Raw genomic sequence first — 72,089 nt, 5'->3', positions numbered from 1 at the left:
CCCTCCCCTAAACAATCCCACAATCATTTACTTCTAAATTCCAAAACAAGGGAACCATTCCTTCCTTTTGCAGGACCTGTGTCCCTACCCTGAGGTGTGATAAGGCAAATAAGCTGGCCTTTGCAGTGTGGCCACGCATAACTAGTTCTAGGGGTAGCTTCCTTTCCACTTGGTTTAGTGTCAGTCTGGCTAGGGGAACAAATGGTTGCCTTTTCTAAGTCTCTCCTTGCATTTTTTGTGAAAGGGCAGGCCATATTACGAGTTGATGACGTTCCCAGGTCAATCCTAATCGAACTTCCTGCAAAGGGAAACAATAATACCTACCCACATCAAGGACATTGCCCGGACAGCAGTCTTACACTTCATTAACATCAAGCACTAGCTGGGCAGATGCTGGACAGCTGAAGCAGGACCTACAAGTGGGGAAAAGGTACCTTTCTAAAAATTACTATTCCTAAATGTTTAATGAAAATCTAACGTCACCATTGAATTGAGGAGTTTAAATAAATAATAAAAATAGTGGTTTGACCATTTCTCTAGCTGGTCCCAAACCTGAGATAGCAGACCTTATATTTTAATCTGTGCTCTTGTTTTCCAAAAAGGGCAGCCAGAGCTTTTCTCAGTAAAAAAGCTTTTGGGGCCTTGTCACTGTAGAGACATTCTAAAAATAAAGGTCTCCATGTTCCACTTTTAAATAACATGCACTCTACTGTGTGATCTTCAAGGCTTACATGGTGGTGGCATATTGATATTTAAATGAGAGGTTTCCCTAAGGCTACAATGGTATCCTGAAGCCATGTTTTTGTATGTCACACCGGCATATGGCACAAAAAGCACTGCAGTCCACAGGTGGCTGCACACCATGGGTTTTGTTTCTGCATCATATAATATGGCCTTATAGGAGAGTTAAGTATGCCAATCACAGTTAGTCAATTCCTACATCTTTTAGGAGTCAGAGTACTTACACTGGGCACTGGACAGCAGTGCACCGGTGTATAGAGACTAAAACTAGCAATAAAATTCCACAAAAAATGGGGTGACCACGTAGAAAGAGACATTTTCTCACAAGTAACATTTAATAATTTAGCACAGCACCTCCATTATACATTAACCTCTTGGCCCATGTTCAAGAGCTATTTGGAAAGATAAAGTTAGATATAACTTGTCATGTCTTGCGCAGTGCTGGCCCTTCTGTTAAGTTCAAAAAGATTATCCGCAACAATAGGCATCTGATAAAAAATTTAGAGTGCCGGTTTGATGAGCCACTATTTGCAATGAGGGAGAAAGCAAGCTTGTGCAAACATCTTGTGAGTGCGAGTAGCTCTCAAAAAGCAAGGAAGGGTGATTTGAGATCACTTTGGTATCTGAAACCCTTAGAAGGACACTTCAAATGCAGAAATCGTACTGCGTGCGGCCAAACAATCGAAGGTGTTGTGATTCAAATGTTATCAATGTTATTATTTGTCCCTGTTAAAAAAATGTATATTGGCAAAACTAATCAAGAAATGAAGCAGAGTATCGCCCGCCCTCCTAGTTAATCACTTCATAAATAAAGGCCAAATAGAGAAAGATTTCCAGTGGACAGTACTGAGTGTCATACAGCCGAACCCAAGAGTTGGTGACAGAAGCCAATCTGATGAAAAGGGAAGCATACCTTATTTTGAAATTCAACACTGTCAATGATGGTCTAAATGAAAAGCCAGAACTAAAGAGACTGTAGGAAGCAATGACTTTTAGTACTGTCAGGGCAGTCTACTGTCCTCTGTAATTACTTGTCTTCAACTGAAAATCTGTAGCAGAGTTTGCACATTATCAGAGTACTGACTCAGTTCCAGAAAGAAAGAAAGAAAGGAGTCTTTGTCATCCATAAATGTACTGAAGAAGCCTTTAATTTGAAGTTGTTTACGTCTACCACAATTACCTGCATGCAACAGTTGATTAATCCATCACTCATAACCTAGAGTAAATGCGAGGGTCCTTTGCAATATTCTCAAAGTGTCTTGCAACAATGCTTGGCGTTTATGAAAGGTAACTAAATGTGGCCTTTATTGCAGCCAACTCCAGAGGAGTCTTTGCAGTGCAATCATCAGCAAATAATAGTTAATGCTGTGAGAGATCCCTTTATCATGTCAAAAAGAGCTGCTTAAAGCATAAGCCACTTGAGAAATTTCAAGTACCACAACCACCAGCATGCACCACAGCAATGCAATGAGTGATCCATTAAACAGGTCTCATCAAAGACTTTTGAAGACTCGTTGTTGTGAAACTTGGGAGACTGCATCAGGCTGCATTCAGAGAGCCGCCAACGCCAAAAGAGATTTTGAACAAAGAAAGTTTGCAACATTCAAGTTGCTACATTATGAAAAAGACCAGCCTGATGAGGTTTTATGAGGTCTCTGTAGTTCGGACTTCACGAATAGTAAGAGTCAGTCTATTTAGTCTTGAATTTTAGAATAAGAAGCGTGGCACAAATGGTGGATATGAAAAAACAGAAGAGTTGGGAGGATAACAAGAGTTTGTCCAGTGTTTTCACTAACAGAGGTTTAAATGTTTCATGCAATAGAGATTTATGCTTTTAATTTAACCAGTGTATATTAACTATTTATGCTGGAAGTTCACTTGAATTGAGCACAAGCCCAGTGATGCATTAAACAAGCAAATACTTATCATTTGAGGGAAACAAACTACTGATTGAATAAGGAGATAACACAGCTTACCTTAAGAATTATATTTTGATGGTAACATTGTACTTACAAGCGTCCAGAAGTAATCAAAGGAGACAAAAAATTTAATTATTTACAAAGTTAATTTATCCTCTGCTGATACAAGCAAAGTGTGAGCTCAGGTTCAGCTGTTTCATTAATAATATATTCCTCTTTTCAGAAAGTAAATCCAAAAGGAGGACAGAAGAGAATCACATTTGGAAGAAAAATCTTTGCAAAAGCACGATGAATGTGCTCTATCTCAAGACGAAGGAGGCAATTCATTAAATCATAGTGATGGAAATGGCATAAAACCATATGAGGAATAGAAGCCAAGGTTTTAAAATGATGCATTTATTATTTCACATAACTAGAACCAGTCAGGGTCCTGAAGAGTACCTAAAAGGAATAAGAGATTCGAAACACGTCAAGGGACAAACTTGGGGAGTGTCTCTATTGGACTCAAGTTGTGCAGTAGGCTCTCAAAAAAGACACTTGAACTGTTACAATCTACTGTAATAGGACATGTTTGGAACTCACACGGGACATGAGGAGTAAGAGGGAATGCATAAAACACTGTAGTAATTATTATCTTTGCATTTTGTTAGGTTTCAGACTGGTTACAGTTTCTTTATGTAATAATAATATGTTATGTTAGTATTAGATTGACTTATGTTGTTATTATGGTATAAGTCGTAAAAAATTTGTATAGTTTTTTTACAGTCTGAATGTGGTTTATTGGACATGTTCAAGTGTAGAAAAACACATAGAATAGAATATCATGAAATAGGTCGCAAATAAATACACAGGTCAAGAAAATTCATTGATTTGCCCATATATATTAAGCGTTTTTTGAAAAATGTCAGCAAGGTTATCTTGTGTTTTATGAGTTTCAATGTAGCCCAACTTGGCTGTAATTTAGGCCCCAACCCCCAAATAGTTTATGCTATTTTGTGTACTAGCATAGCAGTGGAATGCAGTCACAAAATATTGAAATGGTACTAGCTCCCTTGGGAAGTCTTCCCTTTTATGAATGTTAAAAAACATTTATTGGTGAATAGGCTGTGTTCCAGGGAACCACAGCTAATACTCAATCAAACTGAAAAGAAAGAGTAAACTTTTTTTTTAATGCAGTCCAATTCCTTTAAGAAAAAAATTACTTTATTAAAAGTGATCATAACTGATCCAAGTAATGGTCTCCAGTTAGAGTGGGTGGCAATTTGCAACTTAACACAACTATATTAAAGAGGTAGGTCGGGTTATGACCTATTCTGAATTGGAATTTTACGAACCTACCTATTAAAAAACATAGATCAGTTCTTAAAATGTTTTACTGGGTAAAAAAATGATTGTATTTTGGTATCAGTAATTAGTAGATCTGACTCAAGGTGCCAAAGAAAGAAATTGCTTTAATAGAGTCACAATGGAAGCTACTGGGTTAATCAGAAATATGTGACAGAGATGGAAAAAACACTGATGAAATCTATTCCGAAGAATATTTTCTGACAAAACTAATTAGTAAAAAATGTTATAAAACAACATCATTTTTCCAGGTTGAAAAATCTTGTCTCGTGGTAATTCAGTCATCAAGGCTGTTAATAACCTTGTATCTGTGCTCATTTTTAGGTGTCACAAACAGAGAGCATTAGCTTCCTGTGGTTGTAGACTTATTGTCCATGGTACAGTATACATAGATTACGCTTTATGTCATCTCCTTGCTACTGAAAGGATGGATGTCTTGCTTCTCTCAGTCCCCTGCTTCTTATTTTGTGTTTGTCCCACTCCTAGGCATCCCATCTTAATGTCGATTCTGATTTGGTGACTTGTTTCATTCCACTGCTGACCTGAAGGGTCTATTTTTTTTTTTTTTTTTAGCACTAAATAGGAATGCATTGCTTTCTTCACTTTCTTCTCCCATCCTCCCACACTCACTTCACATTTTCTTTAATTGCCTTCCATTTTTTTCATGAGGAGCCAGAACTTCTGACTGCTACAGGGTTGTTTGCTTCTTTCCGTTTGCTCCCACATCCTGCCTTCTTGCCTCCTGCTTTATTGTTTTTTATTATTTGTTTCCTTTTTTGTGTGAGTGCCCAGCAGCTGCACACTATTACTGGGCTGCTAGGTTATGCTCATTTGTACAGCATCCTGAGAACACTTTATTTCCTAATTTACCATTGTTAGTAACCTTAGAACAGTAAAATAAAATAAGAATAAAGTATGACATGTTATACCACTGGCCATCTTATAGTAAGTTTTAATATGTTTTGACAGAGACCCAAACAAGATAAGCCCCAGTGCTTGAAATTGTGCTTGTCGAACTGTAACAAAAGTCATCGCAGAATGGTTGCCGGAGTTTTCAGATGTGTGCTCACGCACAGCAGCCAACCTAAAATATTTTTTGCTGTACTTTGACAAAAAAGTTCAAGATGGCCACCCATGCATCTTCACAGATGCTCAAGCACATTAGGCCATCTTTGAAAACTTTTGAGCATATAATTATATTAGGCCACAGCAATCAACTATGTCAAATAAATGTAGTCATCCTCACATAATGAATACAACACCGTTTTGTTCTTTAGTCGATGTGCTTGTTTCTTCTTGGGTACACCGGAAGTCACTCCCAAGGGCCCAGGAACTGGATTTGGCACCACTTGGCAAGTCAAGATTCTCAGCAAGAGAGCTCAGGTACTGGCATATGAATTATTTAATGTCCCTGAAACTTCTTAACAGGAGGCAAGCCCAGTTCAATCGCTTGGAGAACCTTTGGAAGCAGAGTGTAGAAAGCAAAGTCTAGTCTTTTCACTCCCAGGATGGAAGTAACAAGCAGCAGGCCAGCACCAGCAGAGCAACCGGCACAGTGGCAGTCCATCCTACAGCATCCAGCTCTCCTTCCTAGCAGAATGTCCTCAGTCCAGCAGGATTCTAACTATGTGGTGTCAAAAGTCCAGCACTTATACCCAGTTCTGTCTTTGAAGTAGGCAAACTTCAAAGAGAAGTCCTTGTAGTGCACATGACCCTGCCTTTCCCTGCCCTGGCCCCCTTGCACACTCCAGGGTGTTAGAGACTGCTTGCCCAATTCAGGTGCAAGTGTCAGCTCCTCCCACCGCTCTAGCTCAGGAAGACCCATCAGGAAATGCAGGGCACACATCAGCTCCCTTTGTGTGACTGCTTAGAGTGAATTCACAAACAGCCTGACATCCTGACATAGACATGTGTTCCACAGACAGTCAGAGGCACAGAATGGTTAAGCAAGAAAATGCCCACTTTCGAAAAGTGGCATTTTCAAACTCACAGTTCTAAAGCCAACCTTACCAAAAGTTGTATTCTTAAATTGTGAGTTCAGAGACCACAAACTCTAAATCTCTATCTGCTCTCATTGAGAAATCACACTTAAGAGATATTTCAAGGCAATCCCTATGTTACTATACGGGAGAGATGGCCTTGTAATAGTGAAAAACAAATTTAGCAGTATATCACTATCAGGACTCAGTAAACCACACCAGTACATGTCCTACCTTTTATATACGCTGCACCCTGCCAAGGGGGCTGCCTTGGGCCTACCTTAGGAGTGACTTACATGTAATAAAAGGGAAGGTTTGGGCCTGGCAAGTGGGTGCACTTGGCAGTTCAAATTGGCATTTTAAGACTGCACACACAGACATTGCAGTGGCAGGTCTGAGACATGTTACAGGGTTACTCATGTGGGTGGCACAATATATGATGCAGCCCCAGTAGTAGCATTTGATTTATAGGCCCTTGGCACACATAGTATACTTTACTAGGGACTTACATAGATACACGAGTCAACAATACATTTTAGACAAAGAGCATAAGCACTTTAGCACTGGTAAGTAGTGGTAAAGTACCAAAAGTCCCAAAGCCAACAAAAGCAAGTCAGAATAAAAAAGATGAAGATTGCAAAAAGCATGGAGATAGCCTTGCAAAAAGGGCCAGGTACAACAATCTGGAAATAAAAATAGTAAATCTATTGATTTATATTTACCTTGATGATGAAGACTTAGTAGATAATCTGTAATTAACATGTGTTTAGGTAGATGTTTTTATTACTGCAACACACAGCCACACTGTGTGGCCCCCAGGTCTAGAAAAGCAAAAGCAAGGAACCTGGGACAACAGACTTGAGTCTAAAAGAAACAGAATAAAAAGACAGATCTGTCCCAATTACAAGGTGTCAGAGAACACATAGAATACATCATCCCAACTCTAGTGGAAAGACAAAGCCTAGGAACAAGCATCCTAAGCAAGAATCAGAAGAGTAAGTAATACTGCACAGTGTAGATTTCAATACAGAAGGTCCTATTCACAAAGGGTATTATTTTTATGAACATATGTTTACTTCTGCCTGCTAGGAATCCACAAAGGAATACATGGCAGACAAAAAAACATTTACATGTGCATCGGTTTGCGCTATGATAGGCGAGTACTCTCCACCCATAAATCCAACTCAGTGCATAGGGAAATGAGGGATCCAAGGCATGGGCAACTTTGAAAGTTTTGTGAGCGCCCACAAATATGAACATTTTTCAGCATATAATACAGTTTCAACTTGAAAATTGCTGAATTTTTCACACAGCCAAAGGTTGACGTAAATATCTCTCCTAGGTGGATGTAAAGGGCTTGTCTTACAGGGAAAAATATTTCCCTGTGGGGAAAAATAAATGTGCATTGCCCAAGGCATCCAATTCTCCCGGTGTAGAATTATCTGCTATGGAGAACGCTATTCAGTGGGAATATGATACTAATAGAAATGCCACATGACATTTCCAGAAATAAGCCTGGAAACCTGTACCTATTGCAAACTTCCAGGATTACTGATGAGAATGCTCTGCTTACCCTTTTCTGTCTTTCTTTGTGAATTTGGGCATAAATATATGGAAGAGCACAGACTACACTCTAGCTGACTCACCCTTGATAGACCACCCTTTCAGAGACAACATGTGTCACAGTTAACGCAGACACAGTTTAGATTAGACGTATGTATGATTTGCCTATCATTTGGAGCACCCACTTTACCTCTGCATATAGGAACATGGAGGCTTTCTTCTGGGAAATTCACAGTCATCTGTATCAGTCTGCTCAAGAACATGACACAGTGAAATGACAAGGAATTGGTGAACATGGTGCTGAGCAAAAAAGGTGTGATAATGGAATCCTACTCCAAATTTTATTTGAATATATTATCATAGTCAAAATATTGTAAGTGCAAAAATATAATGGGATAGAACATCAAGGATAAATATATTGTTCTCTACTGTTCACAAGTAATATTGTTTAAAAGATAGCATACTAAAATCTCATTGTCCATCATGATGTTTTTAGTTATCGTTTAATATGGTTACATTTGTGTATCAATATAGATATGGGTACATTTCATTTAAAATTATGCGTTCAAATATTGGAGTTAATTTCTTTCTACTTAATACATTGTAAAAAGTAAGAAAGTGGGTTTCCTTCTTGAGGAGCTGGATGTGAATTTCATTATTACTAGAAAGAGTAATTCACAAATATATTTTGAGACATATTTGTTAATTAATTTTTAAATTAGCTTTGAAGTTTGCGAGAATTTTTTTCAAAGAAAATATTTTGGGGTTCAGGGTTTCAGGTAATATATGAATATTTTTTGTTTAAAAAGTTTTTATTGAGTAGAAAAAGAGTAGACATTTTTCCTTTCTTTACTTTTTAAAGATTATTATTTTTATTTTATTTTTTAAATATGTATTGACATTTAGGCAAATATATTTTATTTTTAATACATTTAAATAAAAAGTATAACTTTTTATAGAATATGTCATTAAGGGCCTAATTAAGAGTTTAGCTTCTGCTGTAGTGGCAACCACCTTGCTGGCCCTATTAGGAATTTCCTGCTAGGTTGGCATGTGGAAACCTTGGTTTCCGCCCGTAGACACAAGGGGGAAACAGGCGGTAGCATTGCCTCTGGCTCGTAATTGAGCCGATTGCAATGCTATCACCTACAGGGTGCACCAGCAGCTTTGCAATGTGCACTGTCTGCACAGCAGACAGTGAAAATTGCGAGGGTGCTGAGCAGGGGAACTCCTGCACGGGCATGCCAAGTGCATGGGCAGTGCCGGGACCCCCTTGCAGCCTCATGCACCTGTTCTTCACCAGCCTTTTCATGGCTGTAAAATTGCCATGAAAAGGCTGGAGGAGAACGAGGTTGTAATCTTCAGTGCAGCGCTGCCCTGGTAGGTTGCGCTCTCCAACCCGCAACAACCCATCGGGATCATCAATACAGGTGGAGATGGTCGAACCCTGGTGGTCTGACCGCCAGGGTCTTAGTCTGGCAGTCAGACCGCCACAGCAGTAGAGGTCCTGACCACCACCATGAGGCTGATGGACTTACGACCGCCAGCCTTGTGATGAGGACATAAATGTGTTTAAGTTGAAAACATTTTCTAAAATGTATCTGATTTTGAGTTATAATGATGAAACCAAGGGGCATATTTATACTCTGGTTGTGCCGAATTTGCGTCGTTTTTTTCGACGCAAATTCGACGCAAAACTAACGCCATATTTATACTTTGGCGCTAGACGCGTCTAGCGCCAAAGTTCCCGGAATGTGCGTCATTTTTTAGCGTGAACCCCTTCCTTGCGTTAATGATATGCAAGGGAGGCGTTCCCGTCTTAAAAAATGACTCCCAGGCCTTTACGTGGTATTTATACTCCCGGGCAAAAATGACGCCCGGAAGTGGGCGTGGCCAAAAACGGCGCATTTGCGCCGCTTTTTAACGCCTGGGTCAGGGATGGCGTTAAGGGACAAGTGGGCTCAAAATGAGCCCAGAGTGCCCTCCCCTGCCCCCAGGGACCCCCCCTGCCACCCTTGCCCACCCCAGGAGGACACCCAAGGACGGAGGGACCCATCCCATGGACATTAAGGTAAGTTCAGGTAAGTATTTTTTTTTTTTTTTTTTGTGGCATAGGGGGGCCTGATTTGTGCCCCCCTACATGCCACTATGCCCAATGACCATGCCCAGGGGACATAAGTCCCCTGGGCATGGCCATTGGGCAAGGGGGCATGAATCCTATCTTTACAATGATAGGAGTCATGTTGATGGGGGATGGGCGTCGAAAATAAATGGCGCAAGTCGGGTTACGATGATTTTTTCGACGCACCCTGACTTGCCCCATTTTAAGACGCCCTAACGTCATTTTTTCCCAACGCCGGCGCTGCCTGGTCTACGTGGTTTTTTTCCACGCAAACCAGGCAGCGCCGGTCTGCTTGCGCCGGCTAACGCCATTCCATAAATACGGCGCCCGCATGGCGCTTCAGAATGGCGTTAGACGGCGCTAAATTTTTTGACGCTAAACTGCGTTAGCGCAGTTTAGCGTCAAAAAGTATAAATATGGGCCCAAATTTCCCCTCCTAATATTTGAAATGTGACCCAATGTTAGTGAGACAATATTTAGAATGGCATTTCAGAAATATATGTACTTTCTCCAATCTGCCTCCCAAATATATTCAATTTTGCTAATGTTCCTAGGCCTGAAGTTAGAATTGTAAATCCCCCCACCACATTCCCAATTTGTGCACTTTCCCTAATTTAATTTGGGCAGCAGTTAGAATAGTAAATCTGTTTCCCCAAATATATGCACTGCTACGGACCTGCATCATGTGGGAGACTGGAATAAAAAGTAGATCTGACACCACACTATATGTACTTTTCCAAGTGCTATTAGGACTGTAGTAAGTGTAACCCTTCCTCCTAAATATGTGCACTTTTCCAAATGTATCTTGGAATAAAAAGTCTCACCCCTTCCTCAATTATAAGTATTTTCTTAAATTTTGTAGGACTGTAGTTGTGATTCCCCCAAATATATACACTTTACCCAATTTATGTGGGATTTGATCTAGATTAGTAAGTATGGCCCCCTCACCCATAACAATGATATGCACTTTACCTAATATTAGTCAGGCTAGAGTTAGAAAGTACATCTGCCATCTCTCCAAATATATGCATTTTCCCAAATATAAATAGGTTTGAGTTAGAACAGGAAAACTGATCCCGCATATACATGCACGTTACCTACTGTTATTTGTACTGAAGCTAGAATAATAAATGTGACCCCCACGTCCAAATTATTTCCACTTTTCCCAATTTTTGTTAGGCTTCAAGTTAGAGTGGTAAATCTCACCTCTCAATTGTATTTACTTTCCCCAGCATTTGTGGGAGTGGATTTAGAAAAACAAATCAAATATGCACTTTGCCTAATGTGTCTTGAGTCAGATTATTAAATATCACCTCCCAGCCCAAATATATCCACTTTCTACAGTGCTTTTAGAAGAAGTAATATAGAAGTAAATCAAATCAGCCCAAACACTTGCATATTCAACAATTTTTGTTAATTATTCTGAGTTAGAGGAGTAAATTTAACACTGTTGTCCAAAAATATGCATTTCTCAAATGTTAGTAGGACTTGAGTTACAATAGTAAATCTGCCCCACCCAAATATATGCCCTTTCTTAATGTTGTTACGACTGGAGTTAGAATAGTAAATGTGACCCCTCTCCAAAATCTCTCTCTATATATATATGTGCACTTCCCCCCTTTGTTTGTGAGAATCAAGTTATAATAGTAAATCTGTATCAGCCTCCATGTACACACTTTCTTTCACCTACCATTTGTCAGACGGTAGTCAGAATAGTAAATTCAACACCAGTAAATGTATGTTCTTCCCAAATTTATATCATGCTGGATTTACCAGCAAATCTCAAAATTCATCCCTCCCAAATCGATGTACTTTCTACCTGGTTTGTGAGGGTGATGTTACAATAATAAATTTGCAAGGCCAAAATGAATGCACATTCCTCAAATTATAGAGATCAGATGGTAAATCTGAACAGCTCAAATATAAACACTTTTACCCAATTGAGTTGGGATTGACTTAGATTTATAAATCACAACACTTAGGACGTCATCATGAGTTTGATGGACGGGGAAGCCCATCCGCCAAACTCCGGACAGGGTGGCTGCTGCCTTTGTGGTGACCAACCCGATGGACCTATTAGGAGTTTCCGGGGTATGTAGTTGGGCAGAAACAGGTTACAGCATTGTCTTCTGCTCGTAATCGAGCCAGTGGCAAAACTGTACACTAGCACCCTTGCAATGTTCACTTTCTGCAAGGCAGACAGTGAATATTGCGACAGTACCGGGAAGGGAGACCCCTTCACTGCCCATGCCAAGTGCATGGGCAGTGCAGGGCCCCCCATGTGGCCCTCTGCACCTGTTCTTTGCCAGCCTTTTCATGGCATGAAACCGCCATGAAAAGGCTGGTAGAAAACGAGATTGTAATCCGCAAGGCAGCGCTGACCTAGCAGATCACGATCTCTGCCACGCCGTCGGGATGATGTCTGGTGGTGGTGGCAGAAGCCTGGCAGTCTGACCATCAGGGTCTTTAAGTGGCGGGCAGACCACCACAGCAGCAGCCCTTAATATATAGTCTCTCCTAAATGTCTGCATAATTTGGTGTTACAATGATAAATGTGATCCTCAATCATTTATGAAATGTCCCCAATGTTGGTAGGACTATAGTTTACATAGTTGGTATGACTATAGTTTACATAGTTGGAGGACTAGTTTACATAGTTGGTAGGACTATAGTTTACATGGTAGGACTATAGTTTACTTAGTTTACATAGTAAATTAGTAGTTTACTAGTAAATTCGCACATTTGATTTCTTAATTTGTGTGTTTGTTTCATTGTGCTTAATATGTTAAAGTAATTCCGTTTATGATTTTAAGTTTTGTGGGTTCTGTATTTCATTTTTACAATTATATATATATATATATATATATATATTGCATGTGTTGAAAACTGTTAGATATTTTTAAGCAATTTCTAATTATTATAAATTATGTTACAAAATCAAAAGTTTTTTTGAGAACCGCAAATGTAAAAAAGATAGTAAATGTTGTTTTTAAAAGATACTTTAATACATATTTAGATCTATCAAATATCTATAGTTATAGATCTACTGCTACGAAACAATTGTTACTAAACATGTTTTAATATAATTTTTTATATTTACAAATCTATTTTGTTGCTGATACTATAAATGGCAAACAAACAGGATTATAATTTTTTTTCTAAAGTGAGAAGTTGAAGAACCTTGGTTGTACCTTGTCCATCAAAACAGCTTACAAAATGTTGTGTCAGATTAGGAGTTTGGCTGACAGAAACACTGGTCCACGAAACTCCAGTGGGGTGGTTGCTGCCATGCTGGCAACCTCCCAGCTGGCCCTATTATGACTTTCCCACTGGGCTGGCCAGTGGAAACCAAGGTTTCTGCCAGTCAGCCCAGTGGGAAAGGTGCAGCAGCATTGTCGCTGGCTCATATTACAGCCGGTGGCAATGCTGCTGCATGCAGGAGTCACCAACACCATCGAAATGCGCACTGTCCAGTGACCAGTGCAACGGCCCAATTGCGGCATGGCCCTCTGCATTTGCTGTCCGCCAGCTGAACCACCAGTTGAACCGCCATGAAATGACTAGAGGAGAACACAATATGTGTGTGTGTGTATGGGTGTGTATCTGTGTGCAAAGGTATATGGTATTTCTATATACTTACTGAAAACAACATAACTTTCAGTTTAACTAAGAGAGACACATGCAGAGGTGTCCTGTTGCTGCATCCAGAGGAACTCCAAGGGACAGATGCCCAGAGGAAGAGGGTGCTGAGGGAAAGAGATGGAGAATTAGCTGCTAATTGGAACCCTCCCTTCGTCCAGAAAAAACAACAAAAAAAGTTAGCTCATTATCTTTGGATCTCTCTTGCGTGCTGACTTCTCTTGATCTCCAGGGATCAAACACATCCTTAAAATGAGCGAATATTCCCCTCCCTGCTCGCAAAATGTGCTCTGCTGAAATGAGAGCTGTGATCTCCAGCACCGTGGGGGAGAAGGTATGAGCCCCTAATCCTGTGGTGTAAAAACTCACCCTAGTCTCCACTGCCCTGTGGGTCTTAGCCCTGCTTCCTCATTAGATGCACTCTTATCTTGGCCAAATTACCTCCAACCCCCTGTGTCTCAGCTTCTGCTGCCATAATCATTGTGAATGCTTCAAAAGATTAAATGCAAGGATGAAGCGCTATAGAAACATGTCAATCTTGATGGTGTGTTTGTTCATTTGCTTCAGTGTTTAAAATAACAAATGCATACTGTCTACTACTTGCATGGACACCTGGAACTCTAAGTGCATGCCTGTCTATGTGTATTGTACTATGAATTCTTGGAATAGGTTGTTGTTGTTGTTGAAGTACTCTGCAATATCAACTCTTTTTTTTTGCCCTGCAGCTTTAATGTCATTTTTCTACATCGTATAATTATTCCTGCTTTTCTTGCCTCCCTTCATTGCTTGCCCGAATCACAAGTCTGCTTTACATGTCAAAGTTTGCTCAGTAATGGTAAGGTTATATATTCTAGCAAACAGCACTTGCATAGCCCAAATTTTTTTTCATTGAAACAGTTCTATGGATGAGGATCAAGTGAATGCTGGTCAAATTTGCAGAGACAGAATCATTCGTAGTTAGTTGTCCATTGATAATTTGTAAACAATGCAGTTTGAAGTTTATGAGATGGAAAGTAGAGAAAACACATCAATGTTTCCGTCTCTTGGTTAATTAATAAGTGAGGCCATCTTCAGGACTGTGTTAAGAAGCTAATTATACAGCCTTTTATTGGATCGTCTAGGAATTGAGAATTGAACCAGGAGAGTCTGTGGTCCAAGGATGGCCTTTTCATCCCTCCTGCTACTCGCACATCCCCATTCCATATCTTCACCCCACCCTATCCTGTGTCTCTATTCTTCCTCCAGTGCTTTCTACATATCACCTCTGCACTGCTCCCCTAGTGTGTATGTCCTCTCCTTCAAAATGCATCTCTCCAATAGTGACCCTCAACCCCCTTTCTGCCCAAATGTACTCCTCCCATCTTTTTCCCCATGCTCACCTGTTTTTTTTCAGTCTCCCTCTCCAACTTGTCTTCTCTATTACATGATGTCTCACATGATGACTCTGCTTAACTTAATCCTTAATAATAGATGTAGGACCTGATGTAGAAAAGATATGCAAGTTGGTAACAGGTCACAAACTGGTTACTGACCAATAATAAGGTGATTGCTATATACATAGACTCAATAAACTAGTGATTCTTAAAATAGCACACCACACAGAATAAGTTGTGATTTCTTATTTTAGAGATGAAAAATACAGAATCTCTAAATGTGATTTCTAAATAGGGAGTTGCTATTTTGATATACAAAACATTCGCAATTAGGAAATTTGTTAAACACTGCGTTTTGCACTTGCAAAATACCATTGTTATGAAAGAGGTGCTATGTAGGTGCAAAGTATAAAAGGGGTCCCAATGTGTGACAATGAGTGCACTTTGTGCTATTGTGGGGAGGATGTGGATTCTTGGAGCTCAACAGAGAAGGATGAGAGAAAGGATATTCAGACACAGTGTGGTGTTGTTTGAAGAAACAGATAAGAATGTGTACGTCATGTACAGGTTTACAAAACATGTCATTCTTAGTTTGCCTAATGATTTAGGCCAGGTATTAGGCAGACCTTCCAAATGCTGGGTGGCAATACCTACACATATTCAGGGTTAGTACAGCTTACACCTTTTAGCTTCTGGTAGGTAACAACACACTGTGGCTGTTGGAGGAGGAATATCCCCAAATCTAGAATGCACGGTTTTCAGAAATGTTCTAGATGCAGTGTTGGCTAGAATACGTTCCCACATTTCATTTCCAAGTATTCCTGCAGAGTTGGAAAGTAGGAATATTTAATTCCATGCAATAGCCCTTTTCCCACAAGTCCTTGGATGTGTAGACAACACACATATTTTCATTTGTACTCTCTTTGAAATATGAATAACAAAATGTGCTGACATTCCTTAAACAGCAGATGTTTGTTTACAGACCTAGGGCCTCATTTACTACAAAATGCCACACCGATCACAATGCACCAGTTTGCTTGAGCCACCTGCGGCCCCCTAACAACACCATGGCAGCACTTTATTTACAATTCAGGGCACCATGGATCTCGTTATCACAGCTGTGTCAGATTTTCTGATGCAGTTGTGGCTATTAGCTGAACTAATGTCAAAAATATTGATGTTAGTCCAGCAAAGTACGGGGAGGCCCATTGGAATAAAGCACACCATCACTTTAATGCCAGCCCTGAGCAGACATTAAAAAATGACGATTGAATGGTGCAGTGAAGTCTTGTGGACTTCACTGTGCCATTCCTGTGGGGATCTTGGAGCGGGAATGTCTCCCTTGCATACATCATACCTGGCACAGGTATAATGTGGCACAAGAGTTTACAAACTGGCACGATGGTACCATTACACCAGTTTGCAAATATGGCAAGGGATGGAGGACTGTTCTGCGCTGCCGTAGCATCAGAAAAAATGATGCTATGGCTGTGCAAGGGGCTTGTTCATGAGCCCCATAGTTTCATGATGCCTTGGGAACACTTATTACAGCTAAATATTTAGAGACGGTGGACTGTATGAGCTGCTACCTGTGGAGAGTTTGGTGATGACTGGTCATTAGGAAATTTTGAGCACATTTAAAGTTATTTTTCACATTTGCAGGTTTTTTTTAAATCAAAGACAGTTTTTTTTCTAATTTCCAGGTGATAGTGCATATTCACGAAGGCCATGAATTATGTATCTCTATTTTCAGCCTAGAACCCTCTTGACACAGGAAATTAAATTGTGTCCACAGACAAAGAGCATTATTAAGATAACTTTTAGCTTCCTTAAGGGCCGAGTCAGATGTCTACACAAACCTGGGGGTGTTCTTGAGTAGAACCCTACAATCTGCTGTAACATTATAGCCACATGTGCTTTGCTACACTACTTAGCAGTGCATAGGAGTCTACAAACTGAACCCAGCAAGTGATGAGTCTAATGAGAAATAGACCCTAGCTTGCTACGTCCAGTATCTGATGCTGCAAGTGCTGCAGAAGGACGCGCGCTCAGAGATGATGTCCCAAATAACTACTTTTAAGATAAATGACATATTCTAGAAATTTAAAATGGAATAAAACAAAACAAATAAAAACGTTTGTCTTTCTTCACAAATAAGCATTATCACCCTTTGATTCACTATATATGCCATAGGCGTCTAGCACTTGGCCCTTATAATGAAATTTGGGTGGCCATTCCTTGCACTCCCCCACTCTGGCTTCTAGTGCTCCTTATTGTAGCTGGCTCACCAATGGAAATAGTGCTCCCACTTGAACCCTCCTCAGTTTCCCCAAAAGACCTTGGTGGACTATTTTCTGAATTAGCATTTCCTCAAGCATGTTTCTATTTTGTGCCATGCCACATCACCCTTTTGGTGAACTAACTTCACCGGCATTTCAGCTCTTCTCCAACACATAATCAACGTCACTGTAGCCAACCTTTCCACAGAGGGGCCAAATGTTTGCAGCCACACGTTTTAGGACCACTGCCTGCTCTGAAAAAATAATTTTGTGATCATTCACAAAGGGGAATGGGTCCCATGTGGACCCCTTCCCGTTTGCGAATGAGTTACCATCCACTTCAAGTGGATGGTAACTGCGAGTTGATTTGCGACCGCTTTCAAGGTCGCTATTCAACTTACATCGCGGTGCGAGTCGCAAATAGGAAGGGAACACCCCTTCCTATTTGCGAGTCGGAAACGCATTTTGTGAGTCGGTTCCGACTCGCAAAATGCGTTTCTGCATCGCCGAGGGCTTTTGGACATGGCAAACAGTGTTTTTCGCTGTTTGCGAGGTGCAAAAGTCTTGCTACATCTGGCCCTACGACTTTTAAACATTTCAAAAGTGATATTTCAACTTGTGCTTATTGAATTTTTGTGGCTTTGACCTTATTTTATCATATAGCTATTTTTCTAATCCTGTGTGGTGTATTTTTGTGGTGTTTCCACAGTGTTACTATATGATTTATTGCACAAATAAGATCCACATTGCCTTGTAAGTTAAGCCTGGCTGCTCAGTGCCAAGCTACCAGAGGGTGGGCACAGGATAATTTTGATTATGTGTGACTTACCCCGACTAGGATTGCAGGCCCTACTTGGACAAAGGTCTATACCTCTGCTAACTAAAGACCCCATTTCTAACACCAGGTATATTCAGAGTCGGCAGGATCCACTTTGACTACAGCAAAAGATAGCAATACTATACTAGTTAGTTAATAGACAATTTGGCACTGAAGATGCAATTAAATGTCATCTGTACAAGAGGCAATGTTATGAATTAGGGGAGGTGACTTCTGGCAAAATGAAGCAGACAGAAAGAGGAAGCAAATCAGATTGTGGTCATAGAGGATCAAGCTGATCACCTAAGTGAATCCACCATAGACATCCTAAGGGCATTCAGGGAACCCTATGTGGCGGTTTATACTGGAGAGCCACCTATCTCAGAGGCTAGCAGTGCAGACTTTCTTCGAGGACTCCGCATACCTAAGGTTAAAAAGAGGAAGAGGGCATGTTAGAGGCTTCTATAACCGCTGACAAAATCTACGAAGCTATTTGTTGGCTAGCACCTGGGATTGCCCCAGGCCTAGTTTACATCCCAGTTGAGTTTTGTAGATCTTTCTTCTAGAAAATTCAACAGGATATGTTGCTGGCTTTCGGGCAGTCCCAACTAGATACGATTCCATAATCATGGGAAGTAAGTCACAGTGTGGTGTTCAAGAAGAAGGGGAAGCCCTCTGAATTGCCAGGATCATACAGGAAGATCTCTCTTATCAATTGCTATTTCAAAATTCATACTAACATATTGGCTAGCAGACTAGGGAAAGTGATTTCCTCCTTAGTACACCCGCACCAACAGGGGGTTCATTCCAGGCTGCAGTACAATGGTGTAGGAAAGTAGCATCTTTCTAGCTTGGTTACCCCCAGTTTTGGCCTGTTTGTCAGTGTGATTGACTGTGTCTACTGGGATCCTGCTAATCAGGACCCCGGTAGCTATGTTCTCTCCCTTAAACTATAGTTTTTGCATACTGTTTACTCAGAATTTCACCCACAATTGGCATACTGGTGCACCCTTATAAGTCCCTAGTTTACCTAGGTACCTAGAGCATTGGGGTTCACAGGGATCCCTATGGGCTGCAGCATATCTTTTGCCACCTATAGGGAGCCCATGCAAAGGCATTTGCAGGACTGCCATTGCAGCCTGCATGAAAAGGTGCATTCACCCTTACAGTGCCATTTTCACTTATAAGTCACCTCTATGGCAGGTCCTCCAGCCCTGAGGGCAGGGTGCAGAGTACCTGTGTGTGAGGACACTGCTGCACTAGCATAGGTGCCCCATGACCTCCAGGACCATTTTCCCAGACTTTGTGAGTGCGGGGATTCTAGTTTACGCATGTACTGGACATAGGTCAATACCTATGTCCAGCTACATAATGGTAACTTCGAATATGGTCATGTTTGTTGGCAAACATGTTGGGAACATACCCCAATGCTAATACCAGCATTAGTTTATGATTCCATGCACTCTGGGGGCTCCTTAGAGTACCCCCAGTATAGCCATTACTGCCTTCTGAGGTTTTCCAGGCAGCCCAAGCTGCTGCCACCTCACAGGCAGGTGTCAGCCCCCTTGTTGCTTGGAAAGCTCAAAACCAGGAAGGCAGAACAAAGGATTTCCTTTGGGAGAAGGATGTTACACCCTCTCCCTTTGGAAACAGGTGTTACAGGCTTGGGAGGAGTAGCCTCCCCAAGCCACTGGAAATGCTTTGAAGGGCACATTTGGTGTCCTCCTTGCATACTCCAGTCTACACCGGTTGAGGGACCCCCAGTCCCTTCTCTGGTGCGTAACTGGACAAAGGAAAGGGAAGGGAAGGGAAGGGAAGTGACCACTCCCCTGTTCATCACCACCCCAAGGGTGGTGCTCAGAGCTCCTCCAGAGAGTCCCTGGGTTCTGCCATCTTGTTTCCAAGGTTGGCAGGGTACTCTGGGAGCATCTGAGTAGCCATTGCCAGCAGGTGACATCAGAGCCCTCCCCTGATAGGTGCTTACCTGTCTAGGTTACCAATCCCCCTTTCAGGGCTATTTAGGGCCTCTCCTTTGGGTGGTTCTTCAGATTTGGATTGCAAGACTACATCAGGAATCCTCTGCATCCTTTACTTCACCTTCTCACCGAAGAAACTGCATCTGGACCCTCCAGGAACTCTAAAAACTACAACCAAGATGCAAAGACGACTTTTGCAACATTGTATCTTCAGCTCCTGCCAGCAACTGCAACTGTTTCCCGGTCGTGCATCTCGGTCAATTCGTCACTCGTGCAACTCGGTCAGAGGACAGCCTGTCTTCAGCTTGCACCAGAAGAGTGAAGGAATCTCCCTTGGATTCACTCCCCTGCTTTAGCAGACACCTCACTGCATTGACAACAAGGTGGCGTAGGTTCCCTCCCCTGAAGAGTTGTGTGGATCCTGTATCACAGGTGGTGGACTTAAGTGGTCCTGATGGTCCTGATGTCTTACTGTCCAACTTTGGTGGAGGTAAGAGCTTGCCTCCGCACGCACAACATTACCCCCATGCACTGCGTAGTTTGCAGTTGCCAAGGCTTGTTGGCACCCTTCTATGAAGTTCTTTGTGCACTGTGTAGCTCCGACCCCCAGTGCTCTATCCTGTGATGCACATCTTCCTGAGTGATTCTCCTTCGGTGTGTGAGCCTTTGTCCTAGTGCTGCATGGTCCTCCTTTTGCACCACCTTTGTCCCCGTGCTGTGGGACTCCTGTGCATGCTACTTGTGGGCTCTCTGAGTTGCTGAGAGCCTCCTCTGACTCCCCCTTCTGGGTAGAGTCCACATGGTCTTTCCTGGTCCTAGGCAGCGCCATTTTCTGCTAACTGCAAGCTTTGCGTGTCCCAAAGCTGTTGGCGGACTCCAGTGACGTAAACCAGACTGCTGTCTTCCTTCCAGCGTGGGACATCATCTGCACCAACCAGGAACCCAAATCCGTCTTCTTGGGTGTTCTTCTTCACCGTTGGTTCGTTTTTTGCATTTTCATCCGGGTTAGCAGGGGCTCCTGTCCTCCCTGGACTCTTCTGTGCTTCTTGGACTTGATCCCCTTCTTCCAGAGGTCTCTAGTTCCAGGAATCCATTGTTGGTGTCTTGCAGTCTCTTCTGGTTCTTGCATAATCTTCTTTTTAGTTTCTGTGTGTTCTGGGAAAGTTACTCTGCTTTACTCCAACTTTCCCGGGCTCTGTGGTGGGTTCTAGTACTTACCTTTGGTGTTTTCTATGTACTCCCACCGACCCTCTACACACTAAACTTGCCTAGTTGGGAAACTGACATTCACATTCTCCTTTCTTAGTATATGGTTTGTGTTCCCCCAGACCCATTTCTAACTATTGTGATTTTCACTATTTTGCACTGTTTTCTGTTTTTACACCTGTTTCTGCATACCACTGGATATAATTTCTGTATTACTTACCTCCTAAGGTAGCATAGTCTTTATGGTATTTTCGGCATTTGGGTCACCAAAATAAAGTTTATTTTTGTAACACATATTGTTTGCGTTTATGTGTGTGAGTACTATGTGACTACAGTGGTATTGCATGAGCTTGCATATCTCCTAGATAAGCCTTGGCTTCTCAACTACAGCTACCCCTAGAGAGCCTGGCTTCTGGAGACTGCCTACATTTCAATAATAAGGGGTAACTGGACCTGGTATAATGTGTAAGTACCATAGGTGCCCACTACGAACCAGGCCAGCCTCCGACAAAGAGACTGCGCCTTTAGAGTGATTACAACTTTTGACATCGCTTAAGCCATAGGGCTGTCACTGGGCCTCGCTTTACTCTATGTAAAGAAATCGTTTGATTGCATTTTGTGGCTGTTCTTATAGGCAGTCCTAAAATAAAAAGGATTTGATAGTAATTTTGTTTGATCTATCAGAGCTCTGTAAGGGACTGTCAGTGCTAGGCTCAAGATAATGGGGCAAGAGTTGGATAGCTTTATCATTTCAAGGGGTACTAGACAAGGCTGCCCATGCTCCCCACTATTATTTGCTTCATGTGTCAATCCTTTCCTACAAAAGCTGGAGGAAAGCGCCAACATCGAGCCTGTCATAGTTCATCAAATCAAGAATAAGACCCTTGCACATGCATGGGATATTGCGATCCTTACAACAGGCCTGTACACAGAGCTCCCCAAGATTGAGGCTCATGGTCATCTGTTTTGGGTACATTGTGACTATAAGCTCAATGAACAGAGTACACAAATACTTTGTACTATGGGTATTACTCTTACGGATTCTCAAGAAGTGACTGAGGCCATATATCTGGGGGTGAAACTCACAAAGAATGTAGGTAGGAGTGTCAAGCTAAATTTTGCACCAATCTTAGATAACATTAAGAAGGAGTTGAAGAGGGTGGATAGCCTGCACTTGACTATATTTGGGAGGGGTAACATCTTAAAAATGAGTATCCTGACAAAGGTATTATACCTTTTTAGAACAATCCCACTAGACATGAATTAGTGCTGGATTTCAAGGTTGGAAAGCATTTGTAGCAGGTTTCTTTGGGGGTATCATAGACCTAGGAGAACAGGCAAGTGGATGATTTTGCCATGTCCTCAGGGAGATGGTCAGTTCCAAGCTTTAAACTGCATGATACAGCATATGGGTATGTTGCTCTCTGATACATCTAGGAAGATCAGCCTTGCCAAATTTCCTACTATCTATGAGATAAACTTGGGGAACCAAGCCAAGGTCTATTTTGGTTTGAATTTAAAACCCAGCTACTATTAAAAAAACTAGATTCAAAATTGTCAAGGCGGCATTTGAGGTATGGTCTCAGGTCAAGCAGCTTTTGGGTACTCCGAAGCAAAATTTAAATACACCCATGACAGCTGATGCTTTACTCCCATCTGTGTTTCTGGTTGTGTAGGTAGTAAATGCATATGGGAGGGGGTCACATATCTGGGGGATTTTTACACCAACGGGTAAATCTGTCCATTTATTGAATTGCAGGAGTGGTATCGACTCCACAGTGCAGATGTTTTTAAATTCTTGCAGTTGCAAGATTTCTTAAGTAGACACTTGAGGGATTTAAATTCGGTTACCAAGATCCCATTGGTCGAAGCCATTTAACAGAAAGCTAGAATTGGTATGATTTATGATGGTTTGTTATAGGCGTTTCCTGATGATCTCGAGGCACAAAACGACAAGTGGGAGACTCAACTGAGGATAGAAGGTCCCTACTTACAGGAGTCTCTAGAACTGGGGAACTGGCTTCTCTTAACAGCAAACTTAAATAGCTAGCACTTCATGACAATCTTTAATCTCTATCATACTCTGGCAAAGGTGGCAAAATGGGGTGAAATGTTTTGGGGCAACTGTAACAGGTACACTAGGTGTGGGGCCCAGGGGGCGGATTCTTTGCATATGTTTTTTTGCTTGTCCTAAACTGCAAAATTTTCTGTACAAGATTGGAAGTTTCGCGGGAGAATAATGGGAGTCTAGCTATCACTCCGGCTCTGATGATCTTAGTGATGATCAATCATCCGGAAGACAATGAGGGTTTGAAATGTGAAGCAGAGCTCTTATTCGTGGCTATGTCGGTTGCCCGACTCTGCATCACCTCTCAATGGCTTAGCCTTGACCCCCCCACATTCATAGCATGAAGAGCTAGACTGTTAGAAATCTATCATATGCAGACGTCACTATATGAATGTAAGGGGGTCCGCAACAAGCAGTGGGGATTTAGGGTATGGGCCCCAGTCACCAAATGGTTGAACGGATTGCTACGGTAATACTGAGCCCAATGGGATGTTTATAATCACTCAATGATTGGGAATATTTATTCTTTCTTCTCTAATTACAGGATAGACTCATTGACTGCTGTCATGTATGGTGCATTTTTATGATTCAGCGTATCAAAATCTTGTATCGGTATGCATTTTAAGACTTATGCTTATATATATATATATATTTAAATCGTTTTTAATGCATTGCCAATACTTAGCATGACATGATCTAACCTTTTTGTATGAATTATGAGATATTTGTCTTGCTATATTTATGTCCGGTCTTTTGATGTTTTTGGAATAAAATAAAAAATATTTAAAGAACCAGAAGTATGACTTTATTTCTTGTCTTTGTTCAATTTGCAATTTAAAGATAAACAGCTTAACGAAGACTTGAACTCCCTCCTTGGAGCAACACACAGTATGCTGTTTCTCACTCGAATTATTTTAATTTCTAGCACATATTCCCAACAAATCACTTATTATTTATGTCTTGAAAGAGGTTTGCTTTAAAAGTATACATAAACCAAGAAGTAGCAAATTATAATCCTTCTCCCCATAGCCAACTGTGTATGACATTCTCACTATTTTACTACATTTCCCTTTCCCGAAAAAGACACATACTCCAAGATCTTTTAATCACTACCTACATAATTGTGCTTTTAATCCAGAAGAATTAGAAACCTGGATATCTCTTATCCCACCATAATTGTTTTTATCCTGGCTTCTTACTCCAACATCTCAAAAATCCACAATGCTGGCCCAGTCTGATGCAAATTTTGTTTATCTGTGATGGGGTTATCCCTTTCAATGAGGTATCAATAACTTACCCCCTTCCTTTACATCTAAGCTGCACACAATTGTTGATATTTAGATGGAAGTGTATTTTGTAGCACCTGGTGGAGCAATGTTTGGCTTCCACCCTTGCAACAAACAAGTTGCAGTTTTGTTTTCTTTGTCTGCTTTATTACTTTAGTCCATTATATTCATTTCAGATTGTTTTTTGGGAGACCAAGTAAAATAAGAAATCCATACAATATATGTTTATGTGTACTTTTTACCTATTTGTCATCTCCTAAAACTGTGGGTGAGCATTAGAATGTCGAGCACAAAGTACTGTGATAACAATATTTTGAAGTTAATTGTTTATAGCTAAATATATGTTTACTGTTCTTAACTCAACATATATCTATCTTGAAAAAATATATACATATTCTCCAGATACAAATATGTGGAGTTGAAAATAATAATAATAATAATTATTATTGATTTACTACACACACACTACCTACAGAGAGCAAGGCCTTACATTTCTTCATAAAGTATAGCAAATATCTCTCCTTTTTCACTTGTTTTGGCAGTCCACTCAATGACTTGTCTCCAGTGCTGAGAACGACCACCTATTTTGCATTACTCTTTTTATTTTTTAGACTAATTTATTTTTATCTGTTGACCCATGGATGTCACAAAGTGCAAACTACACAAATGTATTTTCCTTGTAGGCTGGAGCTGTGGTCTATATACATCATGATGTCTATTGTAGTTTGTGTTCATACTAGGTATAGTGAAGCCCAAGGAACAGTTTAAGATAAGAGAGGAAACATATGGTAATCTGATTACCTGTTGCTTGATAATCACCTTGGACACAAAATTGAGTTTTGAGCAACAAATAACCACACATTTCCCCACAACTCCTTTGTTACTTTTTAACTCTTGTCTGATGGAACACATATTGTTAGCCTACTGTGGGATTATAGACCACCATTACTTATGAATGATTGCCTTTATTGCTTTTGTCCCCTCCCTCAATGCTCCATGCTCCTTTCCATCTCTCCGGTTTGCACTCCACTTGTGTACCCCAACTTAAAACCTTATGTTGCATTTGTAACCCCATGTTGAATCAGCCTCAACCGCCCTTGTGTTGAACCCTCTGCATGCATTGTTCTCCCCTCTTTGCTTCTGCACCGCCCTGCCGGTGTTGCTTTCTCCCGACCAGCTATCAAACAATTATCTGAGTTGGATCACAAATAAAAAAAATAAACTGCTGCATCCTTTTGGAAGCGTGCTAATGTGTGGAGCACACCTACAAAGATAAGCTTTTTGTTAATTTAGCTATCTTGCATCGACTAGTAATGCTGTGCAGCAGAGCTAAAAACCATTGACAAAGCCAATAGTTCCCGAAGGTGAGACCTATTATCTTTGCCAACACTAGCTGTAAAGCTGGGAAGACTCAGTCCTTCATCTTAAAGAGACTATATTAAATATTTAGATTCTTCAGGGCACTTCTCTGCCCTGTTATTGTTCACTTAATAATTAATAATTAAGTGCCTATAAAATATTTTTTCACTTCAAAAGGGGATGGAGAATATTTTAGTATTGTTTCTGTAGTTGTGGGCCCCATCTCCACCTTTTTCCAACATCACATGCAGTGATCTTTATGGGAATGTACTCCGTCTGAAAGGTTCTCACTCTCAGTGCTCAGTTTTAGAAGAATAAGACAAACAATACAATTGCATCTCTCAGGACTCTGCCCGTCTGAGACACCACCAGATTTCAGTACAAAGCCCCACGTGCTCTCCACGTCAGGAATGGAGGTAGAAAAGATAACTGAAGCCTTCTCTCTTTGTGTCACTTGGAACAACACTATGGAAAATAAATCAATACGAACGCTTATCAAAGCAAGGACTCTTGCTTTAGTTATGCCATCTCGACTTCCATACAACCAACCCTTTAGTGCTCACCTTAATGACAAGCTACATAAGTGGTGCAGTAATGGGTAACTGGGGCTGTCTAGGGCCTCCTAGCCTAGTGCCACGACCTTTTTTTATTTAGAAAGGAATAATCAATACCAATAAACTACCTGCATTTTTTCTACTTTTTAAGGTTGTTGACACAGTTTAACATAACATTTTTGTGAGTGTGTGGGTGACTGTGTCTTCTATGGTCAGGTCCTCTAGAGGATATGTGCTGTACACATACAATATTATTGGCACCCCATTCTTTCATTCAGCAATGCTAGGGCTTCAATTGTGTCTTAAGTTTGACCTTTTTATACTAAACGATCTTTGGAAATATGGTCACAGATTTCCGGGATGTGCAGTACAGTGTCTGCACCTGCTGGAGCACAACGCATTTGTAAGGCACAGCAGAGCTATGACATGTTTAGTCTATATCCATGGCATGCACCAGATATCTCTTCAACTTGATCCACTTTCCACCAGTCCCCTTATATCCAATGGCCTTTTAGCAGATGTGCAGTGCATTATGCTGCGGATGACACTTCACTTTGTGATTCTGAAATATTACTTGGACCCTTGACAGTGTCTCCTTCCCACTTTCCACCAAAACTACAAAAGGTCATTACTTTTCATATTGCTTATACGTTTATAGACATACTATAACAAAGCATGTTTATTTGGAAACTGCACATTCAGCTCAGTGTGTTCTTGGCACTATATAAAAGAGGCTTGTGTTACTTGGCTGAGTGATACTTGTTTTATCCGCCTACAAAATACAACAGACCAAATGGGTTAGTCAGAATTTGAAATGATAAAGAAAGTTCTTGCACGGTATGAATTGGTCAAATCATTCACCAGACCCTACCTTAATAATACAATTTAAACTGGGCTCATAGCTGGCAGCTATTTACTACTCAAATGTTTAAATATCTTTACACTTAAAATCAATTTGTCTATGCAACTTGATGTATTTTACCCTCCAGTAATCGACTGTGTGGACTATAAACTTACTAGGCAGCTCTCAAGAAGCAACCTAACATGTGAGATTACAATAAAGACACCAGGCACTGGGATGTCTGAAGTACACACTGGCTAGTGAGCAAGGCAAAACTTGTTGATGCCTCAGCATCTGTAAATTTCACAAATACATAAAGTGTCACTTTTTTTGTCCAAGGAATGTCATAGTTTATTTGTGGACTATTTGCATTTAATGGCTTTGCATTCAAATATCATTTAGGGCTTGGTGGCTAGTAAGGAGTAGGCTCACATTCACTCACCGCTGGCCGTCAATTTAATCATGACGAAACTAGGTATGTGTTTCATCTGCATACCCTTGGGTAGTACAGGAGTAATTGAGCTCTCTGGCTCACTGGAGCTAGAAAGCACAGGTATCAGTAGATAAAGTGATAAGAAAGAGTGTTAATGTAATAGTAATTGCATATGGGTTTTTGATTGACCCATGTTTATAGAGCCCAATGACACAGTATACTCAATCAATCACTCAAACAATAAATTTGTTGAGTGTGCTACTCACCCGGTAGGGTCTCAAGGCTCTGGGGTGGGGGGAGTGCTACTGCTCAAAGAGCCAGGTCTTGAGGTGCTTTCTGAAGGACAGGAGGTCCTGGGTCTTGCGTAGATTGGTGGGGAGGGAGTTCCAGGTTTTGGCGGAGAGGTGGGAGAGGGACCTGCCACCGGAAGTGGTGTGGTGAATGTGAGGGACTGTTGCGAGGGCGAGTTCGGCGGAGCGGAGCTGGCATGTCGGGATGTGGAAGTTAGGCCGGTCTGGTGTTGTGGAGGGCTTTGTGAGCGTGGATTAGGATTTTGAAGACGATCCTTTTGTTGACAGGTAGCCAGTGTAGGGTTCTGAGGTGGGCGGAGATGTGTATGTGGCGAGGGAGGTTGAGGATAAGGTGTGGTGAGGTGTTCTGGATGCGCTGGAGTTTTCTCTGGAGCTTGGCCGTTGTTCCAGCGTAGAGGGCGTTGCCGTAGTCCAGTCTGCTGCTGACGAGGACGTGGGTGACCGTTCTTCTGGTTTCTACGGGAATCCACCTGGAGGTCTTGTGGAGCATACAAAGGGTGTTGAAGCATGAGGACGAGATGGTGTTGACTTGCTGAGTCGTGGAGAGAGAAGAGTCTAGTATGAAGCCGAGATTGCGTGTGTGGGAGGTGGGTGTAGGGGGTGGTCCCAGGGTCGCCGGCCTCCAGGAGTCATTCCATGCTGACTTGTTGGGTCCGAAGATGATGATCTTGTTTTCTTCTGAGATCAGCTTGAGGTGGCTTGCTGTCATCCAGTTAGCGATGGTGAGAAGTCCGGTGTGGAGGTTGATCTTGGCGGTTGTGGGGTTCCTCAGGAGGCAGAGGATGAGCTGGGTGTCGTCAGCGTAGGAAATGATGCTGTGGGGTCAAATGATGCTGGCGAGCGGAGCCATGTAGATATTGAAGAGGGTGGGGCTAAGTGAGGATCCCTGGGGGACTCCACATATGGTCTTGGTGGCCTTTGACCGGAACAGGGGGAGGCAAACTCTTTGGGTTCTTTCGGAGAGAGGAAGGAGGTGAGCCAGTCCAGGGTTTGTGGCGATTTCCGGCCGGTTTGATGGCATATGGTGTCGAAGGCTGCGGAAAGATCGAGAAGGATGAGGGCAACGGTTTCACCTTTGTCACGTCTGGTCCTGATGTCATCGGTGCCGGCGATGAGGGCGGTCTCGGTGCTGTGTTTTTGCGGAATCCAGACTGGGAGACGTTGAGTATGCTGTTGTCTTCCAGGAAGCGGGAAAGTTGGTTGTTGACTATCGTCTGTTGGAGAGCCTGAGTGGATGGTGCTCATAGTTTTGGTGGTTTCTTCATAGTTGGTGGGGGTCCAGGTGCTCAGTATGTTGGTGCGGCAGGGTGCAATGGGGTTGACCGTGTCAGGGGTGGTAGTGGTGGGGGACAGTGTTGCGAAGCTTCCATGCATGTCTGCGATCTTGCGGTGGAAGTAGATGGAGAGAGAGTCGCAGAGGTCTTGTGAGTGGGGAGGGTCGATGGTGCAGAATTTGGGTTTGGTGAGGTCCTTGGCGATGTTAAATAGATCCTTGCTGTTGTGTGCATTGTTGTCTATCCGCTCTTTGTAGAAGGATCTTTTGGTGGTTCGAATGAGCTGGTGGTGTTTGCGCATGGCTAATTTGATGGCGGTGAAGTTGCTCACTGATTGTTCTTGCCGCCAGGTCTTCTCAGTTTTCCAGCATTCTCGTTTGGAGGCCTGGAATTCTGCGGAGAACCAGGGAGCTTTCTTGTTGAAGCGGGTGTTGCTGGTTTTCTTGATTGGAGCAAGGTCATTGGCGCAGTCGTTGAGCCATCTTTTGAGGTTGAGGGTGGCGGTTTTGGGGTCGTTGGTTTTGGGTGGTGGGGATTGGGCGAGGTTGGAGATCAGCTGTTTCTTGGAGATCTTGTTCCACTTGCTGTGAGGGATCAGATATTGTTGGTGATGGGTGATGGGCTTCAGGAGGGAAAAGTGAACGCAGTGGTGGTCAGTCCAATGGAGTTCGGTGGTGTGAGTGAAGGAGATGTGGCTGCTGAAGGAGAATATGGCGTCAAGCGTGTATCCGGCTGAGTGGGCGGGCGAGGTGACCAGTTGCTTGAGGCTGAGGTTTGCGAGGTTGTCCAGCAGGGCATTGGAGTTGCAGTCGCTGGTGCTCTCTAGGCGGAAATTTAGGTTGCCGAGGAGCAGGTAGTCCAGGGAGGCGAGGGCATGGGAGCTGATAGCGTCGGCAATGGCGTCGCAGAACTGGGGGTGGGGACCTGCTGGTCTGTAGATGAGGGATCCTCTCAAAGTGGTATTGGCGTTGATGTGTATTTGAAAGTGTAGGTGCTCTGCGGCATCCAGGGTGTCGTTGGTGTTGGTGGAGATCCTGATTGAACTTCTGTGTACTATGGTGATTCCTCCTGGTTTGTTGATAAAGTCTCTTCGGGTGATCTTGTATCCTTCCAGGATGGCTATGGCGATGTCGGGTTCAGATGAGGGGTTCATCCATGTTTCAGTGAGGAAGGCGATGTCGGTGAGGCTGTCGTGAGTAGGTCCCAGAGCTCGATGGCTTACTTGTGAATGGAGCGGGTGTTGAGGAGGATGCAGCTGAGATGGTTGGGGTGTCTGGTGTTGTTGTGGTGCTTGTTGGCTGGATTGCAAGAGAAGCAGCATGAGCAGCAGGTGAAAGGTCCGTGGGTGTGCCTGGGATCAGCCTGGGAGCAGGCGGTGGGCTGGCCGGCGTTGAGAGCGTGGAGCTCTGTGGTGGTGTAGAGGCGTTTTTGGGGCATGGGAGGTGCGCGGTCCAGGGGGACAGGCGCTGGGTGCAGCCAGTGGCTGCCATTAAGAAAGGGAGGTGGGCGGGAGGAGCAGCTGGGAGAATGGAGGGTGGGGCAAATGGCATCACGATGGGGGTGGGGCCAGAGGAAAGGCATCGGCGGGGACGGGGAAGCCGGCAAGAACCGGATAAAGGAAAAAAGTGGAAAATACCAAAACGGAGCAAAATAGCAAAACATAGCAAAACAGAGAGAAACAGAAAATGGGCACAAAAGGCACAAAACACAAAACACAGGAAAACAAGACAAAACACGATACTAACGCCTACCGCTAAACACCAGGGATGAGGCGCAGGCGGGTGCCTGCGGGTGATGGAGGTCCTCAAACTCGCGGCAGCAGCGAGGGCGGGGTCAGGAGCACGAGGGCAGTCCGGTGGAGCTGCTTGTCACACAGAGTGGTTCCTGGCCTTCAATCATAGCAGTAGCCAGAAAGCTTCCTGGTGTGGGATGTGCCAATCTACTGACACAAATATGAAAAGCTTATTACAGTGATGAGTTTGTACTGGGTTGTGTTCGGTCTTGTCATAGGAAGCCACACTTGTGAACACTTTGGTCTTCTATGGAGAATGATTGTAGATTGCAGTGAAAGGATGGGAGAATATCAATCATCTAGCGCAGCATCACTTTTCTTACACCCCTTGCTAGTTAGGCGCATTGCAGGATTAGTGTCAACAATTGTGACGCTAATCCTGCAAAGCACCCAAAGGCCCGATGTAACAAATGGGAGCCTCCTTTTAACACCTGCTCAGAATAATGTAGTGCAAAGGGTTACAAAGTGGCACAATGCATGTATTGCTCCATATTGTAAGTATGGCGTGGCATTTTGTGCTATCTAACGCTACATTAGTGTCATAACAATTACACTAATATATCCTTAGAATGTTGCTAGACCCTCTTAAATCTAGGCCCAAGTATTTTGAATTCCGCAAGGAATCTTTGGTCAAATATATTCTTGAGACAATGAAGTCCGTTTTGTGGGTTTTGTGCCCCAGGAGGCTGACCAACAATCAGACTTGGAGAAAGACAGAGGGAGATATTTATGGAGAAAGTGTTCACGTGTATTATGATCTCATCCACATACTGCTGTAGGGAGGCCCTCGATTTCTTGAGGAGTGAACTCTGGGCTTAAAATACAGACGGAACAAGGTGAGAGACAGGATGAAGTACTGTGGAATACTGCAGGCTATTGCATCCATATCCAAGAAGTATCCTCTAGTCTTCATCAAATGAGAACAGAACAATTAGTTTGAAAAAAGGAAAACCCCTTCAGTACATGGCTAAAGAAACCTGTGAAGTGTTCAAATATGGAAATTAGTCTACAATTATCAATTATACCAAAAGCTGCTGAGAGACTAAAATTAGAATTAGAGTGCCCCATCCATAAATGGAAGATAGCAACTAGGATTTCTAAAGTGACTGTCTAAATAAGATAGACAGAGCAGAATCTAAACTGGTATTCTATGAGGAGATTTTCTTTGTTGCCCTCAAATCAAAGCCACTGTTAAGCAGGATGATTAATTCTAAGGAAATTTAGATTTCGATAGTGTTGGGGATTTCGATAGGCACATAAGGAAATCACTACATGGAAATCACTAGCTTGTTGACCCCAGGAAGAGAAAATTTCATTTTGGTACATTTCCGTAATGTGAAAACTAATTTTCTTAAAAAATGTAAGCAATGTCAACAAGATAAAATGGTTGAAGTACTAAGGTATAGGGAAAGTCAGAGGAAATTATTAAGTCAGAGAAGAAGTAGGGGGACACACATTGGGGCAAAGGTACAGGTGCATAGTTAAGAGTAGAGATACTAAGGTCTACTCAGGGATACAGGCACCTTTGAGTAGGAAGAGGAAGATGGACTGTACTATAGTATTGGCAGAAGATCTATGTTATAGGTAGTGGTACTGGAGAACAGCTATGGTACATGGAGAGTATTAAGCTATTGAGTTAAGCTACTAACGTCTAGGCAAGGGTACAACTGGTATGGAGTAGGTGAGAGGGTGTATGCTGGTTTAAAGTACTAGGGTATTGATGCTGTTAGAGAAATGAGTGTAAAGGAAGTCACCATACCATGGATCTAAATAGATAAGAAAAATACTAGGTTACAGGTAGAAGTAAAGATACAAATCCTCAACAGGGGTTAAGGTACTAGCATATAGACAAGGATCACCATTCAGCTGTCTATACCCAAGTACCTATACTAGGATATAGGTTTGTTCAAATGAACTATGGTATATGCAAGACAATAGTACTATGGCAAAGGCATGGTTAGTTGTTCTACAATATAACTAGGGATAAAGATACTAGTGTTTGCACTTTGGCAATTTTAATGAGCAGGAATACCTTGCAGAGGTTAAAGAAACATAGCTCAGTGAAAAGGTAGAGGACGCTCTTGGAGAAAGAGAGATGCAGAAAATCTGTTATTTTCTAAAGTGTAATGTCATCCTCCTTATCAACTTATGTACCCCAAGTATCACATCATGATTATATATACTTCTTTGCTATATCCACTTCCTAATTATGATTTCATCAGACCATATACTATCTCATAAAATATTATAAGATACACAAAGGTGTCTGATTTATTTTCAAACACAATAATCAATTCCTTAATATCTGAAACGCAATTCAAAATCAAAACTATGGGGGTCATTACAACCCTGGGGGTACAGGACCGCCAGGGCTGAAATGACGGAAGCACTGCCAACAGGCTGGCGGTGCTCCCCTGGTCATTACGACTGCGGCGGAAGTGCTGCGGTCGCATCTTTCATTGCCTTGCCTCGAAGCCCTCATTTTTCACTGCTACTGCTTTCAATCTGCCCTCCGATTTTCTCCAGACATTTGAATAGTGCTGCTGTTCTGTCTTCAGCGTTGGAAATGCGACCTTCTGCTTCCTCCAAATCGGTCTGTTGCTTATAGAGTCTGCTCCCCGTGCCATTCAGCCCTGCAGTCAGAGAGTCAAATCTAATGTGAATCGCACAGAACCCAGCACAAAGTTTTGCCAGCATATCCTCCTCGCCCACCGACTAGTCCCTTGGAGGGTCCCCAGCAGCGCCTCACCTGTTCTCAAGAGGCACAGTGGCCATATTGGAGGGCTGTTGCTTTTCAAATGGAAATTTCCACTGCTTTGGGATGCCACAGCCCATGTTAGGAGGAATGCATAGTCCACCAGCCTTAGCCAATGCTTTCAGTGGGCTGGCACCTCCAATCAAGCACTGTAATATCACTGCGTGGCAAAGAGGGCAGTTGTTACACCACCGTCTAGGAGTGGAGTCACCAGCACCACCAGTGGGGATGGAGCAGTTCAGATCAAGGGCCCTAAGTGCATCTTAGTTGTCGGGCAGTCATATGGTGGAAACCCTTCCACTTGCGGTTACATAGCCGCAGCGCGACATGGGGGGCCAAGGGTGGGCACTCCGTCACAATCCAGCGGTCTCCGGGCAGTGGCTAATCCCAGCGGGCCATAATCACGGCCATCCACAGCGTCAACTGTCGCCTTTGGGCCTCCAAGGCGCCTGGGCTGGATGTGCACGGGCCGCTAACAAAACAACGTGGTCCACCATATATTTTACTGTGCCCCCCCGGTACCTCAAACCTCCAGTGTTGCTCCTCTAGCTCCTGTAGGCTGGAAAAGTGCCCTATCAGCCCATTCTGGGGGGTTGTTTGGGATCCGAGCGCGGATTTTCAGCGCCGTGCGGCCATCTTGGTCGACTGCGTGGCCACACCCCACGTCCTTGCATTCATAATTACAAAGCTGAGCAGTGAAAAAAGAATGCATCTCTCACTAATGCTAGAAAAAGATTGTTTCCTTTTAAAAAACTTGATTTAAATTAACCTTTTAATTTGTATTTGTTTACATTTTGGATCAAGGCAATGCTGATCTTTGCGCTACAATGTATAACATTTGTTATTGCTAGTTGACTGTTCACTTCCTTGTTGAGGTACATTTCTGAAATCTTTCTACACTTTATTGGCAATTTTTAATAAATAAATAAATTCAAGACCCTTAAGAAAGTAGAGAAAAGAAACTGCTGGTAACCATCAAATAGGAATTCCACCAGAGGACCATACATTGAGTCAAGTTTATTCACTTGCTGCGCAGGGCACTTTTAAGCCTCTCAATTGCTGGAATATTCCACAGCCCGAGGTACCAAAGTAGTGGGGGATCTTTCATTTTCCACAGGACAACTATGGGGATCTTTGCAGATATTTTTTTTAAATTTAGGCCCATATTTATACTTGGTTGCACTGAGTTAACGTCATTTTTTACGCTAATTCAGTTCAAACTCAACTCCATATTTATAGTTTGGCGTTAGACACCACACAGCTTAGAGTGTAGTGCCATAATTTAGCGCACAAGCCCCAGTTTCCCCTACGCCTCCACAGCCTGGTTAGCGTCCTTTCCAAGGACGCTGACAGGACATTTGCACCAGCTAGTGCCATTCCATAAATATGGCACTATACTTTTTCATGCAATTTTGCATTAAAAAGTATAAATCGGCCCCTTAGCGTGATGTTTCAGCCAAGAGAAACGAAGGTCCAAGAGAACAACTGAGGGGTCTGCAGGTGGGGGTAGTTCAATATCTTTTTCATTGGTTTAATAGGTAGGCAGTACTACCAAGGATGTTTACAATTACCTAACAAACCTCAGCATTTCCACTATAATGCATTGCATTGATTGCGAAGTATGCTGAGTTTTACTAGGGAAGGGTACCAGTCATAAATTAGTTTATAGTGGGCATTTGTAATAACATCTTGCCATAGCGAGCTCCACTTTTTTTCTCCAACCTCTAGCCCAGCTAGTTTATTGCAGTGTGCTTTCTGTGATGGAAGGAGTGAGGGGTAAAAATGCAATACTGATTAGAACTCTAGTGTTTCCCAAGGTTGTTACAAATATTTCTTTGGAGGTTAACTCTCTGGAGGCTGTTACTTTTATGATGTGAGACGTAACCCACAGTCTCAGCTACATATATTAAAATTCTTCATTTTCATCAAAATGAACTTTTCTTCTAATGAGTCAAAGCTAAGTACAGCTTAATATTTCTGTATATGTGGATGATGTGGCACTCTACTGAATGCAGATATGACAGCTTTTGGTGATCAATTATAAAGAATATAAGAATTATTATCTCGCTGTAAGGGAATCAACTTATCTTGGTGTTTGAATACATAGTTAAGTAGAAAACATGATTTCTTTCAAATACAAATTATTCAAAGATTGCATTTGAACATTTTATAACTGGGCAGATGCAAACTTGTTAACATTTTCATATTATCAAACTGTTCCTATCTGTTTTGTACTACTCCTCTCTTGGCACTGCATGCTTTTTAAAAAATTCTAGATTCTGCTGTCAATTAGTTTGTTTGGAATTATAAAAACCATGTATGGCCATCAGATTTTTAAAGCTGCCTATTGACAAAAGGGGAGGGACTTTAAATTGTATTATCGGAGAGCTATACCTCATAAAATGTAGGGCCATATTTATAGGCTCCTAGCGCCACAGGAGTGTCACTTTTAGTGACGCTCCTGTGGCGCTAAGCACAGCGCTGTATTTACAAGGTGGTGTTAAGCCTCCTTTTGTGGCTTAACACCACCTTGTAAATGCAACCCATTTCCACACAGCACTGTGTGTTGAAGGGGCGTGAAATGGGTGTTGCTGTGGGCATGCCACAGCAACACCCATTGCATTTTGATGCTGCCTCAAATTTATGAATTCTCATAAACCTGAGGCAGCGCCAAAATCTAACGCCACCCCTAGGGGTGGCATTAGCAGGGCGCAACGAGGAGGAATACTTTTATTCCTCCTCGTTTTTTGCTTTTTCTATGTGTGCTACATTCTGCCGCATGCAGAGAAAAAGCTAAATGCCAGAAATTATTGTTTATGTGCGGGAAGGTGTCCCTTCCTGCACATAAACAATCATTTGAAAATGACGCTTTGGCACTTCTGCATTGTGCAGCACACACAGAGGTTCCAAAGCGCCATTAGTGATTGTTTATATGCAGGAAGGGACACCTTTCCTCACATAAACAATCACACCCCTCAACACAGACACCCTTGCACGATGGTGCAAGGATGCCTGCGTTGGCACTGGCAGCTAAATTTAGCACCAGCGCAGTGAGAAATGCAGGGATGTGCTGTATTTCCTCAAATACGGCTCATCCCTACGTTTCTAAACTGATGCAGTGCAGCGCTGCCAATTTTTGCGCAGCACCGCGCTGAGCCACTTTTCTTTAAGTCTGGCCTGTGTTGTTTTGAATTGTAAGACAGGGACGATATATATCAACAAATGTATCATAAGAGTTTTGGATTTGTTGTACACTGTGTAATACTTAGATAATTAGACCCTGAATATTCTAATAAGGGATGGGTTTAAATTTGCCAAGGCACTACAATGGATATGTACTATTTTAAGAAGCAAGTTTTAGGTCCCTACTATCAATATATACATGCCTTTTTGGGGTGCTTCATCTTTTCTAGAAATCTTTATTGATGCGTGTTGTCTTATTTTTGGCAATCATATCTGGTAATATTGGCAGCAAAGTGTTGCTGCAGTTATTTTCTGAATTACATAAAAAATATTCAGTTACCAAGAAGAATGTTTAATTTATGCAAGTTAGATTTAAAATCAATGTTAATAGCACTGACAGAGCTATTCAAAGAACAGAGGGAAAGTGTGATTTGCGTAGGATATATCAATTCTTAGCTGACACATTTCAAGATGAAATTGGTCAAAAAGCAGAAAGTCGTCAATGGCAGATGGGCAAACATTAAATAGGGAAAGCATTGATGTTACAGTCAGAATTTGACACGCTACACTCAAACGCACTGTAAAATGAGCAGTAGAAGGTAATAATTAAGCTACACTATACATCAGATAAGTTGAATACATTCAAGGTACTTAACCATTGTTGATGTGCCTGATGCAACAATGAGATAGCAGATGATATCCATTTGTCTTTAGGACTATTCTGTTGGGAGGTGAGATTTAGCCCAGTTATTTTCCTCCCTCACCATTGCCTTCTACAGTGGTTGAGAATTTAGGAGTGAAGTTTGACAACAAGTTCTCTTGTAAACCTCAAGTGGCGAGCGTAGTCGGGACATGCTTTGGCCTTCTACAGATGCTGAGGAAGTTTCTGTTTGTGCTCCCTACTGCTCGCCAGAAGATGGTGATCCATGTGCTTATAACATCACAACTGGATTATGCCAATGCTCTGCACAGGGTCTCCCGGGGTACCTCCTAAAGAGACCCCAGCTGCTACACAATACAGCAGTTTGACTCTTGCTTAGGATTCCTAAGTACACTTCTGTTCATGGATATTTTAATAGCTGCCCGTTAAGGTGAGAGTGCAGATCAAGGGGCTGATGTTAGCACACTGAGCTTACTATGGACTTGGACCTAAATATCTATCCAAGAGGCTGACAGTGATTGTTTGTACGGACGCCGTGAAGTAAGTATCTCTATTCTTTATTTAATATATACAAAAAAACTTTATATGAGTCGGTTCCTGTAGAAGCGATGTCTGACTCTACACGCCGCTGTCCATCTCTCCAACCACACCCTCCGAACATTTACTTTCCCCACAATCTTGGCTAAGGTGTATCGAATGTTGATCAACATTCGATCTACGCGCCATGCCACACATATTCCCCCTTATCAAAACCCCCCAAAAAACTTCCTATTACTATTATATTTTCATAAATAACAAATACACATAAATCCTTCCCAACAAAAGAATTACCATAATAACAACTTATTTACCTTCTGTTCTCTTTTACTTTTCCGAATAGGTAGTGTATCATTCTCACAACATCCAGACACATTCTCATCCACACCACCTGAACACAATCCATCCAATTGTAACATGAAATCATCTCCCCACAAGTATCCATTAGCTTCATCCAGATACTCACACTCTCTTCCATCTGGAATACAACGTTCTTTGAATGAACTCAGATGCCACAAATTATGTATTCTCTCATCTTCAAGTTGAACAGCTCCATCCAAAACCTTCACAACCTTCATAGGCCGTGACCGCTGAGCATCCTCTTTATGTATCAATCCATGATTTCTTACAAGAATATACTGTCCAGCTACCAATTTTGGCATATTTTCCCATTGTTAACTCTCCGCAAAACTTTACCTTGGTATTCTTGCACCTTTTCCCTCACAACACCAAAATCATTACTGTCCAGATCCCTTTGTTTACTATTCTTTAGCCACTAAGGAATCAATTTGGAAGATGGTTTCCGACCTCCTAATAGTTCAAAAGGTGTTTTCCCAGTAACTGAATGTGGTGTAATCCTGTAAGATAACAACTTATTTTGAATGACCTCCTTCCAGGATGATTTGGATGTTAAAGACAATTGTATAGCTTCCTTAATCACCTTGTTAAATCTTTCAACCTGACTATTTCCTTCAGGATGATGCAATGATACCCTAACATGTGTTACACCACAGCTCTTCAAGAATAATTGCATTTTCTCAGAAGTGAGTTGCACGCCATTGTCTGAAACCATGGTTTCAGGAATACCTTCCCTTGCAAATACATCTTTTAAGAATTCAATAAGTGTGTTGATAGTTATATTGCTTACCACATGAACTTCCGGCCATTTAGAAAAGTAAACAACCATAGCAATAGCATATGCTTCCTTAGAAGGTAAGGTAGCAAACGGGCCCATAAAATCTATTGCAATTTTACGCCATGGACCATCAGGCAGTTCTACCATTTGCAAGGGCACCACTAATGGTTTCGCCAATTTATCACTCAGCATACATTTCTCACATTCTCTCACCCAATGGTCCACCATGTCATCTAGACCCGGCCACCAAAAGATTTCCTTATCTTCCTCCTAGTACTCGCCATTCCACCATGTCCCTCATACCCCACCTTGACAATAGCTTTAAGCATATCATGGGGCGGTACAATGTTATCGCCTCTCTATATAATGTCATTCGACACAGACAGCTCTTCTTAAACCTTCCAATATGTACTGCATTCACCCTGCAAACTACGTTCTGTTGGCCACCCCTTCAAAATAAAATCTCTCACATTCAACAAAACATCATCTTTTTGCATTTCCTTCATCCACACACACTCAGATATCTCACTATCTGTCTCCCCTTTTTTCAGAAACATCATATCCTCATAAGTGGATGCAACTTCACATTTGCCATCGTCAGTCTCCTCAACAGTTCCTGGTAACAGAGGTAACCTAGATAACCCATCTGCCACACAATTGCTCTTCCCTGGCAAATGTACAATTTCAAAATGATACATTTGTAATTTTAGGCCAATCTTGACAACCTAGGAGTATTGTTTCTTCCACCTCCTGAACTCAATATGTTAATGAGGGGTTTGTGATCAGTACATATCTTATATTTGCGTCCCCATTTATAGATTCTAAATCGTTGCACTGCCCATGTAGAAGCCAATAGCTCTTTTTCAATCACTGAATAGTTTCTTTCTACAGGTGATAAAGTACGAGACGCATATGCAACTACCCATGAGTACCCTTTCCATTGTTGAGAAAATACTGCACCAATTCCATATGCACAAGCATCCACTGATATGGTACAATCAGCAGTCTCATCAAATGATTTTAAACAAGATGCATTCACAATGTCTTCTCTTATAGCTGCAAACTCCTCGGCTTGTATTTGTTTCCAGCAACACGGCGTATTTTTCCTGAGCAGGGCATGAAGATTCTCCAACTTGGATGCAAACTTTTCCACAAAAAGAGAATAAAACTCAGCCAATCTCAAAAGTTAGAGAAGTTGTTCCTTACTCGTAGGTTCCAGAGATTCTTGAATAGCCTTCACGTGGCTAATCTTAGGCCGAATCCGAATACCATCCTTAGTAATAGTGTGGCCTAAATATTCCACGTGACTCTCACCAAATTTACATTTTTGTTCTTTAACAGTTAATCCAAAATCCTTTCGTGCCTGTAAAACCACCTTTAAGTTATTGTCATGCTCAATTTTATCCTTCCGATATACTAATATATCGTCTTGGAACACCTTCGAACCCTTTACATCTGAAAGTATTTTGGATAACTCCTTTTGGAAAACTGCAGATGCACTAGCTAACCCAAATGGCATCCTTTTATACTGAAACATTCCTTCAGGTGTAATAAATGCTGTGCAATGCTTGGACTCAGGATTCAAATGTATTAGATGGTAAGCACTTGCCAAATCTCCAATTGAGGACATCAATTCCTGCAAATTAGGCAATGGGAAAGCATCTACCCAAATTGCATCATTGAGTGCTTGCAGGTCCACACACAGCCTAAGGTCCCCATTAGACTTCACTGAAATTACAATTGGAGAAACCCAATCAGAGCACTCTGTGGGTTCAATAATATCCTTGTTACACAAATCCTGTAACATTTCTTTTAATTTCCCTCTATAATTAAAGGGAACATTCCTTAACCGTTGCGTCACTGGAACAGTATTCTTCTTTAATACAATAGTGTATTGGAAATATTTCATGCTTCCCAATTGATTGTTAAAGATTGTTGGAAACAGATTCTTTAAGTCATAGTACAAACCATTCTGCAACCCTTCCTCACCCACTGCGTACACTGGTGGATTAGCATTAGCATCTACTTTTAATCCTAACTCACATATATGCTGCCAACCTAAAATCATAATACCACATTCAGCTATACAAATCTCTCCTGAACACCTCTTACTTGCAAATTCAATCACTGCTTGCATTTTTCCCACTATCGCAATTTTATGTCCAGAATAGCTACATGGGCTTATCCTAGTATTTTGTAATTCCCTCCCAGGCCATAACTGATTAAATAATGGTTTTCCCATTATAGTGTACCACGCACACAAGTCTACCATGACTTCCACCTGAACACCATCAATACATAAGCAACACCTTGGAAATTGATGACTTTTTTCCCTAACATTACTACTCCGAATACTTAACACCATGTTCTGCATACCTTCCTCAATCCCATCATCCACGCTCTCCACAACACAACTCACAGTCCTCCCAGAACTTTTACACACACGTGCAAATTGTCCCTTTTTTTTAGAAGTGCTGCAAACTTTTCCAACAGCAGGACATCCACTAAATTTTCCAAATGTGTTCTGGCACAAATCTGAAACACAGCTTGACATTGTTATTCGTACTATTTTGGTTAGATCCACCAACAACCCATGTAACAATTTTTGTCTTCTTATCGTTATTATCCTTATCACCAGTCACAATACACACAGTCCAATTATCTTTGACTTCATTTCTTACAATTTGTATGCAACTCTCTGTTATCTCAATACCTCTTGCCACTTCAATAGCCATTTTCAAAGATATTTCTCCTGAAGACTATAGTTTCTCTTGTCTTTTTTTAGATTTAGGTTTCATCAATAATTGATCTCTTAAAACATGGTCATAAGTCATATGATCAAAAGCACAAGTAACTGCAAGGCCTTTAATACTGCCATATACTGGTCAATAGACTTGTCTACTTTCTGTTCCCTGGAATAAAACGTATATCTTTCCATGACCACATTGATCTTCCTACCGTACCTCTCCTGTAACTGTTTCAATGCACACTTGTACACATCTTTGGCATTCACATTTTCCACTGGTGGCAAATTTTTAAATTCCCTCAAACCAACAGCTCCCAGCCGATGTTTGAGCAAAGACTAATATCTTTCAGATGAACATTCACCTTCTTCTAATACATCTACATACTCTTCAAATAAGCCAAACCACAATTCCCACTGAATAGAAAGGTCTCCAGGTTCATAAAAAAAATGGTGGGGGTTGGATACTAGACATTTTACACAATTACACAGTAGGTCAGTATGTATGAATATGTAAAAAAAAATACTACAACAAATTCCAACACTAAGAATAACAATTTCACAAATCTCAACAATGTCCTAAAATATATGCTCAATATATTATATCTTGAACAGGCATCAGAGTGTGGCTATCACCTATACTTCAGTAAAGGCAAAAAAAGTTTTCTTTTTCCCAAAAAAAAATAACTCGACCAGCAGAAAGGTGTGTCTATCAGTGGTGGTTCCTGAAATTATCTGAATGATAAGCACAAAGGCGTGCCTATCACAGTAGTTCAATTGCAATTGGAACAAGTGCAGTGCTTTCCACAGTGTGAGTCACAAAGGATCCTCCAAAATGGCCGCAGTACAACTCGTATGTTCTTTCAAAAGGAATTTGGGCACATTGTTACCCAAAATTCCATGCTTGGTAGACATCCCAATCCTCCAATATGGCCGTCGTAATCCACAGTATTTTCAAAAGGAATTCGGGCTCACCATCACCCAGAATTCCATACTCTACCAACAGTATTTTGATGTGGTCGATGTCTCCATCAGTCGTACTCAACAGCAGCAGAACCAGCAGCACCCCAAGGAAAATGAAAAAACGCGCACGAAGAACAATTCCGACCGAGCCGATGCGCGTCAACACAACAGCTGCCAACGTGCGCAGCATCTACGCGAACATCTCTCCTCTCTGCCTTATCGCCATTGTTGAGACGGACACTGTGAAGTAAGTATCTCTATTCTTTATTTAATATATACAAAAAAATAATGTTGTATGCGTCGGTTCCTGCAGAAGTGATGTCCGTCTCTACACACCGCTGTCCATCTCTCCAACAACCACCCTCCGAACATTTACTTTCCCCACACTCTTGGCTAAGGTGGATCGAATGTTGATCAACACCACAGTGATATCCAAAACAAAGACAAAAAGATGGGATGATTCTTCTTTTGCTATGTCAGCAACAAGGGGATGGAACTCTCTACTCAGGCATCTTTCAGTAATCAAAGATGTAAGGTCTTTCAATCACAATTTGAAAATGTGGCTTTTTAATTCAGCATTCTAAGCTGCCTGATTTCCATCAGCATCTTCAGTCCTATCATGACGGGACAATGTGTTTGAGTGGCTGTGTGCTCTATAAATGTCAGTGATTGATTGATTGTTCTTGTTTAGTAGAATTCTGGACGTACTTTCAAAATATATTATCAAGAATATTGCAATCTTAGATACAACAGGCAAATCAATGTGTTATGTAGGGTACAGATAATAATATTCCAAGAAAATATAAGGAAATTGTTTTTATTTTCTAGATTATTCATTGCCCATAATTGTAGAGAGAAAATTCCCCCATGAGCTATACAATGGTGAACAAATTGAGGTATTGTTATCAACTGGTTAGCAAAGAGGCATTGAAAAAAATATGAATCCTGAGAACCTGCAAAAAAGATGGAAACAGGTGCAACTGGACTTTAGTAGCTATAATTGAAGTATATGTAACAAAATGATAATATGTGCTGTTTGACAAAAATGAGTAATGCTGAGAGGTAGGAACAAAAATATAATATATTTCATTCAGAGACCCCCATCTAAGCCTTCTCTTAACGTCAGAAATGTAAAGCGAATAAATGTGTACTATTTACAATAGTTTTACTTGTGTTGAATCTTTGTGGAGCAGCTAATGTTGCTCTTCCTTCGGTGCTGATGGCTTTTTAGTAAACTGTCTTTGACTCAGTCTGCATACTTTAAGTGTTAGCTGATGTCAGCATCAGTGGAAATCATAGACTCACATTTAGTTGGTAACATTGGTGTTTAATGGAAAGTAGACAGATGAAAAAAGGAAGTTATTCAATGTCCAAAATTAGTCAATGGTGATTTAATTGGAATATTACTGACTGTCTGGTGAGGCTACAGTTCTTATTCTTTCAGATTTCTCTTGTGCACATGGACAGTGTGAGTTATTATATACTGCATATACTGATTAAAATAAAACTGTATTGTTGGATCACATGTAGAGGGATTGACAGAATCAGAGAGATGAGAGAGTACACACCCGTTATAGGAAGTATTTATCTCAATTGGGATAGGAGACAGCAAGGGAACTGAGGCCCAAGCATGAATAAATATATTGAAAAAAACATGTGACAAAATATAATGTTAAACTCAATTTATATACATAAGTTGTTTTGCAAATTACATCTGTATGAAGAAATAAAAATTACTTTTCACAACAGGACCTTTGAAGTTCTGTTATAGCAGTTACTCCGATCATGGTTGTGAAATATATTTCCTATTTCTTAATAGAGCTGGTATTTATTCTCTCACAGGCACAGGATAGAAGCAAGATGGAATTGGGAAATCACAGCCCAGTTACAGAGTTTCTCGTCCTGGGGATTTCTGAAGATCCAGGACTGCAGGTGCCTGTCACTGCTCTGCTTCTTCTTATTTATCTTATCACTGTGTTGTCAAACTTAGTGGTTTTCTCTATAATTTGTTTTGATCCTCATCTCCACAAACCAATGTACCTTTTCCTACTGCACATGTCCTTCATCGATATCCTGTTAACCTCTGTCACCATCCCAAAAGCAGTGGCCATCCACTTGAGCGACATAAAGATAATTTCCTTTGCTGCTTGCATTAGCCAGCTTTACTTTTTCCAACTATTAGTGGGCACAGAGTTTTTTCTCCTCACAGCCATGGCATATGACCGATACATAGCCATTTGTAACCCTTTACGATATGCTACCATCATGAGTAAAAGGATGTGTGTTCAGCTTGCCACTGCCTCGTGGACCATTTCACTGCTGGGTGCAGGGCCTCACCCACTGCTGATATCCAAGATGTCCTTCTGTGGGCACCAGAGTCTAAACCACTTCTTCTGTGATGTCACAGTCCTTACTAAGCTCACCTGCCGTGACAACAGTGGCATCATCATTTACTCCTTTGTGATGGGGGTATTTTTAGCGATTCCTGCCTCTCTGATGACTCTCACCTCCTATGTTTTTATCATCATCTCTATCCTGAGAATCCGCTCAAGTACAGGGAGGCGGCAGGCCTTCTCGACCTGCTCAGCTCACATCACTGCTGTACTCCTCTATTACGGAACTGATTTTTGTAATTATCTCACAACAAAGTCATTTTATAAGAATGGGGAAGAGAAGATCTTTTCCTTGCTTTTTGCTGCTGTGATTCCAATGTTGAACCCCCTGATATACACACTAAGAAACAAGGAGGTGAAAAATTCTCTTACCTATCTTGGCAGAATGATAGACAAACAATGCACCTGGAAAATTGGTGCCCATGCCATCCAGACCCTCTTATGGCCTGCTTGTTGAGAAGGGCTTATTGAGTTTTATAACAAAGAAGCTTATCCAGATAGATGGAAAGCCTCTAGTTTATTAAAGCTATAGTTGCAAAGGTATGCAAAGATACTATACCCATTAGAAGTGGCAAGCTATTCATAAGACATGTGTGGTCTGCTCACAATGACAGTCCAAATAAAACCATCACAGATACAAATTTTTCAGCATCACGCAGTTTATCAGCATTCCTATATCCTTTTAGAAAGGATGGTTTAAGATCTGTTGGAAATGAATCTGTCCCTAACACAACTAAATACACAATCTTTGCTGCACAGGACAATTTGTTTAGTAAAGCACTTAATTGAATGCAAAATAAATCCCACACCGCATGTGTTGGTCCATTCCCTTATTGAAGCTACACACATATCCCTGAGAACAGCAGGCTTCCAACATGTTCTAATAAATACAGCTTGTAATTTAAGGAGGGAGAGGATTCAGGGGCCACACACGCAGACATATACACTCGCTCACACACCCATGCATCCACATATGTGCTCACATACCCATTCATAACACTGACTCACAAATACACATGCAAACATACATTCATACATACACCCATGCACGCACCAATCATCAAAAGCATAAAAACTTAACTTCACTGCAGCTGTCTGGAGAGAAAGCCTCAGAGGTCCCAGTGGATCGGGACTGCTTCCTTCCCTCATTTATGAGGGAAGGCAGCAACCCCTTACTCATCACATCGTCACAGAATTGGATGGGTTCAGTAAGACTGCTGACCCCACCCCACTCGGTGGTGAGGTGTCCCTGATTGACCCTCAATTCTAGGCACTTCAGGACTTAAAACTCAAGCACCCAGGACAAGGGTTATCAGTGATGCTCCCCCTCGTCCTGAGGGGAGGGTCTTGAGGCACTTTTGTCATACTGAGGAGGTCAAATCCACAGGGCTGTGAGATCCTCAGCCTAGCAAAGTTCAGCTCAGGGAGCCAAGAACATGTGCATTTAGCCATATCTACCTCCTGGCTACCTGACCTAAACAAGAAGAATGTTTGTTCACAATTGGGGTCATTCTAGGGATTCCAGCTTCTGATGACTCTCACCTCCTATGGATTTATTGTTTTCACCATCCTGAGAATACGCTCGGCTTCAGGGAGGTATCAGGGTTTCTCTACATGCTCAGCGCACATCACTGCTGTGCTCCTTGTAGGAAAGTACCTTCTTTCCTGGCATGGTTACCCCCATTTTCTGCCTAATGTCAGTGTGATTGAATTTGTTCACTGGGCTCCTGCTAACCAAGACCCCAGAGATTATGCTCTCTCTCTCAAAACTCTGTATTCCATCCACAATTGGCATACTGGTGCCCCATTACAAGTTTCTAGTAAATGGTACCTAGGTGCCCAGGGCATTGGGATTCTAGGGGATCCCTATGGGTTGCAGCATATATTTGCCACTCATAGGGATCCTAAGCAAAGTGTTCTGCAGGACTGCCATTGCAGCCTGCATGAAAAGGTGCAAGCACCCTTCCTCTGCCACTTTTCACTGCACCAGGTCACTTATAAGTCACCCCTAAGGCAGGCCTTCCAGCCCAGAGGGCAAGTTGCAAAGTACCTGTGTGTGAGGGCACCCCTGCACTAGCAGAGATTCCCCCACGAACTCCAGGCCCATTTTCCCAGACTTCGTGAGTGCGGGATCGCCATTTTACATGTGTAGCTACATAATGCTAACTCCAAACTTAAACATGTTTGGTATCAAACATGTTGGAACCATTCTTCCTTGCTTTTGCAAGCATTGGTTGTGTGATTCCATGCACTTTGGGGGCTCCTTAGAGGACCCCCAGTATTGCTATTACAGCCTTCTGAGGGTTTAAATGCAGCCCCAGCTGCTGCCACCTCCAAGACAGGTTTCTGCCCTCGTGCTGCTTGAGAAGCTCAAGCCCAGGAAGGCAGAACAAAGGATTTCCTTTGGGAGAGGGGTGTTCCACCCTCTCCCTTCGGAAATGGGTGTTACAGGTTTGGGAGGGATAGCCTCCCTAAGCCACTGGAAATGCTTTGAAGGGGACATTTGGTGCCCTCCTTGCATAAACCTGTCTACACCGAGTCAGGGACAACCACTCCCTGCAGTGGCGCAAAACTGGAAAAAGGAAAGGAGAGTGACAACTGCCCTGTCCATCACCACCCCAGGGGTGGTGTTCAGAGCTCCTCCAGAGGGTCGCTGGGTTATGCCATCTTGGATTCTAGGTTGGCAGGGAACTCTGGAAGCATCTGAGTGGCCAGTGCCAGCAGGTGACATTAGAGCCCTCCCCTGATAGGTGCTTACCTGGTTAGGTGAGCAATCCTCCTTTATGGGCTATTTAGGGTCTCTCCTTTGGGTGGTTCCTCAGATTCGGATTGCAAGACTCCAGCAGGAATCCTCTGCAATCTCCACTTCGACTTCTGACCAAAGAAACTGTACCTGGACTTTTCAGGACCCTACAGGCTGCAACAAAGAAGCAAGAAGCCACCTGCAACATTGTATCTTCGGCTCCTGACAGCAACTGCAACTGTTTCCCAGTCGTGCATCCTCTGAAGACAGCCTGCCTTCAGCCTGCATCAGAAGGAAGAAAGAATCTCCCTTGGGGTGAAGGAGTCACTCCCCTGCTTCTGCAGGCACCAATTGTGACAATGACTGGCTGTGTGAATCCCGTCTCCTGCTGATGTGCGTGGATCCTGCATCACAGGTGGTGGACTGAAGTGGTCCTGATGGTCTTCTCTTTCTACTGTCCAACTTTGGTGGAGGTAAGACCTTGCCTCCCCATGCAAGACAGTACCCCCATGCACTGTGTCCTTTGCAGCTTCCAAGGCTCGTTAGCCTCCTTCCTCCAAGTCCTTCATTCATCTTGTAGCTCTAGCCCCCAGCACTCCATCCTGTGACGCACAGCTCCCTGAGTGGTTCTCCGGTGGCATGGGAGCCTTTTTCATAGTGCTAAGTGGGCCTCTTCTGCGACTCTCCTGTCCCCGTCCTGTGGGACTCCTGTGGGTGCTGCCTTGTATTCCGTGGGCTCTCTGAGTTGCTGAGGGCCCCATCTGACTCCCTCTGCAGAGTACAGTCCACCTGGACCTTCCTGGTCCCCGGCAACACAATTTTCCATGCAAGCTTTACGTGTGCCAAGGTTTGTTGGCAGACTCCGATGACGCAAACCCCACTGCAATTCTCCATCGGCACGGGACATCACCTGTATCCTCCAGGAACCCGCCTTTGCCTGCTTTGGTGCAGTGTTGACTCTTCTTCCCCACTGGTAGTTCCCTTCTTGCACCTTCATCCTGGTGGGTACGGGCTCCTGCCTTCCTGGACTCTTCTGTGCTTCTTGGACTTGGTCCCCTTCTTCCACAGGTGCTCTTGTCCAGGAGTCCCCTGTTGGTGTCTTGCAGTCTCTTCTGGGTTTTGCATTCTTCTTTTTAATTTCTTGTGTGTTCTGGGAAAGTTACTGTGATTACTCCTGCTTTCCTGGTCACTGGGGTGGATTGTGATACTTACCTTTGGGATTTCCTAGCACTCCCAGCTCCCCTCTACACACTACACTTACCTAGGTGGGGTACCAACTTTCGCATTCCACTTTTTTAGTATATGGTTTGGCCTCCCCCTGGGGCCTATTTCTAACTATTGTGATTTTCATTTATTGCACTGTTTTCTAACTGTTTTTGGCCTATTTCTGCATACTAGTGTATATAAGTTGTGTATTACTTACCTCTTAAGGGAGAACAGTCTCCATGGTATCTTTGTTATTTGTGTCACCAAAATAAAGTACCTTTATTTTTGTAACACTGAGGGGGTCATTCTGACCCTGGCGGCCGGTGACCGCCAGGGTCACCGACCACGGGAGCACCGCCAACAGGCTGGCGGTGCTCCCGCGAGCGGTCTCCCGCCGACTTTCCGCTGCTCGGGGGAATCCTCCATGGCGGAGGAGCGTGCTCCGCCGCCATGGGGATTCTGACACCCCCTACCGCCATCCTGTTCCTGGCTGGTCTCCCGCCAGGAACAGGATGGCGTTAGGGGGTGCCGCGGGGCCCCTGGTGGCCCCTGCAGTGCCCATGCCTTTGGCATGGGCACTGCAGGGGCCCCCGTAAGAGGGCCCCACAAAGTATTTCAGTGTCTGCAAAGCAGACACTGAAATACGTGACGGGTGCAACTGCACCTGTCGCACCCCTGCAACTCCGCCGGCTCAATTCTGAGCCGGCGTCCTCGTTGCAGGGGCATTTCCGCTGGGCCGGCGGGCGCTCTTTTGGAGAGCGCCCGCCGGCCCAGCGGAAATGTTTAAATGGCCGCCGCGGTCTTTTGACCGCGGTGCGGTCATTTGTCAGCGGTACCTTGGCGGACGGACTCTGCCGTCCGCCAAGGTAAGAATGAGGGCCTGAGTGTGTTCTTTCATGTGTGTGAGTACTAAGTGTGACGACAGTGATATTGCATGAGCTGTGCATGTCTCCTAGATAAGCCCTAGCTGCTTATCCACTGCTACCTCTATAGAGCCTGGCTTCTAGACACTGACTACACTACACTAATAAGGGATCCCTGGACCTGGTATTAGGTGTAAGATCCATAGGTACCCACACCAGGCCAGTCTCCTGCACTCCTCTATTATGGAACTGCTTTTTGAAACAGTTAGGCCAAATGTCATTATATAACAATGGGGAAGAGAAGATCTCCTTTTTTTTTGTTGCTGTGATTCCAATGCTGAATCCACTCTATATCCTTAGAAACAAGGAGGTAGAAAAGGCACTCAAAACAGCTGGAGCAAAGGAGACATACATTTTCCAACAATGTTGCGTAAGCTTACAGTGTTTATCAAGAAATAAAGGTCTGAAGTGATTGCTGTCTGCGTGTATAAATGACACATGGTGGAATTCATAACAAACTAAATCAAACATCATTTTATACATCGACGACGTGGCAAGTTACAACTTGATAAGTTAGAATGTGTTACATTTATAACACATTATCTAGGGTTTATGGTAATGGGCTGAGGGTTCAGGTAAGGGCAGCATAAAGTGTAGTAAGAAACATTTAGGATTCAGGGATGAGTACTGCTTACACATAAGACTGAGTTTTTTAGGCTTTAGAGAAAGCTAGTGTTAAATTGGTAATTTAGGGCCATATGTACGAACACATTTTCCCATTGACACAGAATAGGAAAAACCCTTTGCTACATCTGGCCCTTAGTCTTCAGGGATGGCTAGTGTTTAGGGGTGTTAAAGAGTTTTAGGGTTCATGAAGGGTTAGTTGTAATGGATAGTAATGATGTTTTAGGGTTCAGGAATGGGCAGTGTTTAGTGGTAGGAAGAAGTTTTATGGTTTATGGACAAGTAGTGTTAATTGGTGATAAAGAGTCTTTAGGGTTCGGGATGGGTGATGTCTATGGTAGTAAAGATGTTTTTAGCATTCAGGTATGTTTAAAAATCGTTATGCCCATATTCATCCTCAAAGGATGAGAGAAATCTCTCTACCAAATTGGGATGACTTCTTGAAGCTATTTTTCACCTTTTGTTATTTTAAACTGAAGCAGGCATACCAATTCAGTTGTTCATTTGTGTTTGGAAGCAAAATGGACTGCAGGCCTTGAACAATTCCCTCTACCTGGAAAGTACAGAGACTTGCATAGGGGGACTTGGCTTCTGGAAATCACTTTAAATTATGGAGGGAGTCAGAGGGGGAATGAAAATCGGGGTGACATGTTCTAATATCCTGAAACCCATAACCTGACATGCTTCCAGTGGCATATTGGATGTTTTGGAGCTTAATCAAATGCACAACCTGAGGTTCCCATGAAAGGAGTGCTTCAATTATCAAGGGTGTTTATCTATATTGAGCCTTCTTGAACAGACTGTTTCCTGAGCAGATGATATAGTACTGCAACTCGTAGAAGGCACTCACCTGTTACTTTAAATCAAGGTGACAGTTGAGCACAAAATCCAACAACTTTTTTCACCAAAACTGTGTGATCCCCTGTAGTAAATACTTGTCCAAGAACACTCTACACAGAGAGGCCAATCCTCAGGTAAGAGTAGATTAAATCAATCAGACGCAGAGTTTTGATCCATATCACCAGAGAACAGAATGATGTGTTAGACGTCACCAACATAAATGTTGATGGCTCCTGGCCCATTGTACCCCACAAGCAACATATATTAAATAAATCCGGAGCCATTGATGAATCCAAGGTATGCCACAATGAACAAAGGTGCCAGGAAAAGTCATTACATTTGATTTGGGCATATTTTCTTCATGAAGGACTTAACCTGTCTAAAGAAGAGTGGGTGACTTCCTCCAGATGGAGGAGGATTAATCCTATCAACCTTCTCCCCATACCCTGCCACACTTCCCAATCCCTCCCTCTTTCCTCTCTTGGTCACCTCCCCACTGTCTCCCTCCACCCTACTCCTCTCCCTCTTTCCACCCACTCTACTGTACATTCACCTCACTAAGCCTCACACACCCCAGCTCCGTAGCCTACTCCAACATTGCGCGTCACAAACTGTACCCTACACCCTCTGCCACGTACTTTCCCACTTTACACCCCCTCACACCAACCTTAAAAAGAAGCAACCTCCTTCTTCCCACCCCACTCTGTACCTTTCCCCTCTTCCTCCATCGCAACACATGACCATACTGTAACTTTATAGCCCCACTACATTTTCACTTCATTGCTTAGCTGCCCTTCCATTCTGCTGACCTTTTGACCAATCACACCATGGCCATGTTATCCCTCAGTGTAGTGCCCTATACCCCCTCAGCCCCTCCCCGTTATCTTCATCCTGCTCTCCATGAGAGTCTGGAACACTTGCCCGAAACGGTTTAGATTTTATCTGACTTTCCTCCTACGCTCCCCAATAGGACCCCAGTTTCCACATACATTACCAGTATTAGTCTGCAACTGGGTCCCCACTCATCCTCATCCCCCCAATCAGACATTTTCCTCATGGCCATGTCATGCCTTATTTTACACTGGGGACACTGATCCATGTCCCCCCAACTCCAGCTCAATATCTGTGGTATCCCCAATGTATATTCGAGCCTTGGACAGGGATCACTGTTTTCTTCTATGTAACCATGACTGTTTTTCTCCTTTCATGATATATCTCAAGTTTAGATTTTACGTTAAACCCCATTAGTGCATGTGTCTGCCAATGACTGACACATGCACACCCTCCCTGGAGCGTGCCACGTCCATTGGCCGACACCAGGGAGGGTTTTAAAAAATCCTTTGGTGCACTGTGGTGCTTTGCACTGGAGGATTTTTTTTAATACCCCTGGGCGACATGGAAGAGCTTCTGCATCTCCGTTCGCAACCCCCTCCTACCCATCTATGAGGTCAATGCACCGTGAGGTGCATTGACGTCACACTTTTTCCCCACTGGAGGATCGAGAAACATATGAGCGTCCTCTCCCCACTCCAGTTTGGAAGAATAGGCCAAAAAAATGGTGGGTCAGACCTCCTGGCACGGGCTGACCCTCTGAGGTAGCATAATTTTTGTTTTTTTGTTATACATGTGGTTTCACTAGGGCTCGCGATCAACCCTCAGGGAAACCACACGTAAAAATAAAAAAAAGGTGATAGAGAGTCTGACTCTCTCTCTCTCTATATATATATGTATATATATATATATATATATATACACATAGAGAGAGAGAGAGAGGGACTCAGATCTCTCTCTCTTTCTCGCTCTCTCTCTCTCTATATATATATTTATATCGGTCACCAGTAAGTGGTTATAGTTAGAGCCATGTTTTCATAGGAAAATAATTTTTTTACTTGCCTATATCTTTGGCACTATTTGACAAATCTTCACAAAATGTTCCCCAAAAAGTATTCCAGTGAATCTTATTGCACATGGAAAGGTTCAGGGTGATCCGTCAAGGGGGGCTGAGAAAAAGGGGCCTCGGAAAGGTTACATTTCCCATGTTAATTTCCATAGGATTCTTTGGACATGACTACAGGCTGAACCACTGGAAGGAATTACACCAAATTTGGCAGAAAGCTAGCTGTTCGTACACAGATTATGTTTTTGCTTATTTGGTGTGAATCTGTTGATCAGTTTTTGAGAAATTTAGGGAAATTCAAATTTGTATATCTCTGGTCAGGAAGAATTCATGAACAAAGACAAGCTTGTACAGGGAAATGCACAGCTCTCATTGGCTGCCAACACTGCAAACCAGGAAGTGTAAGGGGCTAGAGTAGAGACACCCTGACCCCTTAGCAATACCAGAGGGACATCCTCAAATCAAAAAAACATTTTTTTAAATATTTTTTTTGCCGCTAGTTCATGATATTTGCTATTTAGTGAAAAAAGTTTTTAAAAAACAAGCGCGGACTTCCCCACTTGTTTTTTCATAGTCCCCTGGGTGGGCCAGATCCCAGGGACAATACAAATTTAGTGTGGGGGGCTTGCAGGCCTCCCACAGCCCCAGGGAACACCACCTCCCGGGGCTTCCATTCTAATGTAAGTGGGGTTGCCTGTGAGCCCCGCGCCCCGGCGATCACCACCTCACTGGGGCTTCTATTCTTATGTAAGCGAGTGGCCCGTGGCCCCTCATGCCCTGGTGACAACCACCTCCCCGGAGCATTGAACATAATGTAAGTGGGGGGCCTGAGCACCCCATGCTCTGGGAGCCACCACCTCCCTGGGCTTGTATTTAAATGTATGTGAGGGGGCCTGTGGCCCCCATACCCTGGGTACCACCACCTCCATGGGTCTTCCATTCTAATGTAAAAAGGGGGCCACAGCCCTGGGGACCACCACCTCCCTGGGGCATCAATTCTAATGTAAGGGGGGCCCATCCCCGTACCTCAGGGATCACTACCTCCCCGGGCTTGTATTTGAACATATGTAGGGCCTTGTGGCCCACCCGCACCCCAGGGACCACTACCTCCCTGGAACAGTGAATATAATGTTAGCAGGAGGCCCGCTGCCCCCTCGCCCCCCTGGTACCACCACCCCCAGGGCAAAAAGAAAAAAATGGAAAGGGGAGCCGTTTTGGACCCCTTAGATCCGGGAACCACCATCTCCCCGGGGCAATGTCCACGTTGAATGAGGAACCGCCAGCCCCCCAGAGACAGCTCCTGCTATGTCCTGAGGTGCCAACCTCTGGGACATAGCTGTTTGACAGCAAGACCTTTAAAGCAGGTCCTGCTGTCAAACAGCAGAACTTTCATCTTTGTCCCCTGCACCCATGCAGGGGACAGAGATGAAATGCTTCAGCAAGCAGGGAGCTGCTGTCAAAGCAGCTGAGTGCTTGCTGAAGCAATGGCACTGCAGGGAAAGCCTTAAGGCTTCCTCTGCAGTGCCATGTGGCCCGTAAAGGGCATTGTATTTAAAATAAATAAATAAGGAGGGAATGTGGGTGAGTGCTTGAGGGCCACCTTGCGGTCCCAGATAGCCCATTGAGGGCTACATTTTTAAAAGTAACTAAATAAGCCACAGCTCAGTGTAAAGGTCGCAGACATTCACACTAAGCTTTAGGGGTTCGAGACCAGCTGGACTAATTTCTATTTTTTTTTCTTTTTTAAATATTGTACTTTTAAAAAAAATATATAATTTTTTTTGTTTCAAATTGGACACAAAAAATCATTCTAAGCATATCAGACTAAAGACTAAAAAACTCTATCTCTCTCCCTCTCACTTTCTTACACACCCACTCACAGACCCACTCAGATACTCACACACCCACTCACAGACCGACTCAGACACTCACGCACACACTCACAGAGCCATTCAGACCCTCATGCACTCACTCACAACCCCAGTAAGATCCTCATGCGCCTACTCGACCCACTCAGACAGTTACGCACCCACTCAGACAATCACACAATCACTCACAGATCCACTGACACCCTGATGCACCCACTCACAGGCCCATGCACATACTGACACACACACTAAAATGCTGATGTATGCACAGTCACACCCAGAAAGACACTTTGACAGCCACTCTTACCCCCAGATACAGCCTTTCACACCTATTCTTACACCCAGAGAGGCCACAGCCAACTTCCGCTGTGCATGCACAAAGGACTGCGCACAGCATCTGGTTGGGTAGTTAGGGGGGTTCAGTGTCTTTAGAGAACCTGTTGATTGAAAGAAGAAACAAAGGTAAGGTGACTGACATTTATTGTTGCACACATCACACATGCTCACACGCACACACCCACCATAAATTTTAGTGACAACATATCTGCCTTCTACATAGGCTAGTGTTTTAGAGGGACAGCTTAGCCAGTAGCAGAGATGGCATCTCGTTGGGTTATGGCAGACAGCTCTGAGGCAGGGACAGAGACTGAGACAACAGGTACTGAGCCAGCATCTGAGGGAGAGGACAATGGAGCAGAATTTGAGAGTGATTTTTCATTCAGTGAAGTCCTCTCCATCAAGCCCATGATTCTGAGGGAAATGATAAGGACAGTCATGCTGTCCCTTCCAAAGCACAGTCTGTGCAGTAGGAGAGCAGAGGGTTAGCCAAACCCAGACAGAAGGTGCGTGTAGCAGCAAGCACAGACAGAGCGCTCTCTTAGCAGCCCAAATTCAACCTCTTAACAGTGAATCAGGATGTAAAGTGGATACGGCCAACTTTTTCCCAGTCATCTACGTCCATCTCTTTTTGGGTGTTGACTTCATTCAGTAAATTGTGCAACAAACAAATTTGTGTGCAGGACAATTACTGAGGGAGCATGGAGGCACTCTAAGGCCCCGTTCTAGGGCACGCCAGTGGACTCCCACTTCGCTGGCAGAGTTGAAAATATTTTTGGGCCTTACCCTCAAAATGGGGTTAGTGCAGAAACCCACCTCGCAGTCCTACTGGATGACTCGCATGGTTTGGGTAACCTCCATCTTCACACTGTAGATGAGCAGAGATAGTTTTTTGCTATTGCAGCGCATGCTGCATTTCAATGACAATTCTGCTGCATTGTCCCGGCACCATACAGACCATGACAGGTTGTTCAAAATTCGGTCTGTCCTGAATCATTTGTCTGCCAGGTTTCCAGAGATCTATACGCTTGGAAAGAATATAGCAGTCAATGAGTCCTTGATCCTGTACAAAGGGTGGCTGCTGTTCTGAGAGTACATTGTGAGCAAAATAGCTCACTATTGCATCAAGCTGTACATGCTATGTGAGAGCTCTTCTGGCTACATGTATAGTTTGAGAGTGTATACAGGGAAGCACTCTATGCTAAACCCTGTAGGTTGACCTCTCACTTTAGGGGTCATGGGGAAGATTGCATGGGAGCGTGTTCAGCCACTCCCTTACAAAGGTTATAACATTTATGTGGACAATTTCTGTGCAGGAGTAGAGCTGTTCAGTGAGGTCTACAAAGCTGGCACTGCGGCCTGCAGTACAGTTCATTGTATCTGCAAAGGATTCCCACAGGAGCTTGTTTGCATGAAGCTACACAAATACAAGTGTACTGCGTTGCATAGCAATGAACTGCGAGCAGTCAAGTTCATGAATGGGCATGATGTATATATGCCCACTACAAATCATGATGAGAGCACTTCCCCATTACGGTTTGGGATCAGATGGCCAAAGTCCAGAAGCCCACCTGTATACTTGATTATAATAGGGACATGGGCAGAGTGGACAAGAAGGAACAGGTTTTTCAACCACACAGTGCGTGTCAGTGTTGGTACAAGAAACTGTTTATCCACCTGATCCAGATGGCAACATACAATGCATATGTTGTTTATTGTTCAGACCACCACAGGAATCCTCATGTCTTTTCTTGATTTACAGTAGTCTGTAATTGAAAGCCTCACTGCTGCTACATAAGCAGCAGCCTCCACTTCATATGTTCTGGAGGATGTGGCAAGGCTGCAGGAGTGAAACTTTGCTGATCACTTTCCTAAAATACCCAAGAAGGATGGACCATGTCCTCGGTGTAAATTGTGCTCAAAGCAGGGAAAAAGACAGGAAAGTCGTGTTTACTTTCCCCAGTGCCCATCTCAGCCAGGCCTGTTTCATTACCTGCTTTACAGTGTATCATACTAAACCAAAGTTCTGGGAAATCAACTGAGGTGGAGCTGCCGTTGGGTAAACCTTTCAGTGCCGGGGCATGGATACCAAACGTCCATGGGCTACTGGATTGTTAGGAAAGGAGCCACATAATTTTAGTTCATCTACTTCAGGAAATCATGGACTCGATACCTTTATCTGCCATCAGAACATGGTATGTGTTCTGTTTGATCAACATGCATTTTGGTCCCCACACTGCACATACTAGTGGACAGAACATATGCCACACTGCCATGGAGTATCCTGTGTGGCAAAATGTTAAAGGCGTGACTGAATTTTAAATTACTTGGTAGGGAACTTATGTATGCTACACAAGGACCACCATGATTGCTAACGAGAACCAGAGTAAGTGTAATAAGTCAAACAAATATCCTGTGGGACTCATTCACCAACACTTCTACTTTTGTTTTAAAAGTGAAGCTACAAATTGAGTTTGCACACTTTCATACAAGAAGGCATGTTAGTGACTATGTCCCACAGGCCATTTGTTACTTTCTTAATTTGGAGACCTTAGTTAGTATTCACCATCATGTCTGCCTTAGTTTCAATGGTAGATATGCTCGCTCAGTTTGAGGAATAGGCCTCGCAAGGCATACTCGGACACTCCCCAACTTGCATCCACAAACTGAAAGGAGTTGGATTTAGCACAGTAAGTGTGCTGATGGCGCACAAAAGACTGTTTTCTTGAGCTTTTAAGTAGCTAAAGGTATTAGTATAGGTTCATTTGGCAGTTATACAGAATTAGTCAACTCTGATGAGGACAGAGACATGAAGGGGTAAGAAAAGCTTATGGTAGGTGTGCTTCACCAGGGATATTGCCCTGGTAGAATGCAGATAGTAAATATAGAGCAGATGCATATCATCTACACCTATAGATTCAAACCCATTTGTGCCACGCTGGTACTGAAGGACAATAACACATATGGATCTATGTTTGACTTGCTTGCCCTTTTCATCCTCTGTCAGAACTTAGTAGATGTTCAATTTGCAGTATTATAAGTGCATTACAGTCACAGCACTGCACACAATGGCAGCTGGAACATATGCTCTGTCTCATGGACTACCCTGTGTGCCAAACACTACTCTTCTTCAAAGTTTACGATGTTCTCTTTAGAAGCATCTATGGCTCCAGCATGTCTGCCTTAGTTTCAAAGATAGATGCTTGCTTAGTTCAAGGCATAGACCTCACAAGGCATACTCGGAAACTCCAAACTTGCAACCAAAAACTGGAAGGAGTTGGATTTAGCACAGTGAGTGCGCTAAAGCTGCAAGAAAAACATGTCTTTCTGAGCCTCATGTGGATGTCATAGAGCCATTTGTTAAGGTTCCTTATGCATGCCTTGGGTAATGTTCAGGGAGAAGGAGTTGGTTCCTTGACAGGTGGTAGAATGTAGACAAACTCTTTCCGTCCTGTGGTGTATGAATGTGATGGGACCTTGTCTGGCAGCAGTACATTGATGTGAGTGCAGTGATTGGTTGGATAGGGCCTGTGGCTGGGGACATGAAAGTGCTGTATGTTGTACAGGAATGGCATATGAATGGACCATAAAGCAGTTGGTGCATTGAAGTGGCTTTATGGCTCACCTTCAGAGGGCTTGGTTTCAATATTCAGATACTTTGAAAAGTGTTCATGCTTTGAAACCATAATCTCTGGAGGGGCTAAAACCAACCAGTGTGAGTGGTAGATTAACTTTAACATACTAGTACCAGGGGAGTCCAAGGGTGCAGGACTTGTGTGGCTCTCACCAGTTTTTCTTCACCCAGAATCCCCTTGAAATCACAGGCTTTGCTTAAAAGAAACACAATTTCCTTGCATTTCAGTGAGGGAAAGTCCTGGAATCTGCAGGCAGCCACAAATTTCCTACCACCTAGGCTTCCCCTAAGTCTCCAGAGAAAATCATTTCCGTCACTTTTGTGTGTGGGCAAGTGACCACAACAGAGAAGGTCCTAAAACGTATTGTGGAGACATCAAAATTACCTATCACAAAATAGACTGGCTTTATAAGAAGGTCGTCTGTGTCTTTGGTTCTGGGCTTCATGGCCATATAGGGAAACCTACCAAACTCAAATATTTCTGAAAACTAGATATCCAGGGCAGTCCACAGAGGTGTGGCTTGTGTGGATTCCACAAATATTTTTTTTACTCAGAATACCCTGAAAAGGTGAAACATTAATTGATTAATTAAAAACACTTTTTTCCCTTGCTTGTCCATCACGTAAACTACAGGAATGTGCAGGGATCCACAAAAGTCCTACCACCCAGTGTTTCACCACTTGTCCTGATAAAAACACAACCCCAGTTGTGTGCCTGTGCCTAGTGCCCACATCAGGAATGGATCAATCCAGGATTAACTGTAGCCCTTATGCAAGGACTACCATTGACCCTTGTCTGATCCATTCCTCTCACAGGCACTAGATCCAGGCATATAACTGGGGTAGCGTTTTTATTGGGACAAGTTGGGGAATGAAAGATGTTAAGATGTTTGTTTATCCATGCATGTTCCTGTAGTTTAAGAAATGCAAGGAAAAATGTTTGTATCCAATGTTTCATCTTTGCAGGGTGTTATGGGTAAAGAAACTTTTGGCAATCCACTCAAGCCACATCTCCATGGACTCCCATCAGTGTCTATGTTTTAGAAATGTGTGGCTTTGGTAGGTTTCCCTAAAGGGTTCCAGATCTCAGGAGTAATTAGCACACTTACCTCAGTTTTCATTATCGCCACAGTACGTTTTGGTCCCTTCCCTGTTGCAGGCATATGGCCTACCCACACAAGTGAGGTGCCATTTTTATTGGGAGACTTGAGGGATTGCTGGGTGGAAGGACGTTTGTGGCTCCCCTCAGATTCCAGAACTTGACATTGCTGAAATGTGAGGAAAATGTGTTTTTTAACGAAATGTTGATGTTTGCAAAGGATTCTGGGTGACAAAATCTAGTAAGAGCCCCACAAGTCACCCCATTCTGGATTCCCCTAGGTATCATAGGTATTTAGGTTTAAAAAATGTATAGGTTTGCTAGGTTTCTCTAAGTGCCGGCTGAACTGGAGGCAAAAATCCACAGCTAGACACGTTGCAAAAAACTCATCCGTTTTGCATTGGAAAAATGTGATGTGTCCACATTTTGTTTTGGGGCGTTTCCTGTTGCCGGCACTAGGCCTACCCACACAAGTGAGGTACTATTTGTATCGGGAGACTTAAAGGAATGCTGGGTGGATGGAAGTTTGTAGCTCCCCTCAGCTTCCAGATCTTTGCATTGCTGAAATATGAGGGAAATGTTTTTAGCCAAATAGTGAGGATTGCAAAGGATACTGGGTGACAGAACCTGGTGAGAACCATACAAGTCACCCAAGTCTGGATTTCCCTATGTGTCTAGTTTTCACAAATGTATAGGTTTTCTAGGTTTCCCTAGGTGCTGGCTGAACTAGATGCCAAAATCCACCACTAGGCACTTTGCCAAAAAACTAGTCCGTTTTCACTCGAACAATGTGATGATTCCACATTGCGTTTTTGGGTGTTTCCTGTTGCGGGCACTAGGCCTACCCATTTTAGGTACCATTTCAATTGGGAGACGTGAGGGAATGCTGGGCAGAAGGAAGTTTGTGACTCCACTCAGTTCCAGAAGATTCCAGCACCGAAATTTGAGAAAAAGGTTTATTTTGGCAGATTTTGGGATTTGCAAAGGATTTTGGGTAACAGAATGTGGGAGACCCCCCAGATCACCTAGTTTTCAGAACTTTGTTGGTTTGGTAGGTTTCCCTAAGGTGCAGCTGCGCTTGAGCCCAAAATTCACAGCTAGGCACTTTGCAAAAAACACATCAGTTTTCATTGGAAAAATGTGATGTATCCACGTTGTGTTTTGGGTCGTTTCCTGTTGAGGGTACTAGGCCTACCCACACATGTAAGGCACCATTTGTATTGGCAGACTTGGGGGAACATGAAATGCAAGTGTTATTGACAATTGTCTTTCTCTACATGTGTGCCTTCCAAATGTAAGACATTGTGTAAGAAATAAGTCATTTTGAGAATTGCCCTGCAATTCACATGATAGTATGGGTACGCACAAACACCGAAAATAACCACTGCTTCTAAACTCCAAATCCTGTACCCATTTCAGAAACACCTAGGTTTCCTTGATACCTATTTTTCACTCTTTATATTTTGCCAAATGAATTGATGAATACAAGGTATGCCATAAAAAAACCCATTCAAGGTGCAGCTTATTTATTGGCTCTGGGTACCTTGGGTTGTTCATGAACCTACAAGCCCTATATATCCCTGCAACCAGACGGGTCCAGCTGATGTAACAGTATATTGCTTTCAAAAATTTACCATTGGTGGAAAACGTTACAAAAGAAAACGTGGACAGAAATGGCTGATTTTCAACTCAATTTCAATATTTTTGTATTTCAACTGTTACTTTCTGAAGGGAAACCTTGAAGGATCTACACAAATGACCCCTTGCTTAATTCAGAATTCTATGTTCTTTTTAGAAGTGCTTAGATATCCTTGATCCACCATTGTTTTCACACCTATTTCTGTCACTAACTGGAAGGAGGCTGAAAGCACAAAGAATAGTAAAAATGGGATATGTCCCAGTAAAATGTCAAACCCTTTATTGTTCCTATTTGTAGGGGAAAAGGAGATGCTTTCTTCTACAGGACTTTTTTCCAATTCTTCCCCCAAAAAACAAATTTTAGCTGTATTTTGGCTAATTTCTTGGTCTTTTCCAGGGGAATCCATAACCTCTGGGTACCTTTAGAGTCCCCAAGATGTTAGGAAAAAGGACACAAAGTTTGCATGGATAGCTTATGTGGACAAAAAGTTATGGGGGCCTTGAACTATACGGAGGGGGGCAGGAATCCCAACAGCAAAGGGGTTAATAAAGAATTGCAAAAGAATAAAAAGAAGAGTGTGCAACTCCTTCTATCAAATCAGCTTTCCCAGCATGTTGCTGTAGTCACTGTACTGAAAGCATTGTGCAAGTATAGTAACACCAGCAATCTTAGTTATTTCATGGGGTGCAGCAATTCTAGTGTTTAGGAGGCCTGTTTTGTTTAGTCAGTGCTGCAGGCTTAGTTAGGTTTAGTCAGTGCTGCACATTAGGTGTGGATTGCTATGGATAAAACACCCTTGGACTCCACTCCCTAGAGCAGCTTTTTGAAGGGCAGCAGGTCCTAGATATCATGCTCTATTAGGGGGCCTCATCTGGGTGCAGAGTGGATGTGCACTGGCAAGGGCATGGGTCACTATGCCAGCTTTGTAGGGACTGAACACAGGTGAATTGTAAATCAGGCAGTACGGTTGCGAAGGTTCAGTAACCCTGTAACTCCCAGGTCACATGCAACACTCGTATTGGTAGATGGCGCTGACACACTCAAAGTAGATATACACTAGTGGATCGTATGATCAAGTGAATATTTTAGCTATCTCGTGGGCAGCAGAGGATCACTTTCAGGCTCTGTTTTTGACAAAAGTAGGATTAGTGTAGGAGTCCAGCTGTAGGACTCAGCCACACATTTATTTTAAATATAGCAAGATGGTTTGGATGGCTGAAACTAGGCAAGGGAACACATAGAGGAAAGATGTGTCAGGAAATGGAATGGGAGAAGCTTGACCACCATTAACCAGACATATCAAAAGGATAACTGGGTATCGGTCAACGGCCTGGAATGGCACACAGGGGCATATATAAGAAAAGTGGCACTGCACTTTTCTTGCGCCACTTAGCGCCTCCCTACAGCCACCACGTGTGCGCTGTATTTAAAATACTGTGCACTATGGCAAAGGGGAGAGGGCAATAGCATCAACATTTTTGACACTATCGATGTACTGTTAAGGGTAGGCACCATCATTTTGGTGCTAACCCTGAACAGTACATAGGGGCCAACTGTAACCAATGTTGTGGCCCCTTTTAACGCCTGTTCTGAGCAGACATTAAAAATTCCGCAAAAAATGGTGCAAAGAAATCTTTTAGATTTCTTTGTGCCATTTTTCCAGCCCCCCTAACAGGGGAACGCCCCCTTGTACATATTATGCATGACACAGGCATAATGTGGCTCAAGGGGTTACAAAGTGGCGCAATGCATGCATTGCGCCACTTTATGAATCTGGTGCAGAGATTTTGGCCTTGATGGGCCACATTAGTGTAAAAATAAAATATGCTAATGTGGCACAAGGAGGCACTAGACCCTCTTAAATCTGGGCACTGGTGTCTACTGAAGATGGGAAATTGTGCAGCACCAGATCTTAAGGGACTTCCTTATAATGGGATTGACCAAATTTGTAGGCACATATACAGTGCTAGATAAGGGGTAACTGTCACTATAAATAGTGGTTAGACAGAAGGAGTTTAGGGAAGTGGGTCGAGGAGTATGCTAGGTTGGCTGATGTTTCATCACAAGCAAGTTTCAGAGGTTTCAAGATGGCCTGCACTGGCAGGACAAAAGCCACCAGTTATCCTTCTTCCTGACAAAAAGCAGAGATAGGCAGACATTGAAGAGGAGGTCAGGGAATCTCTGCAGACAATGATTCAGCTGAGCAGAGATACTGAGAAGCAAGAAAAACTCAGGAACAAGACTGATTTTTTTTATGCAATTAGCAATGAATGTCATTGGTGCATGGATTCTTCAAACGGTCTAAGGGTTCTGCTTGGAGCTTGTTCAAGAGTCACTGCTAGTATGGGTGTTTTTTTACAAGTAGGTGAAGAGGTACTAAAGAAGTGAACAAAAGGGAGAGTGGTGATAGCAACCTCTTTGATTCAGTTTTGTAAGAAACATTTTTAGTGGCAAAGAAACATACTTTGAAGATATGCTTGTTCATAAATTTGAAAGAGCTAAACAAATTGTTGGTTAATCTCCATTTCAAGTTGCAGAGTGTTGGAAAATTGATTATTAGTAAGGGCAGGTAAGTACCTACACTTAGCAATAAGCCACTGACCCTCACTAGGTTCAGTTAGGTCTCAATAAATTAACCCCAGCTTAACCCTTGGTAGCTTAGCAACGAGCGACAAGGCTTAACTTAGGAGACAAAGCGTAAAGTATTCAAATATCACAAAACAGTAATTAAATAAAACACAGGGAACAGTTTAAAAATCTAATACCAATTCATAATAATAGTAAATATTGTCATCTTTAAAATGACACCAAAACGAATAAAATCAGATAAGGGGAACCAGAGAGATGTATTTTTAAAGAATTAGGTGGTCATTACAACCCTGGCGGTCGGTGTTAAAGCGGCGGTAAGACCACCAACAGGCCGGCGGTAAAAACTTTGCAATTTCGACTGTGGCAGAAACCACCAACAAAGACAGCCACTTTAACACTCCGACCGCCACAGCGGTACAAACAAAGAGCACGGCGGTCACCGCCAACAGACAGGTGGAGGACAAAGTACACCCACAGTATCACAACAGGCCAATCCGCCACCTTTTCCTGGGCGGATTCACCGCGGATAAAAACACAGCGGAAACAGGATTTCGAAAGGAAAACGCTCACCTCTACACACCCCACGAGGAACTAGGACACCATGGACCCGGGACTCAAAATTCTCCCTGTGATTGTCTTCCTGCTCCTCTACCAGGAGTATGAACGCTGCGGCGAAGACCACAGTGAGTACTGCACCTACGACACAGGAGAGGGGGGAGGGGAAAAACAGGGACACACACACGCAACACCCCCACCCGCACCCTCACCCACCACAGCACACACACCAATACATATTGATACTTCACAGTTACACCCCCAACCCCCCCGGAAAAATGCAAAGACAATAGAAAATGAGTGTAATCATTGTAATATATTAAAATCAAGTAGGAAAAAATATATATATACACCATGTACAAAATATATACCAAGCATAGTAGTGCAACACTGCAGAGGCATCAGAGAGCAACAAAACAGGCACCTCAGGGGGAGGGAAAGGGGGGCACCTCAGCCGGTTGAGTGCCCAACGCCAAATCCACGAGAGGGCCACATGCCCACTGTTCCATCCTGGTGAGTGCAAAGCCACAGTCTCTCAAGTCTCTACAGTGGGTGGTTTGCCCACTGTTCCATCCTGGGGAGTGCAAAGCCACAGTCTCTAAAGTCTCCACAGTGGGTGGGTTGCCCACAGTTCCATCCTGGGGAGAGCAAAGCCACAGTCTCTCAAGTCTCTACAGTGGGTGGGTTGCCCACTGTTCCATCCTGGGGACTGCAAAGCCACAGTCTCTCAAGTCTCCACAGTGGGTGGGTTGCCCACTGTTCCATCCTGGTGAGTGCAAAGCCACAGTCTCTCAAGTGGATAACAGTCTCCACTGGTTCTGGAGGTGGCATGGTGCCCAGAGTACTTCATCCTGCTAAGGACAGAGGTAGTGGATGGATCTCTCCACTGGTTCTGGAGGGGGCATGGTGCCCAGAGTGATTCATCCTGCTAAGGACAGAGGTAGTGGATGGATCTCTCCACTGGTTCTGGAGGGGGCATGGTGCCCAGAGTGCTTCATTCTGCCCGTGATGGACTCAGTAGCTTCAGTGCCCTTGGCGCTCATGGGCCAGCGCTGCTTAAGATGGCGGTGCCCTGTTCAGCGGTGCTTGAGATGGCGGTGCCCTGTTCAGCGGTGCTTGAGACGGCGGTGCCCTGTTCAGCGGTGCTTGAGATGGCGGTGCCCTGTTCAGTGGTGCTTGGAGCGGCGGTCTCCTTTGCAGTGACTCAGCTTCTGGCAGTCCTTCATGGCCCAGCGGGGCTTGTGCTGGCGGTCATCTCTGTCCCAGCGGGGCTTTTGCTGGCGGTCCTTCATGGCCCAGCGGGGCTTGTGCTGGCGGTCCTCTCTGTCCCAGCTGGGCTTGTGCTGGCGGTCCTCTCTGTCCCAACAGGGCTTGTGCTGGCAGTCCTTCATGGCCCAGCAGGGCTTGTGCTGGCGGTCCTCTCTGTCCCAGCGGGGCTTTTTCTGGGGGTCCTTCATGGCCAAGCGGGGCTTGTGCTGGCAGTACTCTCTGTCCCAGCGGGGCTTGTGCTGGCGGTCCTCTCTGTCCCAGCGGGGCTGGTGCTGGCGGTGGCCTCCTGGGGGGCAGCAGGGCTGGTGGCCTCCTGGGCAGCTGGGCTGGTGCTAGCCTCCTGGGCAGCAGGGCTGGTGGCGGTGGCCACCTGGGCAGTTAGGCTGGTGGCGGTGGCCTCCTGGGCAGCAGGGATGATGGCAGTCTTCTCCGCGGTGCTGCTCTTCCCAGACTTGCTGAGTTTCTTGTGCCCCTTCCCCACCTTGGAAGGTGTCACAGCTGACCCCACACACCCACCTGTACCCCTGGGAGCCGCTTTGGTGGCTGGAGTCTTCCACCTCTCCCGCCGGGCACTGGCCCACTTCTGATGCTTCACAGGTGGGGGACTGTCAGTGCTGTTGCTCCATGCCACACTGGCTGCCCTGGTGGCCGGTGCACTCCAGATTCCGGTGACTACAGGCACCGCTGGTCCCGGAGATGTTGTGGCTGAGGTGCTAGTTCAGGCCCTAGGAGATGGACGGGGTGGGGGAGGTGTGGGAAAGAGGTCAATGTTGGACAGGAAAAGTTTTTGGGAGACACTGGGACGGGTAGTTGGAGGGGGTTTGGGAGTGGAGGAAGAGGTTGTGGTTGTAGGAGGTGTTCTTATGCTGACTTTGGGTGAAGGTGCATGAGCTGGAGGCTGTAGTGAGGTGGATGGCTGCTGGGTGGGTGTGTGCCTGCGTCTGTGTATGTTGGGAGGGGGCATCACAGACACACTGTGCGAGGACACAGGGCACGTGTGAATGGTACTGGGGGTGGTGACTGCACGTGAGTGGGGTGTGGTGGTGGGTGTGCTGGTGATAGTAGTAGTGGCTATGGAGGTAGTGCATGCAGGTGTGAGTGTAGACAAGACTGGGAGGGAGGAGGGAGACAAGGAGGAGGGGGAAACAGTGGAGGCAGTGGATGTTGGTGTGTCTGCATGTGTGTGATGCTTGCGTGAGTGCCTGTGGGATGTGTGGTGCTTATGTTTGGCAGAGCTTCCCTTTTGTGTTGACGTGGGTGCATGCTGGTCTGTAGGTGTGCTTGTGATAGGCTGGGGTACAGGGGATTGGGTCTGGGTGGAAGAAGTTGGAGGGGGGAGGCTAGAGACGGGGACAATGGCTGCCATCAGTGATGAGGCCAGAGTCTGAAAAGCTTGCTGAAGGGCCACCTGACCAGAATGAATGCCCTCCAGGATTGCATTTGTTTGTTGCAACTGCCTTTCTACACCCTGGCTGGCATTCAAAATGGTATGCTGCCCAACAGTGGGGGACCTGAGGAGGTCAATGGCCTCCTCTTTGAGGGCAGCAGGGTAGACTGGGGCAGGGCCTGTGGTGTCTGGGGTGAAGGTGATGCCCACCCTCCTGAGTGAGCGGGCACGGGGCAAATGCTGAGAGGCTGCTGGGGTGGCGGTTGTACCTGTAGATGGGGGGGCACAGATGTTGCCACCACCACAAGGGAGCTCCCATCAGAGGACGAGTCCGTGTCACTGGTCTCAGATCCTGTCCCTGCCGTGGAGCTCCCCTCGCCCTCCGTCCCACTGGTGAAGTCCGATTCCGTAGTGTGGCCCTCAATGGCCATTTGGGATGCAGCCCCGTCGTGCTCCTGTGCCACTGCTCCTCCGCCTGATGATGCTAATGCACACAAGAACAGGGAGACCACAAAAAGGGGGGGACGACAGAAGAAAGACATGTTGAGTGCATGCATTACCGCTACCGTTGGCGGACACGACAGACACACAAGCACCCTGCACTATGCCGCGCTCTTGGGATCCACTGTTCAATTCCTGGGAAATGGCCTACTAGGCTATGGACGACATCTGCACACATGGATGACACAGGGGCATGAATAGGTGTACTTGACACTCTACAGAGGTGCAGTGGCATGCCACATGGCCTGCCTTACGGAGGGACATTGCCTACGGAACTCGCCCTGGCCTAGGAAAACCCACAGACCACCTCCCCCACCCAGACACCTCCACTGCGTGCAAAATCAGCAGAATGAGAGTGTACTCACCCCCTTGTGTCTGCTGTGATGCCCTCAAGCGCCCATCCAACTCTGGGTACGCCACCACCAGGATCCTGAACATCAGGGTGGTCATGGCGCGACGGGCACCCCTCCCACGTTGGGAGGCCATCCCCAGCTGAGCCTCCACCGTCTTCTTGCTTCAGCAGCGAATTTCCTCCCATCTTTTCTGGCAGTGGGTGCTCCGTCTGTGGTAGACCCCCAGGGTCCGGACGTCCTAGGCGATGGCACGCCAAATTTTTTCTGCTGGGCGCTGACCTACATGAATTGTACAGGGGGAAGAGAAAGTTATTACCAACTGCACCGTCAAAGTGATTGGCCCCCATCCCCACCCTTGGCATGTGGCACATGCACTCACTGTCGTTTTCATGCACGCCGCACTCTCCCCCCTTCCTTCTTACATCCACCCCTCTCCACCCAGGCATAGCCCATACAGCATGCTCCCAGTGTACTTACCTGTTTGTCTGGAGGAATGTAAAGTAGTGTGTACTGGGGGAGGACCCCATCCACGAGTTTCTCCAACTCCTCCGATGTGAAAGCAGGGGCCCTTTCCCTAGACACTCGAGCCATTGTCTCTTCCAGACCGAGGTCACAGCAGCACTTGCAGTGTAGGTCCTCTCCTGTCGAAGATCAGGTATCGAGTGATTGAACAGATAGAAAAATGGCGGTCACGTCCGCGGTGGTGCGTACCGTCACCGCCGGCGTACACCGTCATTGGCTCCTGGGACCCATGGGGTCCAATGTTAACCAATGCAGCATTGCGCTGCGGTCTTCGACCGCCTACCGCAACGGTGTACAACGCCAGTGCAGTTACCTCACATCCCATTGTCCCACTATACAGGTCAGCCAGCCGCCATTTCAGGGGCCCACATGGCTTCATTTTCAACTGCGTCACACATACCTAGGCCTAGACTCAACACACATATAGGCCACTTTTTAGATTATGAATGGTGTTCTGTGTAAGCTGTGGGTACGTACGTCTGAGTTGTTTGACTCTGTGCTCGCTGTTGTTCTTAATAGGCACCGTCCGCTGGGACAATTGAGGAGATAGCGGCATCCTCCGGTGTACCGACCGTTTGTGGACCTGTCGACAATGGAGGAAAAACATGTGATAATCACATATAGGCTTGACGGGCCACAATCCAGGAACTGTGTACCCAGTTGGAGCCAGACCTGATGTCAGATATCCGCCATCCCACAGGAATCCCCCCTCAAGTGCAGGTGCTGTCAGTGCTCCATTTCCTTGCAAGTGGGTCATTTCAAACTACAGTGGCCATCGCATCAGGGATTTCCCAGCCTATGTTTTCCAATGTGTTGTCCAGAGTGTTGTCTGCCCTGCTGAAACACATGCGGAGCTACATAGTTTTCCCTCAGGTGGAGGATTTGCCTACAGTGAGAGGCGATTTCTATGCCCTGGGACATATCCCCAACATCATAGGTGCCATTGATGGAACACATGTGGCTTTGGTACCCCCCCACAGGAGTGAACAGGTGTACAGAAACTGGAAGAGTTATCATTCCATAAATGTACAGATGCTATGTTTGGCAGACCAGTACATCTTCCATGTGAATGCCATGTTCCCTGGCTCAGTGCATGACGCCTACATCCTGCGGAGTAGCAGCATCCCTTATGTGATGGGTCCACTCCAGAGGCACCGTGTGTGGCTATTAAGTGAGAACCTGGAAGCTAGTTAGTGGGAATGGTTGTCTGGGTCTGGGGATATCCCTCCAGGTTAGTGTGTGTCTCGCCATTTGCAGGTGACTCTGGTTACCCCAACCTCTCATGGCTACTGACCCCAGTGAGGAATCCCAGGACAAGGGCAGAGGAATGCTACAATGAGGCCCATGGGTGAACTAGGAGTGTGATCGAGCGGACCTTCAGCCTCCTGAAGGCCAGGTTCAGGTTTCTCCATATGACAGGTGGATCCCTATTCTACTCACCAAAGAAGGTGTGCCAGATCATCGTGGCCTGCTGTATGCTTCACAACTTGGTTTTGCGATGACAGGTGCCTTTTCTGCAGGAGGATGGTCCAGATGGCGGTGTTGTTGCAGCTGTCGAGCCTGTGGACAGTGAAGACGAGGAAGCAGAGGAAGAAGACATGGACAACAGGGACTCAGTGATCCAGCAATATTTCCAGTGAAACACAGGTAAGAATAGAAACCTGCCTACTACGTGTACTTAAACACTACTGCCTCTCTACTGTCTGTCGTTTTCACCCAGTGTATGGTCACTGAGTTGTCACTTTCCCTTATGATTTCACAGATCTGGGTCCCACAGTGTGACATCTGCTTTGATTCCTCATGGACTAGAGCTGTGTGACATAGGTATGTTGACATTACAAATGAAAGAGCTTTTTGCCACAGTTATTGCTAATACAGTATTTCGAAATCACAGACTGACTCCAGATTGTTTTGTGCTTTAAGGGTGTTTATTTTAGTGCTCAAAATTGGAGAGGGTAGCAAAATGGTGAGGGGTGATGGCGGAGGAATGTCCATGGCAAAGTCCAGTCTATTAGTCTCACAGGTGAATTGCCCAAATGGGCATAGGAAGTGGAGCTGGGGTAGTTTAAGGATGGGCAGGGTGACAAAGTGGGACAGTAGGATGACAATCAGGGTGGTCTCATTTATTGGCAGGGGTCTTGGCATCTCTCTCTGTCTTGTTCCTGGATCTCAGGGACTGTTTGCGAGGTGGTTCTCCCTCTGCAGGGGGTGGGGTGCTGGTGTGGTGGTCCTGTGGCAGTGCCTCCTCTCCACTAGCGCCGGCGGAGGTGGTGGGCAATTCATCATCCAGGCTAGTGTCAGGGGCCCCTTGTAGTACCACAGTGTCCCTCCTGGTGTTGAGTACTTCCTTCAGCACCCCTACGATGGTGCCCAGGGTGGAACTGATGGTTCTGAGTTCCTCCCTGAAGTCCTTATACTGTTCCTCCTGCTGGCACTGGGTCTCCTGAAACTTGGCCAGTACCGTTGTCATCGTCTCCTGGGAGTGGTGGTAGGCTCCCATGATGGAGGAGAGGGCCTCGTGGAGAGTGGGTTCCCTGGGCCTGTCCGCCCTCTGTCGCACAGCAGCCCTCTCAGTTCCCCTGTGTTCCTGGGACTCCGTCCCCTGGACCGTGTGCCCACTACCACTGCCCCCAGGTCCCTGTTGTTGTTGGGGTGGTGGGTTAGCCTGGGTTCCCTGTAGTGGTGGACACACTGCTGATTGACGTGTTCTGGGGACAGAGGTGTGGGCCTGTGACTGGGTGTGGGGAACTGACTGTCCCGAGGTCCCCGATGGGCCAGGCTGGTCATCTAGATCCAGTTGGACAGAGGTGCTGTCATCTCTGTGGGCCTCTTCTGTTGGTGGTGTGGACATGTGTTGA

The sequence above is a fragment of the Pleurodeles waltl genome, chromosome 7 (genome assembly GCF_031143425.1).
Source record: "Pleurodeles waltl isolate 20211129_DDA chromosome 7, aPleWal1.hap1.20221129, whole genome shotgun sequence".
NCBI lineage: Eukaryota > Metazoa > Chordata > Amphibia > Caudata > Salamandridae > Pleurodeles > Pleurodeles waltl.
This window is presented reverse-complemented; position numbering follows the sequence as displayed.